Source organism: Anopheles nili, chromosome 3, assembly GCF_943737925.1.
Source record: "Anopheles nili chromosome 3, idAnoNiliSN_F5_01, whole genome shotgun sequence".
Taxonomy (NCBI): domain Eukaryota; kingdom Metazoa; phylum Arthropoda; class Insecta; order Diptera; family Culicidae; genus Anopheles; species Anopheles nili.
Window position 1 is genome coordinate 70,017,355 of NC_071292.1, and position 51,087 is coordinate 70,068,441.

Here is a 51,087-nt window from a genome sequence, read left to right on the forward strand (position 1 = left end):
TCAAAACCAATCGATCGCTCATAAAGATGCGAACCTAATCGTGTCAACATTTTCCCGTCGACAAACGATCACGACCCCGAAACACCTTCGGGAAGGCTTAACGCGACATGAGATCAAGCGAGTCCTCTGCATGCGCCCGTTTCCAATCGGTCACGGTCCGTCAGGTGTAAGGAAATACGCCAGGGAAATATGGAAACAATAAAGAACCACGGCTCACCCCGCGCGCCACGGCGACAGATTTAACGGAAGCACGGACGAGGCATTGGATTAGATCTTGAGCGATTTTCTACCGCGATTTATGGCGACCAAATCGGCGCCGGCTCAAGGCGCCCTTGAGGGCTGAGAATGGAGTGCGAAAATAAAATATGAATCTCGTGCTACGCGTCCGGTGGAGCTCGCGGTTGATTTAATCAAGCGTGTGGTTTATCGTTCACTTAGCGCCCCCGAAAGGTCTGCTCTTCTGGCAGCCCAAGACCGCCGGAAATGCGTGCCAGAACGAATCTGGTACGGGTGGGAAAAAGCCGTGAAAATCCATCGCTAATTCGGCCGGATGCTTTTGACAAACTTGGTGCAATTTCCGCCCGGTGGGCATTTGCGTTTTACAAATCCGACCCCGATTGGAACCGGTGATAGACCGTGGCCTTCCACGATGGAACAGGAGGGGTGTGCAGGGTGGCGAAAAATCCATCAAGAAATGGTCCAAAAACAACGGACTAATAGCCATGAAATAGCTGCAACTGCCTCGTAAACTATGGCAAATTAGCAGGCAGTTGAATGGATGTGAATTTTTCTTTCGACTATGACCACGTCATACCTAATTTGTTTTAGATTTCCATCACTGGACGATTCTTTTATACGAGTTTATTAATAGGAATAGAAAAGAATATTAAATTAGTATCGATTAGACTATGGGTCTTAATTCAATTAAAATGCAAAGAACTCAATTTGACCTTTAGTACATAAAACTTGCCATTGTATAAAATGCGCTGAAGAAACATACGTTGAAGAAAAATATCTTTCACTCCTTGGGTCGAAAGGATAGAGAAGATAGAAGGAGCAAAAGTCAAATTATCATACTAACTCCGCCAACTGAATCCCCCAATGCTCGCAGCACGCGAACGGATGACATAGTGACGAGCAATTTCATTACAAATCGCCCAAAGCTCTCGCACAAGATGCATGAAACTAGGTCAATAAAACATCGGTAATGGCTCTGGACTCAAGAAAAAATCACTCACAATCTCTTCAAGCTGCTTAAAACATCCCAACTGCACCGGAACGGGACGAGTTAAGACGGATTTACAGCGCAAGTACAATGATAAGCTGTGCTGCTGAAAAGCGAATGAAAAACAACTCACTTTGTAGCTCGAATTGATTGTCAGTTGTGAAAACGTAATCCTGGTTTGTCGCTTTGGTATGTCTTATAAAATAATGGAGTAATTGTCAGGAGCCAAACTGAACAAAAAGGCAAATGCCGAGTTCTCTGAACGAAATATTAAAACGTTTCTGAGCTTTTTGGAGCTCCAATAAACCAAAATTTAAATGTTACACACCACACTGCACGAAAGCAAGTACCAATTTAGCTAAAGTTGAACAGAGCTTTAAAGAGTCCGTTAGAATTATTTCAATCCCCCAAACCAACCCACTCAAGACGCCAACCGTCAACACCACGCCCTGGCGACTCACGAATTTTGAGAGCAAAATTTATGAACTTCCAAAATTGCCTCCTCCAGAAATGGAGCCCGCGATAAACAACCAGCTCCATAAATCACCCGTTCGCTGGTGCTCCGAAAAATACGGTCCAAATTTAATCATTAAGAATTAGTCGCCTTATCTCCAGGCCCATTTCCTCGCTCCCATTGGAGGCCCTTCGAAGACGGAACTGTAAATCTTTTCCGGTTTAAAAAGTTGATCATCTACTTCGCACCCGCACAACAGCCGGCATTTGGCGTATCGCTTATCATAAACATCCCGCACAATTAATAAGCTCTAATTGAGCCGCTTCAGAAGCCAAACGGCGGCATCTGGCGCAACGGCAAAGTCCGGGAAGTCGCCATTGCCCGAATCGGGCACACCTTCGCATCGGCCGTTTCTTTTCCACACCGTTGGAGTTCCATTTTCTTTTCACTCGTTCCAGTAGCAACTTCCTTTTGCTGCATTTTTCTCGCACCACTACGCTCGTGGTTCTGATATCGTGCTCTTCGTCGATTCTTTGCTTTCGATACGAACAACGATGGGGAGGGGGGGGGGGTGGATTTTTCCCATCTTCAATTTTCCCTGACCAACCCAACGGTCCATGAATGCGAGCCCCCACACGATCCAGATCGCAACGGAACGGAAAATCAACTCCCGCCCGGAGCCACCCCGTCTAAAACTAAAGCGGCACGGGGTTAATTTCACGCTGCACTCAATTTTCAGCCCCACGACGTGGGGGCGCCAGCCGCATTTCCGCTTCACACTACCGGTTACACTTTTCGGCGCAGATTTTTTGGGGAGGCTTGGCCGGCGCTTTGATTTAATGCGATTGACACGCTTTTCTTCGCCCGGGGTGTTCTTGTTTCCGAACCGATATCGTTTATCGATTTGTCTGCTCCAAACGATCTCAGGTGCTGTTTTTCTTTTTGCTTTCTTCAAATCGCACCGTTTTTCCGTTCAGCTTTGCTTTCCTTTCTTTCACCCGTCGAAATTGTGCTGTCTACGTTTATTTCTATTTACTTTACCACGCCACTGCACCGCACTTGCTAGGAGTCCATTTTTTTGTGTTTCTTCGTCTTCCAGCCGCGCGATAGTTTTTGTTTTTTTTTTCTCATTATTTGCTTTTCGCTTTCGCTCACCCACATATGCACGCACTCGAAACGACGCGCGCACACAAGCTGCACATTTTCGGGCGCATCGAAAGGCTTGCATTTCCTTCCATCCGGATACACGCCGATCACTCACTCACGCACGTGTGATTTCCTTTTTCCGCCAAACGCCCATTTCGCGCGAGCGTGCGAAAGAATGAAGAAAATGGCAACCGCAATAAGAGGGCCGAGGAAACGTAAACTGCATTAAAATCGATGGGATGTATCGGCAGGGCGAAAGTTCTGAGGCCATTTTCATAAAAAGTTCTCGAAAGCGCATGTGGAAGAAAAGATCAGTCAGCTGTTCCTGTTTTCCGCTTGAAGAGAGCACCGATTGATGGGCGATTTATTCACGGTGGACTTTTTAAGACACATGGTAGAATTCCACTCAATTATTTGCTCCTTTTTCATACAAAAAATCCATAAAATAATCAACGCCATGACGGCTTCCCAGCAATGGCGACAACCGCATGCAATAGAACACACAGAAATGCACCGTTCATTTTTTGTTTCGTGCTTCCACTTCGCTTTGTTTTTTTGTTTCTGCAATGGCGTCCGAAACCGGATCATACAGCGCGTACCAAACGTGGAGTGTGGTTCGGAAAATGGAGTATCCATCGCCGCGATGCGACCCCGATTTTAGGAAGCTACCCAGCACCCGTGCCCTAACCACGAGGGATAATGGGAACGAACCGGAATGCGGGTTCCGGCGCGTGCAGCAAAAGATGCACACAATACCTTCCTGGCGCGAGCTTTTTCTGCAGGCTTTTCGTCGTCGTCGTCGGCGTCGATCACAAAACTCGGCGTCACCGTGGTCGATTGGGCAGGGCACGTAACAGAAAGAGGCACACTTGGTCAAAGACACACAACAAAATGAAACACAACAGAGAAAAAACCAGCCCTTATCACTCACAAATGGTTCGAAAAAAACACGCGGGCACGCGATTCGCGCAACACGCTATTTGGCTCGAGCCGGTGCAAAAGCCCCCAAAAGACCGCGATGTAACCGTCCGGACGGGCGAAGCTTAAGCTACGACGGAAAATAAGCGACTGGCGAGAAACAATAGCACGATACAGTGCGCAGTCTGGTCGCAAGTTGGCCTGAGCTGATGGAGGTGGTTCGAGCCACGTGCGCAGACACTCTCGATTCTCTTTGAGGGCTCCTTGGCGAGGGCTTTTCAGCAGCCGGGACGAAAGCTCGCTCGCACTCTCTCGCGATCGTGAACGATCGCAACTTGATCTTCTCCGGAATGGTGGCCAACTTTGGGCCCTGCTTGCTGCATGATGAAGAAAAGTATCGTTTTTGTACATGATGGCGAATCGTTTGCATGAATAAAGAGTGGAATTTACAGCTTTGGTGCTATATTGTTCAATTGCTATATCAATTTCGATTGATTCATCTAAACAAGTCATCCTAACCAGAGTTTTAAAAGAGATTTTAATGTCAAAAAATTATTTCAAACAATAAAAACTATAATTTATTTTAAATCTTATTCATAGCACTACAAAAATACACAAAACAATAGTTGAAACAAGCATTAGAATGTGCAAATTTGAAAGAAACGATCGATCGAATCCCCTCATGGGGGGAAAATGTCTGCATGCATGAGTCGACTGCTGGCTTAAAATGAACGTCCTCTCCTAAGAAATCCGCTTGGCATCGTGAGAGATCGGTTTTGATCTTCAGAGCCGTGTTTAGACAGAGAGGAAAAGCGCAGACGAGATAAATCGGGATTTAAACGAAAGCAAAAGTGTTTTCTTATGCGTTCACGTTTATTTTTATTCTAGACTGGAGCCTTTAGTATTTTCGTCTTTACTTTCTCGCTTGCGTACGTTAAATTACCCATCTGGTTGACTGACACGGCACCTCGGTTATTGCTCCCAGATCCGTCCAGACGGGACAAACAAACAAATGGAGGACATTCCGGTTTTCGGTACCAACAAGCGTAGCATCTTCTAGGTCCTGCAAAATGCAAGCTCTCTTTAAACTTATAGGAGGATTTTTGCCAATTAACGTATTCCACAACAGGATAGGATATTACTTCTGTATGAAAGAATTTAATTAAATGTTTCCCTTGTTTCTCAACTCAACATACCATAAATAATCTCTGCTCATAACAAGCGAATTTATCGAACCGCTCAACCTCGATCGATCAATCAAACATCATTCGATTAGCATAGGCAATTTTCTATGCGTTTCCTCGGCAATTATATATTCATGAACCGTTCGCCAATTTTCGCTGCATGGACGTCGGCGTGGCCTATGTCGGTTAAAGCGCAACGAATCGTTTCTCTTGATTCTATACACAACACATGAAGGAAGTGAAATGAAAGCCCAGACACGTTTTAAAAGAGTATAACACACAAATGCACTTTTACTATTTCAAGATCCTTATTGCACTACAAAAAAAAGACGATTATCTTCACAATCTTTCCAGCTGGTCGTGTAGAAACATAGAAAAAAACAGACACGTTGTTTGAGGTACGTTTCATTGCTCCCCACCGGATCGCAGAGCAGCCAGTTAGACAGCCTCCAAAAGCACAGCAATTCCCTGGCCTCCTCCAATGCAAGCCGATCCGACGGCTCGCTTGAGGTTCTTTCGTCTGGAAGAGCAAAACAATTGATAATTAAACGGAAGGCCCATAAGTGTACATCCTTTTCCTCCTTCTCTGCCTACCTCAACTCGTGCACCAAGTGGCCAGTGATGCGTGATCCGGAAGCTCCAAGCGGATGGCCCAGCGCAATCGCACCGCCGTTCAGGTTGAACTTGTTCATGTCGATGCCAAGCTCCTGAACGCAAGACAGAGCCTGCACGCCGAACGCCTCGTTGATCTCGAACAGATCAATGTCGTCCATCTTCAGGCCGGCCACGTTTAGCACGCTACGAATCGCCGGCACTGGCCCAATGCCCATAATCTCCGGCGGGACACCCACCGTACTGTACGCCACCAGCCGAGCCAGGGGTGTAAGGTTGTGCTTCTTAACCGCATCCTCCGAGGCGACCACAACCGCGGCCGCACCATCACAGATACCCTGTCGGAAAGAACGCACGGGTTATTATGAGCCGATCGACACCGATGATGCTGCACCGATATCGTACTCACCGATGCCGTACCGGCGGTTACACATCCGTTCTTCTTGAACAGCGATGGCAGCTTCGTCAGGCCCTCCAAGGTGGTTTGTGGACGAGGATGTTCGTCGACGGCAAAGTCCACTTCCTTGCCCTTCACCTTTAGCTTGAAGGGCGTGATTTCCGTCTTGAACACACCCTCATCGTTCGCTTTCTTCCAGAGCTGCTGCGAGCGGTACGCGAACTCGTCCACCTTCTCACGCGGCACCTTGTGCTTTTCGGCCAGGTTTTCCGCCGTGAGTGCCATCGGCAGCTTGCAGTATGAATCGGTCAGACCGGTCTGCGGGAATAGAGAAGAACAAAATGGTAATCGTCAAAGCACAACGCATCGTTTGCTAGTTCATTTTAGGTACCAACCCACAGAGCATCCTCGAGTGCCGGGCTCGTTCCAAGCGGGATGCCAAAACGACTGTTTCGCAGCGTGTACGGCGTCTGAGACATGTTGTCGACACCACCGGTTAGCGAAATTTGCGCTGCACCAACCAAAATGTCCTGCGCGCCATTTACCACCGCCTGGAAGCCCGATCCGCACAACCGGTTCACGCCAAGGGCCGGCCGTTCGATGGGGATTCCGCAGCCGAGCGAAACGTGTCGAGGCAGAAAGGCTCCATCAACCGACGACAGCACCAGCACCTGGCCGATGTTGACAGAATCGACCTGTTCCGGCTTGACTCCGGCCGCATCGAGCGCCGCCTTGGCAGCCGCAGTTTGCAGCTGTGTCGCGTTGGTATTTTTGAACGCCCCACCGAAGGTGCCGAAAGCGGTACGCTTAGCCGCAACAATGAAGACTCCTGTGGAACGAGAGTGATAAGCATCATCAGTAAAGGGGAATACGGGAAGTAAATTCACTCTAAACTAGATGGTGCAACAATCAGGATTATCAGCATCGTTCAGGGGAGAAGCAAAAAGAACAAACACGAAAAAATACGAAGGACGGACCGTTTTCTTATCAACCTGTCTGCACCATAGGCGGACGTTTGATACTAGGTTTGATGGTGATAAATGAGCACTAGAAAAATGTTACAGCAAGTCATGTGTTTGCCGGGAAATATTAACTTTAAAAAACAACGACATCATCTCTTAAAATGTGAACACCAAATTTCTATTTTTTTTGAAACAGAGGACTTTCTTTTTTGTCGAAATGGCCGAGAAACGAAAAGATGTAGGTTTCTCTACGTCATCAAATCGGACTTTGACCCGATGCAGTTCAAGCTAGTTCGGTCCAAACCGGATGATACTCGTGATCAAAGTCCAAATTGCAAGCAAACATGTGGGCAGTATCGTACCATTCAAACTGCAATCATTCAAAACACATAGTGAATTCATTTGCATGGATCATGCACCGGTTTCGTGATGATCTTAATCAAAATTTTTCTCGTTGATATACGACTGCTGATCTTACCTTTCGTTAGAGCTGCCATTTTAGATGTATATAAGCAACTGTTAGCAAAATAAAAGACTAAACACTACACAAACGACACACAATACGGCACCTAATGGTATGATGCTCCCAACGGTCGAATTAATAAACTGTTGCGATTTATAATTATGCTAAAATGCAGAGGCCTGGAGGGGATTGTTATTTACGAAAAAAAAACCCTTCTTCTTAATATGTCGACTTTCGCACTATCTTCATATCATGTACCTTCTCGTTTACTCTCATACAGTAAATAAGGTGTTTACCACATGCTATCGCAGTCTCTCGATGGTCCATTAGACACGTGTTTATTAACTCCAGTTGAACTCTTTACTGCTCTCGAGGTCACATTTTAACTCAAAAAAATGATTTTTATTTTCAAAATGATATTAAATTATTCGCATTTTTATTGGAGATAATGATTATTATCATCATATCATTCGTCTTTTGTTCAGGTGTCTTGTGATTCTTTCCTCTATCTTCTTGTCTGGACAGCAAATCAGCGGATTAAAGTCCCCACGGCGCCGGCACCAACCGCTTAACGCGCTATTTCTTTCATAAACGGTATTTTTATTGACCGCAAGTTCGAAGCGCACTGCACTGCCATCAGCTATTGCACCAATTTTTTTTATATTTGTCTATTCGTTAAATATCGGGGCACCTATAATCGCCAGGGTGCTCACATCTATCGTTTTTAATGTTTCGTCTCCACCACCGAACTGACGATATTTTAGGTACGTTTACAACAAATTCCCTTCCCACGTTGCCGTATTTTATAGCATGCGAAACTTGCAGCACATACGATACGCGTAGTCATTAGATAAATGTTTGCATTTTTGCCTCGTTTTTCGATTTCCGTTTTGTTCGTTTTTTGCTAGACAAATAAATCCAACAAATATGCCCGCCTCCCCGGCAAACTAAAAAACCAAAAACAATAAACCCGCAATGAAATAGAATAAAACCTACAAACGCTATTTGCTTTAGACGCTTTCCCCGTTTCGTTGGCATTAATATCCTAAAACCCAAAACCCTCCACCCCGTCGAATGAAGGACAGTTGCAGAGTGCATCTCAATTTCAACGTGCCCGCGTCGTTGCGTCCTATATCCTGCCAATTTCGCCTACTCCAGCAGCTATCCTTGCGTTAATCATTGCTCATCGGGAACTCGCGATTGAGCACCTCTAGATCCCGGTTATCGATTGCGTCGTGCAGATCCTTCCGGTTCATGAGCGACAGAACCATACGCAGTAAATTCCAGATCGCGCTGGACATTTGCTGTGACATCGAGTTCACCTTCAGCCCGGAACGGGCGGCAGAGGTAGCTTGAAGGTTCAGAGCCGTCAGCAGATGCTCCGCCGCTTCCTTGTACGCCTTCAAGTTAACGCAAATGATACCCACGTTGAACCGCGCACGAATAAAGCCAGGTTGGATTGCGAGCGCCTGTTGGTAGGCGTTCACCGCCTCAAGCGAACGATTGCCATTGGCCAAGCTAGCCCCGAGCCGGTTCCAAGCCTTCGAGCTTTCTGGCCGAACCTGCAGCACCGCCTGGAAGCAATCGACCGCCTTGTCGTATTCCGAGGACAGATTGAACAGCACACCAAGGGCTTCCTGTATGTCCACATCGATAGACTCAGGTGACTGCTGAACCGCTTTGATGAACAGTTCCTGTACGTCCTGCAGCTTTGGTCCAGTCATGAAAGGTGACATGGGAGACTCCGGTGGTTGAAGCATTTCAGCCGGAACCAAATGTTCGTACTTCGGATTGCATTTCATCCATCGAATTAGCATCCGAAGCGCCTGGGTTTGCAGAACTTCATTCGTGTACGAGATGGCTAGTGCCATCAGAACCGGCATATTTTCGGCGTTGTACGACAGTGCCTTATTGAACGCGGCGATCGCATTCGGATCCTTTTCGTTTTCGGCCTGCGAGAACCCGAGTTGCTCCCATATTTCCGGGTTTTCAGGATCTTGTTTAACGGCCGCTTCGAAGCAGAGAACTGCACTTGGAATGTCACCCTGTGCCAGGAATGCTTTTCCTTTTTCGAACGCGTTTTCTACATTCATCATTGGATTTTCCTCATCAAATTTGTACTCCCTGAAGGGGTCGTAGAAATCGTTGAACTCCGACAACCACGGATGCTTTCCTTCACTGTCCGACAATGTACGCCACTCGTCCTGTAAACGTTCCCAGAATTGCTTATTGTAGTCATCCGACGCTTGGTCTTGCTCCTTGCTTTTTGTCTCGAACGCCTTCGCCCAATCCTCCTCCTGATCTCCGCCTCGCGCTTCGTCCTGCTCGTGCTGCTTTCCTTCAGCTTCCTCCGTACTCAAGGATTGGCTTTCCATCTTTCCCTTTGAGGAGCTTGCTTCCAATTCGTCGAATCGATTCGCCCACACCGTATTCGATACTTGCCCTCCGTGAATCCGAATATTTCCCGCACCGACATTGCTCATAAATCGTACAAACTGCATGAGAAAAAGGTAACAATAATAAGAATCTCCCGCAATCGTCCGGTCTCTTGTGACATCTTACCTCACTCTGTTGTATAGCAGGATTATGCATACGACCGGCGTACGCTTGATGCATCAATTCGCCAGCCGCTTGCTTGATCGTGGTCCCTCCTCCTTCCGACGCTTCGTGTGCGTCGAAAAAATCGTTTGCATAAAGTATATTACTAGGTCCCGCGTTTATTCCACCCTGAATAGGTTGCAGCTGTGATTGTGACCAAACCTGAGGATCATAAACAATGCAAATGGTCAAATTATAAATATCGAATACTCTATACCAGCGAAGTTCTTGCTTACACTCGAAAGTTTGCTCTCCTCTCGTGGATGTGCCGCTTCCGCACGATATTGTTCCGCCCAAGCACCACCTCCTGCGGCCACGTCGATCGATCGACCCGGTCCCACAATTTGCTGTTGCCGATGGTTGTGGGCGTCTATTTCCTGCATCTCCTTTAGCAATTCATTCATGCGAAAAGTTTGCGGCACCGGTGCTATCTGGCCCATAAACTCGTTAACAAGCTCTCGATCTCCACCGGCGAACGAGCTTCGACCTCCCGCCAAGCCTTCATCCTGCAGACCGACATCCCGACGTACTTGGCGCCCGATGCTCATCAACGGGTTCGCCCCGCCACATTCCGGCTCAACTAGATCCTTAAAAGACATTCTACACACGCACTGGAACCGGTTAACACAAATTGCTACTGGCAGTGGGATGCTGCACGACCCTGAGCTAGATGAGACTTTTATTGCTGTTACACCCGATTTTACGGGGCTTCCTAGTACCACCCTAACTAAACTTCGCCGGGTTCAAATCACGCCATTGACAGTGGCTCCGATAATACACACAAAAAGAACGGTCCAAACGTTCGCAAGCTAGCTACAGTACACCCAACAGGCTCAAAGATTTTTGTCTATCACTAACACTTTAAATTCGGCAGTATACGCGAAAATGAAACGAAATTACTGATAAACTGATAACAGGCACGATTGTTGCTTCTTGCTAATCTTCTTGTCGTGCAAGTTTGTCTAGCTATTGAGGCAACTAAGTCCAATATTTTGAGCCACTGAAAGCTAGTCCCGGGACACAGGCCTCATTAATGAGGGCCGGGAAACTAGCCATATGTCCCTATTTTCCCGTGAACTAGATAAACCGCTTATGACGTTGTGTTACTAGTTTTACTTTGTTTACCGATTCCAATCTATTTGTGTTTTTTACCTTGCTGCTGTCAAAATAGTTACCCTACGGTTGTGCTGTTTATACTGGCATGCTCTGGGCTCCCACGTGCTGAAATTTGAAACACTCGATGGAAGAGAAACATGTTGAAATTACCATAGTTTTAAAATTATGGAATTTCTTGGATATCAAAATCGATTCTTAGCATCATCGAACATTGGGAAACTGTTTAACATGGGTGTCATTTATAAATAATCTAAAATAAGCAAGTAATATATAAGCCATAAAAGCAGTACCATATTTTTATCGTAATTTTTATCTTTATTTCAATTGAAAACTTGCTCTCTGTTTTATTACAGTTTTCTCCCTTAGTTTCATTGTTAACGTTCGTTGTTTTGCAACAATCAAAATACAGTACAAGAGTTAAACTTTCAAACATTATCAAACTATCAGAACAAACAAATGCTCGCGCTTTTTCGCACGTGCACGCTTGTCGAACGGACGACGCTGTATCGTTAGGTTGGAAAACTAACATTACTGACGAGAAAAAAGCGCTCTTTATTTCTAACAAGTTGAACACGTTACTTGAAAATTACCCACTTCAGCTGCAATCCGTTTCATTCTAAAGCAAATAAAACAGAAATTTTGATTTTTGCCGCGATTTCCATCGATGCCTCAAAACGACCCTAGAAAACATGTCCGGTTGTTTAAGATTTAGTTGCATGCAAAGATATGTGAAACAAGTGTGATTTGGTAACGCTTTAGCAGTTTACTTTCTTACTTTGTTTTTACCTACTTGTATGATTTAATTTCTTGAATTCCCTTGCTTAGATCTAAGGTTTTAATATTATTACTGTCTAGCATATCATTTAATGGTCAAGCACTTTATTGCTTGTTTTATTAGTTGTGCGTTTGTGGTTAAAATGATTTCTTCAACCATGTATTACTTAGGCAAATTTACTTATTTTGATCAATTTAATTGTACAATTTCAACAACCATTCTAAGCGTAGAGAGTCTTTAAGCGTAGTTGTACTACTGCCGAGACAAACAATACTGCAGTTTTGCTTTCAAAATTGTCGATATTCGTCCTATATTTATACGCACCTAAATCGCCTAAAGTATTACATCTCACAGGCGAAACTTTATTTGATGTTCGTTACTCTCTATGAACAAAGTACTGTTTAATCATTCGCAAACGAAGCAGTTTAAACTATTCGAATCAAGTTTATTTAAATGAGCCCTTTGCGTTAGCCGCAATGAATAGAACGTTTCTAGGCCAATTGCAAGTACATAAGACACTACTCTCTTTATCTAAATTCGCCATCCTTCAAAGCGTTATCGGCAAGGAACCGTTTCGTTTTCACTTTATGCGACGTCTCAAGTCTTGATGTAAGCTGCCGTAAGTTGCTACCGAGCCTTGTTGATGCTCCTAGTCGGGTGTGATACTACAGTAAACCTCATCTGCCCTTCTTTCGCCAGCGGATTCAAAAATGGATACCATGCATCCTTGTGATCTATGGAATATTCGTTGTCGATAAAGCCAAACAACACCACCACCATTGGTCAACCAGATTGATGTGTTCGAGTGTTTGTAAGTGTGTGTGTCTGTATTAACCTGAGGAAAATTACGACTTTTCTTTGCTTTTCTAGCTATTCGTAACGATAAATCTATCAGACCCTGCAGGGTGAGCCTTTGTATTGTTCTAATAACTCTATTATTAGGTATGTTTTAGCAACGATTTTTGTTAAAGTGCCAGCGAGAGCAAACAACGTGTGGCTTCCTTCGTAGGGTAGCTTCTCCTCTCTATCACATGGATTTGGTTTGCTGCAAACGGTACCGTCTGCCAGGACGTCTCGCAGGCGCTACAGCCCGCTCAATGGTACTACTAGGTGTCTAGAAACGAAATGGATACCTCAAAGGACGCGCGCGATATGCACCTAGTAACGATTTTCGTAACTCTTTTTCTTTTTGTTGCTTTCCTTCGTCCAAACGATCACACTCGCTACGTGGGGGTGTAGCTTTTGTTTCGATTCAATCGCAAATATGCCTCCATGTTCATGCCGAAAGCAATTGAAACCCCATCAACCTGCACCGGTCCGGCAATCAAGCTTCCAGACCTACCCCACCGGGTATCCATTAGAAAGGGATGGACTTTTTCCGTATGGCACTCGCGGCACCGGCCGCTGGTTGGCCTTTCGGTGAACCTGGCACCGACGTGGACGTTGTGAGGTTATGTTCCATCATCAGCTGCGCGGTACGGTAGAACTCGTCGTTCGGATCAAACAGGGCAGCCGAGAAGTACTGACCAAACAAGCGGCCCATGTACTGATCCTTGTTTGCCGGCCACCAACCCTCCAGGAAGCCGATGTGACCTCCACGGGCCGTTATCAGGATGGCAACATGTGACGACTTGGCGGCCGCCTTCACCGGAATCGCATCGAGCGGCTGGAACGGATCATCGGCCGCACTCAGACACAGCAAAGGCACTTTGATGTGGTGAAGCTTGTTGTGGAGCGTTGCGTCCGAGTAGTAGCTCTCCACGTCCTTGTAGCCGAAGTGCTTCGACGTGAACGCCGAGTCGAACTGTTTGATGGTTTTGCTCTACAACAAAGGATCAGAAAGCAAACTCAAACCGAGTTGTTGAGGCCGGATGAGAGTGACGACACACATACCTGCAACACCTGGTTCATATCCCAATCGAACTCTTCGCCGCGCAGGATCTCGTACTTGCTAACCGTGCGACAAAGGCTCGAGGCAAGATGGCGCCCGAGCAGATTATTCAGGATGGGCTGTTCGATGCTTGCACTACCTATTTAGGTGAAGAAAAGGATAAAGAAAACTCGTTTGAGCTGTGGTCCTCTGGTAGATGTCATAATAGCGCATTATCAACGCCTACTATTAGGACCACCCCTTATAAGATGAATAAGTTATGTGACTCGATTTCCAAAGAACATCGCAAACGTTCGATACAGCGAATTCACGCTTCAGGCTAGCAACCGTGGGACAGCACGCACATGTCTGCCAGGATTATCGCTTCTCGCCAGTGTCTAATCTTGCAAACGGACGCGAATCCGTGTGACTGATAAGACGCGAGACTCCAGCCGGCCTTGAAGTTTGGTCCTTAGCTTGAAATTAATCTCTCCACCCCACCTGGATGTTCGGTTTTGCAAAACCACCACAGTTTAATGCATTTTCTTTTTCACCCACACCCATCAACTTCTAACACTCCGCACACGAGCCGTATCAGAGGGAAATCGATCGAAATTCAAACCGACCAGGGTTGCAACTGTCACTCGCGAGCGGTTGTTAGACGTGGAAATTATTCATTCGGGCCGCAACCCCACCGCACACACTCACCCTTGTGGACGTCCCAAGGCACGGAGATAATTTTGGCCGCGGTCAGGATCGATTTCGCCTCGTCACTGTGGCGCGCCAAATAGTTGCCCAGGATTAGCCCACCCATCGAGATGCCGGTCGCGCCAATGCGGACGTGCGGGTTCGACTGCTTCACGTGCTTCACCACCTCGGAGAGGTCCTCGCAGTTCGAAGCACAGTACAACCGGGGGGTCTTAAGCGCAACCCCACCCAATCCGCGGTTCGTGAACACCACCGTCCGGATGCCGATGCGATTGGCCGCCGTCACTAGGCACTTGATGTACTCGGCCTGCGATTCACCGGTCAACCCGGGCAGGATAATGATGACTGGTGACTCCGGGTCACATCCGGTTTCCAGCCAATCCAGCGCCACCTCACCACCATCCTTGAGCGTCAGCACTTCGCGCCGGTACTCCACCAAAGGCATGATGTTGGAACGCAGGATACTCGCGAACACGGTCTGAGCGCGGCTCTCCACGCACCAGAACGTAGGCCAGAATTTGTTCTCCAGCGTTGGGATGTGTTTGCGGAGGTACTTCTTGAAGGGACCGTTCGAAACGGCTAGAATGGGACGCTGTACGGGACGGGAGAATCTTCAATTAGTCGACACTTGAACGATCACCTTGGACATCCGGTGTACCTTGACCACCTCCATCAGGTAGTAGATGAGATAACCGACGAGCACTATCGCCACCAGGTGCCATCGCGGCAGGTTCGTCAGGTAGGTGTACAAGTAGGACAACATGGTTGGAACGGGTTGCTGCGACTCTGGAATGTTGTTGATCCCCGGTTCCTATGTTCTAGCTAGCGCGCAATCGGTTCTGAAAGAGCAATAGCACAATAGTAAATCCTTTTGTGGCATGTAATTGATTTACATCGTAGCATTTCCCCCTGTTCCAGTGGCTCTTTCCTAGCAATTCCCATAAAAGGTTCCAAAACCACGTGCACCGTAATGCAACAGCTAGTTTGCACGCTACTTTGCTTAGAAAAAGCACCACGTGCATTTTCACTAATCGAGGTCAAGAAAATCAACTCCACGAAACCGTGCCGCACTGGTTGGCCATCGGAACGAACGAAGGAGACCCCCTTTTCAGTCGTTGCATGCGGCACCCTGACGTAAAGGACACGAGTCGACATAGAAAAGTGGTTGAGTACAGCGTCCGGACACCTTGCGTGGCCCCAAAACGTCACTAACTTATTCATCGCTAACCCACTCATGTTTCGTACTGGAATTTGTTCTGGTCGCACCGAAATCTTTCGCTGTTTTCCCATTCAAACTCGTGCCCGTTTTATTGAAGCAACATGTCGAGGCCGGAATAATGATTTCCATAAACGCGCGCGTCCATTAGGATTCAGTTGTTGCTCACGTAAAACCACATGCGTGAGTGTCCGTAAAATTCGGCGTGGAAAACCAGCGATTCAAAAAAAAAGCGAATCATACCTCCCGGCGCGTTAAATGTCCTTCCGGGGAAGCCAAAGGAGGTCTCAGTGATGGCCTCGAGGCACGAAATGGTTCACCATTTCGTTTCGATACATCAATGTTCATTATTTTTTCTTTTAATTACCATTATATACCCCTCTCTCTACAAAATGCCTTCGCAGGAGGTCCGAGATAAAACCCATACCGGCATTAAAATGGACCCCCTCTATCCAATGGTCATTTGTCGGCTGTCTGATATTGACCGGAGCGATAAGGGCGATTTGAAAGCTGGTAATACCGACCCTTGCCTCACGGCGGAAATTCGAAAACAGGGAGGAAAACCATCGCTGTAGGACGTCACGGCACGGCAACGTTGGAAAATCGATACACAAAAGGTCAGTGCACGCCGTTCGGAGGGTCCTTCCGTGTACGCGTGCCGGAACGGTTCAGTGGATTTTCGATTCTCGCTGGCAACTAAGTGGCATCGCAAACTAGCATTCTTTTAGCGAGCAAATGCGGTTCAATTGTGTGCCTCTTCTAACGCCCCAATGGCTCGATTGATTAAGGCACTGTTTGAGTGACAATTGCTTTCCCAACAGACCGTTTATAAAATCAACGCTGATCTTTGCCCTCAGTACTCATCTTCGTGTACCTATATTTATATCCGACGGCGTATCAACGAGTCCGTGTTCTCTTCACAATGCACGCGACAGTCACGTTTTGGCCCTCCGTGCACTACAAGCAAAATTTGGGATGTATCGTTCGTCTCGACGTTTCATGAGCTTGTCACCTCTTCGATCCATACAAATTTCCAATCCGTAGCGTTGTGCATGGGTGTGTTTGCTATCGTCGTGAGCACCGCGCGTACCGCTCAACACCCCGCTCCACACAGCTCCCACAAACTAGCTCATTTTTCTTGTCACTCGTATCGGCCGGGGTCGTCACGAGTTTTTGTTCCGTTCTGTCTGTACCAAAACTATCTCCGCACTCGTCTTGAGCTTCAAACCCGTACTGAGCGGCCCTAACGTAGCTCAATCACTCAATGTTATTATCAGAACGGAATGTCCGTGGAACAACGGCTAGAAGTTTGTAGCGATCGCTTATATTTAGCGAATTTCAATTAGGGGTTTCCCATTCTTAATAAATTAATAATTTCAAAATAAGTTTAACCCTTTCCGATGCCTCAACAAAATGGTTCAACCATTTAAGCAAATCACACAGTAGAAAAAAATCGGAGGGAAAACCGTATGGGACAATTTATGTTATCAATTTTGTAATCGTCGCGAAATTGTCTAAATTACGTTTACGATAGCTTTTCCTATAGGAGAGATGCATTCATAAGATGCCATGCATGCGAAATTCTATTCATTGACTTCAATTTAAAGCATAGACCGGCAATTGTTTCTACGATTGGTTTGCAAAGCACATTTTCATAACGATTCAGGTGCTTGTTTATATTAACAAAATATGGTATTGAATTTACTCATAACCAAGGGTAGGCTTTCTGGTAAAAGATACAGCAATTCGTACAATTAGCCAATCGCTTCGATCAGAAAGCTATTGGATTGGTTTTACCCTTAGCGAAGGAATTCTGTTTATGATAAACACCGAAGAAGCAAATCCAGTACAATTGAAAGTATGCGGAATGATAAGGAATGAATGATTGGTTGACGATGGGAATCACGATATCGGGGGATCGATGGATATTACCAACGTATTTATTACCGATCGATATATTACCTACCGAGCTCCATCACCTAAACATGGGAAACGGAAGTCCTTCCCTGCAAACCAGCCAGATATGGATAACGCTTTTGTAAGGTTGAGTTAAAGTCCGTTATTATGTTCAATATTTTTTCTACTTTCATATAAATAATATCGACTGTTGAAAGATTAGTTTTTAATATTGTCAAAGACATATGATTTTGACTGAAATATTCACGCTCATATCTCTTGATGGTTCCTACTCATTTGCTCAAAAGAAATAATTTAGTCTGTAAGAAGTTTAATCCAAGCACACTTAGCGCCAAATACCCTAATCATTTTTTTAAATCCACTAAAAATATCTGTCTTTTTGATTGTGATGTGCCGACCATGAACGTGTAATAATGGTGCAGATCAGAAACAAACTTGCGAGACGGTATTTTGCTAGGCAAATTCAAGTCAGTTTCACGTTATGGGTAATATGGGGTTCTCAGCGATCTCAAAATATATTTTAATCGGCGTCATAATTTGGCCTTAAAAGAAAGAAAGTCAACCGTTAGCAACGGGGCACATAATATGAGACTCGACGGCTGAATCGGTAAATTTTCGACGCTCAATCATTTCAAGACAAAACTTCATCTCATCAGTTCCAACTTCTCCCCTCTCTAATTCGACCCGAAATAATTCAAATTTGCAAAGAAAAGGAAGAGAGGCAGAAAAAGCAAGGCAGCCAAGCACAACAAAGACCCGAAACAGAACGAATAAGAGCATAGGGGGGAGAATCGTTTCGACACTTAGAACACTCAGAGCTAATGTTCCACTCCAACATGCACTCGCGGCCACACGGTCAAGAAGAGCTTGAAGCGAAAATAACGAGAGCAGAGCGTACGGGCGGGGGCCTGAGCTTCCTTCCACATGGATTTTTTTTTATTTCATGATCACTCAATTTTACGCGAGCGCCATTGATTTGCAACACATGCTAGGCAACATCCTCATGAAACGTCGACTTTTTACTGCATCTCGACGTCGACGCGACGGTCGAGGCGACGATACGAAACGTCGGCTCGACGGTCGAGCCGACGATATTTAACGTCGCCACAGCCCTAAATGCTAGTCGTGTGGTGGCAACACGCACACAAACCCTTTTTCCCGGTTCGAAAGCTCTAGAGCGGCGCGGCCATACGATCGCGATCACGCACGGTGATGTTTTTCACGCAACTGAAAAACGAACGCAACAAATCGGTACATTTTACGCAAGGCGCTTAAAATGTGTTACACCGAAATAATGAAACCGCTCGTGATTAAGGGCGGTGATTTCGTTATCGGTGTTTACGTCACTGATAAAGGGCTTTTCAAGGGACTCGTGATGCAGGTGATCGTTTTGCGTGCGATTGTTCCCATTCGCGTTTATCACGATCTTATCTCACGTTGGGGTTGAGTCTTTCGCTCAAACGTCTTTGTCTTCCGGCATCGTGAACGCATGGTGTAAGGAAGGTAATGCCACTAAAAAAACGAGCCGGTAGATTTCGCACCAAACAGGCCGATGCGATCATTAAGCCATGAGATCACTCACCGAAACAAAATAAAATACAACACAAGGAAAAAAAAGCACAAACTAACGAGATTCGAGCGCTGCCGTTGGTTGTTCGCCGACGGAATCGCACACCGAAATGATGGTAAATTGGCGGTTCGCGTTGGGCTTAATACACCCCTAACGCATACATCCCAACCTTGGATGGGGTGGCAACGCGCTAGGGTTGTCCATTAGGGGTGGAAAAGCATCCCCACTAACAACCCTGTGCGCACAGAGGCAGTGACTCACGGACCGAGGGCATATGAACCGGTGTGCGTTTTGGGGGCCAATCGTAGACCGGTTTCACGACCACCGGCTCTACTTATCGGTTAGTGAATGGGCGAGATCGTTTACTTAGCGACCATGCCGTGCGCTATGCTGCGATGTTTCGCGGGAGCATATGATGAACGATAAGGTCAAGGGATTTTTGGTTTCGTGCGTTTGAAAGGCGGACCAGGATTTGAACGGATTAATAAACCGATTTTTCGTACCATCTATTTATCATTTACCAACCATTTGTGCCAACGTACCATTCCAACCATACCATTTGAAATTGATTAAAGTTATTGACGTAGAAAGGGATTTTAAACGTCTTTGCTTGCGTAAGTTATTACATTAGCTAAATGCAACTAAATTTTCATTCACAGTGTTATTGTAATCAAAGCCAAAATACAAAAGTAAATGAAAAAATAAAGAGTCCTGTTCCCATTCAATGGCTTATGTTTCGAACAAAGCAATACTGCATTGCACACATTTTCTGATAGATTCAATTTTTCTTACGATGAACCCTGATTTTTTAAAAGAAAGCATGTTACCTTGCTGGACGAAAGAATCACTTTCGACAGTGAAAAAACGCTTGCTTACCGATGTTGTTTCAAAGAACACTGTTTACTGTTCGTGCAAAACTGAATGGACACTTGTGCTGTTCTCATTAGCGCGAGACAGGATTGATTGAAAAGTTCTACTTTACAACGGTCGTGTTTATTTAAACCCCAAACATCCGCATTGGCGTTACGTGATAAGAACGACCATTCTTTTTGGAGATTGTTTCTAGTTCTTGCCATCACAGGGAATGGAGCGAGAAAAAACATGAATTTAAAGGAATAAAACACTAACGATTTACAATTACAAGACAAGCTTATTGTAACTGATTTTTTAACATTAAAAATAAGACTCAAATTTGTATAAAAAATATTGTTTTATTTTTTCCAAGCAGAACTCTGTTCTCTATTGTTAGAACAAAACAAAAGCGATACATGGACGATGGTTCTAAAACGTCCTTTCAAATGAAAGGACCATCTCGCTGAGAGGTAAACGGAGTTCTTTTTCTTCATCATCTTTACCAATGCTGGACGCAACATTAACCAACCACCCCAGCGCCAGAAAAGAGATAGAACCAGAAAAGGACCAACACAAAACAGCATCCTTCGTAGGCAGCGGAAGGCCATTTTTACCAGGTGTGATTTATGTCACCATGCCGCCTACATCTGGCACACCAAAGGATCCTGGCGTCTCACACAAAACAACTGCGACGGTTGCATTCGAAGGAAAGTTGGCTTTTTTTCTGCTCATCTTCAGAGTTCAGTCTTTTGCAGCACTGCTCCGCAGTCAATACATGGTGCATAACCGTTTACGGCAGCACATTGTGTATGCGCCAAAATCGATGGGCCGGTCGTCCTTTTTTTTGGTCTTCCCTACATACCCAAAACTCAATATTGCACACCACTTTCAGGAACCCGCTTGGTGTAGCTCATACCTCTGACGTCCTATCCACGTGTAATCGGTTTAATAGCATCCAAGGCGGCCATTCGCACAATTTCATACACTTTCTTTGCTCACCAGTCACGGACGATTGGAACAATCCGCTTTCCACGGCGGGTACGATAAAGGGCCAACCGAACCGGCAACAATAGAGCTACTACTTTTGGGTTTCGTTTGGTCCCGATGCGGATAAAAATGCGATAGAACAGCACGGAGCGCGAAAGAAACCGAAGAAAACGTTTCCTGCGTACCGGTCGTCAACCTATGACCACCACGGAACCGCGTGCGACCGGATGTGGACTTCGGGATACCATTCGCCCGGAACTATTGAGTGGGGTGTCCTGGCGGAAAAGCGTGTTCACTAACCGAAGGCGCTCTCCGGAGTCTCTTTCCGCTTGTCCACTTTTCCCAGGGCAACCGGGCAGACATCCGAGGCGGTCCGCTTGGAGGACGAAAAACCACTGCTTAATGGAACCGGCCGTGGCCGCCGGGTGGGTTTGCTCATCTGCTATTTCATCGAGGCCGTTTTTACTCATCGGTTCTCTCTCTCTCTCCCTCTCTCGTTCCGGTTACGGAAAGCAAGGCAAATTCCGCTGCCGCATTGCCGATCGAGCGCGCACGGTATGGCATCGGGAAAATCATGCGCCTAGCCGCTTCTCAGCACGGGAAACTCGTGGCCCGGCGAAAGGGAAGTGCGAGAGAACGAAAGGAAATTGCTTTTTCCCGCACGGTCGACACAAAACGCGTGTAGTTCGTTCGCTCGGGAGAGCGAAGTTTCTCCAAGAGAAAGAAGGGTGGGAAATCTTTCATGAATGGATCCAAAACACGTGGTATTTTAGCGAACAGTGCGTCCCCATGCGAAGATGCCAGCAAGATGCACGGTTACGTAGACGTTCCGACACAGGTAATAATAGTTCATGAGCCGATAGTTTCGGGGAAACGACTTCTTTCGCGTTTTCTTACGACATCTAGATGAGTACTAGTAGCACAGCACATACATCCATCTTTTACCTTTAGTATACAAACACGTTTATTCGCAGATTCATCAAAAGGATATCCATTCCCATCGCCGTGTATATATATATATAGTACAATTAACGTTACAATATAAGAAGATATCGAACTAACCAAAACTAATTGCGCATAGTGATACATTCCAGTATTCTAGCGTTAGGAGATGGTTTTATCATTTTAGTGTTCATATGTCATAATCCTATAGCCGCTCTCATGATGCGGGTCAACACACCCTGCGTCAGCCTAAATTAACTAACATTAAACGATACCTTATTAAAACTGACATGCTCCACTGGCAATGCGGAGAAATACGCCTTATTTCATGCTCAGGATAGCATCCTGAATTCGTGAACAATTCCAACGAATCATAGTTTAAGAATGTTGCTTGAAATCCGGAGTTTTTTTTATGATTTTACTGGGGATTTAATTTTGAGTTAAAAACAGTTGTTAAAATTAATACGATAAAATAGTTCCCCTTGCACGATGGCATAGAAGTAGAGGATAAGTAATCTAAAAACCATACAAATATGCCCTAAACATAGTCAAGAGGAGGTGGGGCAAAAATTGAAAGAATGAAAGACGCATTTTCCGACACCGAGCTCCTAATCCTCAACACTACTAAATCACACTATTGCCGCTGTATTCCTGTAAAGCCTGTGCTGCGCCTCTGGTTGTCTAACAGATCAGAAGTCAGCATCGAGGGTGAACACGTTGTCCAATCGATTGGCCATCACGCCCCACTTTTGATACTCGCCAACCTTCTTCTCGAAGAAGTTCGTTTTTCCTTCGAGCGAAATAAAGTCCATGAAGCTGAACGGATTTTTGGTATTGTAGATCTGCGAAGAAAACGAGAAATCGTATAAAAGAAACCATATTGATAGGATTTTGTTTTTCACACGGATCGGCGATCCTTTTCGCATACCTTTTCGCAGCCCAGCTCTACTAGTAAGCGATCTGCCACAAACTCGATGTATTGCGACATCAGCTCGCAGTTCATGCCAAGCATGTCGACGGGTAGCGCTTTAGTGAGAAATTCTTGCTCAATTACGACCGCATCACGGATGATGTCGGTCACGCGTTCCTTGGACGGCTTCTGCACCAGGTATTTGAACATGAGACAGGCAAAGTCGCAGTGCAGTCCTTCGTCGCGCGAGATCAGCTCGTTCGAGAACGTGAGTCCTGGCATCAAGCCGCGCTTCTTAAGCCAGAAAATGGCCGCAAAACTACCGCTGAAAAAGATACCCTCTACGGCAGCGAAGGCAACAACCCGTTCACCAAAGTTGGCCTTCTTGCTTGAGATCCAGTTCAGAGCCCAATCGGCCTTCTTTTTCACGCACGGTAGCGTCTCGATCGCGTTAAACAGGAACTCACTATAGGTAACCCCGCGAAAGGAATAACAATGTCATAAAAACAAATCACCCCATACATCAGCGCTATGCACGCTTACCGTTCCTTTGAATCGCGAATATACGTATCGATCAGCAGTGAGTACATTTCACTGTGGACGTTTTCCATCGCGACCTGGAAACCGTAGAAGCAGCGGGCTTCCGTAACCTGCACCTCTTGGCTGAACCGCTCCACCAGGTTCTCGTTTACGATGCCATCCGAAGCGGCAAAGAATGCGAGCACGTGCGAGATGAAGTGACGCTCGCTCGGCTTCAACGATTCCCAATCCTTCATGTCCTTCGAGAGATCCACCTCTTCCACGGTCCAGAAGGATGCTTCAGCCTGATAGGTGTGAGAGACAGAACCAATAAGAGCACGATCACGAACGACAGTGGTTGCGTAACAAACCAAGAAACGATTCGCTTACCTTCTTATACATCTGCCAAATGTCATGATACTGGATAGGGAAGATCACGAACCTCCGTGGATTTTCCTTCAACAGTGGTTCGATCGAAGGATCGAATGGAGCCGATTCGTACTTGTGCACCTCCGATACTTCGCTCGTGGCCAACTCCTTCGAGTCATTAGCGCTTCCAGCGTCACCGGACGTCTTGTCCTCTTCCATTTTGGTTGCGTTAGCTGGCGGTTTTGCTGCAGTTACGTTTGCACCACTTTCCGTCAGCACCTTGCCAGTCTTCTGTAGTGGGGAAAATGGGAAGAGAAAGCAAAGCGTATCAAAATATACTGCCGAATATTTTCAAGCATGAGTTTGAAGCATGAAGCACACGCTAGGGATATAACGAGGAATTGAACGAATGGGTATTAGAGCAAGCTTACTTAGATATCGAAAAACTTTCTTACTGCATTTTACTGCTCGAGCAGCAACATAAGTGCCGCTTTTTAGTTCATATTTGCCTTGCAATCGAAGCACGTGAACACATACGAGGACACTCTCAAAATTAGCTCGATCTTGCTTTGTTCGAGTACGTTTTCGACTACGACATTCCTTGGAAGCCCTTTCCCTACGCTGACGATCTTGTACCATTTTTTCAGTCCCTTTTGTTTACGTTTCTAATTTCACCACGAATGCAACTCGGCCGTACTGCGCATGTTTGACAGTTCGCGACTTCCCGCCGTTTCTCACGCAACGGCACCGTTCGAAATCAAGCGTAGATTTCCTGAAGGAGATTCCAGCTACGTCCGTTAGAAAATGATGATGCAGGGAACAGGTATACAAAATCAGCTGTTTTCAGGTAAACACCGCAAGATGCCCAATTTTTTCATTTGCTACTTTGAAACAAAGGTTAAGAAGGATCCAGCTGCATTTATGAATGGTTTCTTAAATTAATAAAAGGCATACAAAGTTCTAGAGAAATGCAGTTAAACAACAATAGAACAGGGATTATTTTTGCATCCACGCTAGATGCGTTCAAAAACGCATAAGAGAGAGAGAGAGAGAGAGAGAGAGTAGTTGTTTCTCTCTCGTGCAAATGGCTACGTATAGCACTTGTACAAGAAAAGGAACATGCGACGCCCATACAAGAATTTTCTTGTGTAAGCGTCGTGCTGCTCTACTGCTGACACCGCTTATCTATCTTCTTTCAAACGACATGTTTCAAAGAGAAAATTGAAGCGCATTTTGGAGGGAAATATAATTGGCAGCAGAAAAAACGCGCTCTACTCGTGCATGCTTCGTTGGCGAAATACATTAGCAATCACCCACGATGATGAAATTATAACTTAACGACACATGCCATTTCTTTTAGGTCTAAAACGTGTTCATAATGCGTTTCATATAATAAATGTGATAAAAAGGTCGTAAGTAAGATAAATAATTGAAAAGTAGTTCTTTGTATGCTTCACTCATGCGATGTTTCCAATGTTTCCTTGTTGTTTTCCAATAAGAATATGCTAGGTGAAGTATTGTTTCCTTATTTCGATAAGTATTTACGGGTTAATAAAGCACCGGAAATATGACTCACCTTGATGATAATTTCAATGTTTTCTGTGAGATTTTCCTTTTCCAGAACCATTTTGTCACTATATTGTTGCTTTAGCAAAGGTGAGAGAACAAGGAAAAATGTTCGCAACGTTACACAAAGCCAATGATGAGCTATACTTTTTCTGTTACACTTTTCAGTTTTTGCACACTGCTGAAAAACCACGTCCACTTCGCGGAAAATCCAATGGCGGAATAATAAAAGTAGCGCTAACACCAACGAAGACGACGTCAAATGCCGCCAAAAGTTTTCCCTCGGTTTTCTTTCCTTCATAGCGAATTCGCGTGAGTGCTGTTCCTGTTCTCAACGGAACGCGCACGTGTGCCTTCTCTCAGTTCAGTGTATTGATTCTTCCCGAATTTACGATATATGCACCGTAATAGCTTGTCTTTTTATTTCACAAAAATGATGCATAGACGATAAGTAAAATTAAAACATGCTGCAGGGTAAAGGAATGTTTCAGGAGTAGTTATTAATTTACCGGCGCAATTTGACAAACGAGAAATTGTGCTCGAATTGCTCGAATCTGCGCAGCAAACACTATGTAGTTAGCTTGGTTGTCTGGTCGCATACCTACGCTTTACTCACTGTGAATGTCAACAATTATTGACAGGTGCGCTGTTAAAAAAGAGCGGCTGTTTTCCTACTCGCCGGCGTGCTTGTAAACGCGCGTTCGGTCAAAAGCGGTAGAAAAGGAAGGAAGTTTCAGTTCGCGTCACGCTGGAAAGGTGCGGGAGCGACCGTGACAGTACAGTTGAGAGAGCGCGATAGATAGCCGGTCGCCATATTGTTATTTATTTGCAAGCCATGCAGCGCACTTCGCAATATCCGTGAGCACTTAGTCGCAAAAAGCATGCGAAAAGCAAAGATCCAGTGGCAAATTCGGTTGTGTCCTGTGTCCAGTGAAAGTTAACGTGTTTTGTGTATGGGACATTGGTGGGGGCTGCTCGTGTCAACGCTACCTACGATCGTATCATCTTGACAGCGGTCGGTTGGAGCGATTTGTGGAGCTTACCCGCACGCGTTGAGAACAGTAGCTGCTGAAATTACCGTAAAGTACGCTCTGATCTGGGGAAAGTTTAGTTACATTCTGTGCGCAGTGTGTTTCGTGAAATCGTTTAGCGGAAAATAATCGCACGAAAATGTCAAACATCGCGCTGGATAAAGACTGCTTCTTCCGGCGGATGAAGCGGCTCTATGCAAACTGGAAGGTAGGACTTCGCGTCGCCGGCGCGTCATTTGCGCGCCCATTCGGGACATGTTTCATTTAACGAGAATTGTTTCTTTCGATAGGATCCGGAATTCAGTCACGATGACTCACTGTCAAAGGTGGACTGCATCCTTACGGCGGTTGGTGTGGACGAGGAAACGTTCTACAGCAAATCAACATCTCTTCAAACCTGGCTGTTCGGGTACGAGCTGACCGACACGATCAGTTTGTTCTGCGACAACGCTATCCTTTTTCTTACGAGCAAGAAAAAAATCGAGTTTCTGAAGCAGATCGAAAAGGATTCAGACGATGGATTGCCACCAATTCGGCTGCTCATTCGCGACAAGGTGCATCTGTTGGCTGTTACCGTGATACTAGGCTCACCGATTCCTAATTCCATTTTCCGTTTCTTTTTTTTTCGCAGAATGACAAAGATAAAGCAAACTACGAGAAGCTACACGAAGCGATGAAGGCCTCGAAGGCTGGGAAGACGGTAGGCGTGTTCACGAAGGATAACTTTCCTGGTGAATTCTGCGAGAACTGGCGGGCGTTCCTGAAGGACAAGCATATGGCCAACGTTGACATCAGTGTGCCGCTAGGCTACATTATGTGCCCAAAGGAAGACCCGGAGCTAGTGACGATAAAAAAAGCTTGTCTCGTGACGATTGATGTTTTCAACAAGTATCTGAAGGATCACATCATGGAGATCATCGATGCGGATAAGGTAGAAACAGCGTAGTGTAGCAGCGTTAATGGGGACATAGCTTATTTAGTTTTTGCTATTCGTTTGTTGTTGCAGAAAGTAAAGCATGTTAAACTGGCGGAAGGCGTGGAATCGGCCCTTACGGATAAGAAGTACGTCACCGGCGTGGATACCAACCAACTCGACATGTGCTATCCGGCCATCATCCAATCCGGTGGAAACTACAGTCTAAAGTTTAGTGCGTTCAGTGACAAAAACTATTTGCACTTTGGCTCCATTATATGCGCTCTTGGCGCACGGTACAAATCCTACTGTTCGAATATCGTCCGCACGTTGCTGGTCAATCCGACGGCCACCATTCAGAAGCACTACAATTTTTTGCTCAACCTCGAGGAGGAATTGCTGAAAAATCTCGTCCCAGGCAAACGACTCTCAGACGTGTACGATGTAGGGCTTGAGTACGCCAAAAAGGAGGAACCGAAGCTGGTCGACAAGCTGACGAAAACGTTTGGCTTCGCGACGGGACTCGAGTTCCGCGAGAACTCCATGACGATCGGACCGAAGAGCGTTGCCGTGCTTAAGAAGGGCATGGTGTTCAGCTTGAACGTCGGTCTGGCGGGGCTGGAAAATTCTGAGGCGTCGGACAAAGAATCGAAGATGTACGCGCTGTTCGTCGGCGATACGGTGTTGGTTACGGAGGAGTCGCAGGCGACTGTACTGACCCAGTCGAAGAAAAAGATTAAAAATATCGGCATCTTCCTGAAGGACGACGACGAAGATGATGAAGAAGAGGAGGAAAAGGACACCGAGCAGGCGCCGGAAATTTTGGGTCGCAGTGGCAAGCGCACGACGGTGCTGGAGAGCAAACTGCGAAACGAACAGAGCTCAGAAGAAAAGCGAAAGCAGCACCAGAAGGAGCTAGCCGTGGCATTGAATGAGAAAGCAAAGGAGCGGTTAGCGAAACAGGCGGGTGGAAAAGAGGCGGAAAAAGTACGCAAATCGACAGTGTCGTACAAAAGCGTTAATCAGATGCCCCGCGAACCGGAAGTGAAAGAGCTGAAGCTGTATGTTGGTAAGTAACGATAAACCTTTTAAGGAAGGTGCTGAATTATATTACTTAACATTTCATTCATATCTAACGCTCATCTTTGTAATCTCTTTGCTAGATCGAAAATACGAAACGGTCATAATGCCCATCTTCGGTGTTCCGGTACCGTTCCACATCTCGACCATCAAGAACATTTCCCAGTCCGTAGAGGGTGATTACACGTACTTGCGAATCAATTTCTTCCATCCGGGTGCAACGATGGGTCGAAATGAGTCCGGCATGTATCCCAACCCGGATGCGACATTTGTAAAGGAGGTGTAAGTGTTATAATCCCACAGTCAAATTGTAGGAGAACGTTAATTTGAATTTTTACATTTTTTTAATTGGTTGGTTCTCGTAGTACCTATCGCTCAACAAACACGAAGGAACCGGGCGAGATTGCGGCCCCTTCGTCTAATCTCAACACGGCGTTCCGGCTAATTAAAGAGGTCCAGAAGCGATTCAAAACACGCGAGGCAGAAGAACGCGAAAAGGAAGATCTGGTCAAGCAGGATACGCTGGTAATGTCCCAGAACAAGGGCAACCCCAAGCTGAAGGATCTCTACATACGGCCCAACATCGTCAGCAAGCGCATGACTGGATCGCTCGAGGCGCACGTGAACGGCTTCCGTTACACGTCCGTTCGTGGCGACAAGGTGGACATTCTGTACAACAACATCAAGAGTGCGTTCTTTCAACCGTGCGACGGTGAAATGATCATTCTGCTGCACTTCCACCTGAAGCACGCCATCATGTTCGGCAAAAAGAAGCACCTGGACGTACAGTTCTACACCGAGGTGGGAGAAATTACAACCGATCTCGGTAAGCACCAGCACATGCACGACCGGGACGATCTGGCGGCCGAGCAAGCGGAGCGAGAGCTGCGACACAAATTAAAGACAGCCTTCAAGAGCTTCTGCGAGAAGGTGGAAATGATGACGAAACAACAGATCGAGTTCGATACGCCATTCCGGGAGCTGGGCTTCCCGGGGGCACCGTTCCGCAGCACAGTATTACTGCAACCGACGTCCGGTAGCTTGGTGAACCTCACCGAGTGGCCTCCGTTCGTCATCACGCTGGAGGACGTGGAGTTGGTGCACTTCGAGCGTGTCCAGTTTCATTTGCGAAATTTCGATATGATTTTTGTGTTTAAAAATTATCAGCAAAAGATCGCGATGGTTAACGCTATACCGATGAATTTGTTGGACCACGTCAAGGAATGGTTGAAGTAAGTTGAAGCGTTTGAAAAGAGAATAATATGAGCTATATTTCATTTCATTATACGAATCCTCTCTTACCACAACAGCTCGTGCGATATTCGTTACTCTGAAGGCATACAGTCGTTGAACTGGGCGAAGATCATGAAAACTATCACAGACGATCCGGAGGGATTCTTCGACAGTGGTGGCTGGACATTCCTGGATCCAGAATCGGAAGGCGAGGCCGAAGCAAACAGTGAAACGGAGGACGAGGAAGATGACGCGTATGAACCGACCGATGATGATGACGAGGAAGAATCGGATTCAGAGGATTACTCTGAGGCATCGGAAGACGATGATAGTGGAAGCGAAGAAGGTACGTATTAAAAGTGATTTTTAGCGACAAGTTGGCGGAACTACAGTGCCAGTTCTTCCATTTGTTCATCGATTGCAAAGCTGTATAGTTAGGGTAAAATGTTCTGTGACGATGTGCTCCTTTGTAACCTCGGTCAACTTTACCAGGCTTGTTTATCATGACCATGACTAATGTCATATGCCAGTACGTTAAACTCTCAAGACTTTTTGCTACAATCAAAAAAGGGTTTCAACCTTCACCTAACTGGTTAACCAGCAGCATTTTCAAAATTCCAATTCAATTACCAAACAAATCTTTGAAACTGATCTATTTAAAAAAAAATCAATCTAGATCTGTCAATCTACAAAATGCTCCATTCAACTGGGATCTCGGCCATGTTTATTAGGCATGTTAAAATATGATGTAATGAGCTTCTTTGAGATATATACTAAGCAAACTGGTGGCCAAAATCGTCATGTCATGTGATGGTCCGATCAACTAACCTCATGACACATTTTTTTTTTGTATTTTTAAAGAGACTTTGAGCCAGCTTGGCTACATTCTCATGCTTCCTCTAAAATCATGACACATTGCTACCATCAAAAGGCTTCAACCTGCTTTTATAGAGGATCCAAGATTCCAATGTGGAATCTTCGCGGACCATCCTCAACAAATTATTTCAAAATCATGTCATATTAGCAAAATCTCATTGATGGTTTTACGATCTACGACAATCCTCCATTCAATCAAGCAAACCTCTCTATTCAAAATAATCACATCGATCAAAGAATATTAAGTTGTACAATACATTTATAAGTCCAAAATTCCACAAAAATGTCTAAGATAATGTTCATATCAAGATGATGTTGAAAGATAACTGGCTCTTAGTCGCTGTCCCGTACTTGTGGAACGACTATGAGCTATACGATAGCCCATATGACTCAGCTCTATTACTCATTCTCTTCCATAGATCTCGGTTCGGATGAAGAATCAGGAAAGGATTGGTCAGATTTGGAGCGAGAAGCGGCGGAAGAGGATCGTAATCGAGAAAACAATGATTACGATGATCGCAACGCGTCCAAAAAACGATCCCATCACAGGTAAGTGGCGTCGTGTTTCGAAAATCTGTCTGCCAAGGCTTATGGTTTTGGCAGCACATATACATGTTCCGTATTAGCTCCAACTGCTGCGGCATAGTGCACTTTAAATACATACGCCTCACTTAATGCATTTTCTCACCGATAACAACTGCTTTCGCCTTCGCATGCTTTCCACCATTTGTTTCGGATCGTTCATTTTCCTTCATCATGGTGGTATGGTGGCGATGATTGCAGACGAGATCGAGGTGTAGCCTCGCCGAAGAAACGACACGAACATCATCGCAGGTCATTCGAGTAATATTATTAAAGATTGCTTACATGCTCCTCAAGTTCGAGAGAACACATTTTTCACGACGCTTGAATAGAACTTAAACGTTTGCTAGGCTGTTTAATGACATAACATTGCGCGTGTACATATATTGCAAAATTTACTAAATGTTTTCATTTCTATCGTTCACTTTTTATTTTTTCCCTTAGCTCCTCTAAACACGGCAGTAGTCGAGACAAAAATCACAAGGATAAACATAACGACAAACATCGCAGCGGGGGCAGCAGCGGCAAGCACGATCGGCACAGCAGCAACCACAAGCGCTCTCGAGATGATAGTCGGGAGAGCGGTCATCACCATAAGAGCAAGAAATCTAGAAAGTAAAGCGTATTCTACTTTCCAGCTCGAGAAAGTATACGATCGATTATGTACATCCTAAACTTTCCTACTTGTTGATAAAATATCCTGCGATAGGTTCAAGGTTTTTACTGATAACGATAATATTCCGTTAGTGCTGCTGTCTTCACTCTGAAAAAGGCGCTGTTGCGCATAGAGTATGGGAGAAGGATGCTACCGAACGAAACTCCATAAAATCCAATCGTTTTGCATGGTTTCACGATCGCGCAGTTTGCGTGGACCGTGCATCTCTAGTTTTGATTTAGTTTTCTTCTGTGCAGCTCTTAACCGAGCATTATTTTTGGGTACATATGCTGGCAAATCCTTGTGCTATCTGTTCCGCGCTGTGCCGTATCCTTGATTTGTTCGAACGGCCCCGGGAATTTGTTTCGGAGATTACACGCGTAATATTAAAAATTTAAAATTGCATTGGAAAGCAAATCAAACCCATCCTACCAATATGAAATCCATGAACGTAAAGTAGAATATATATATGATATAAATATACATCAATTCTTACAGATAGCGAGTAATTGTACATGGTTTAAATGTAGACACCGAAAACGTATCGAGTTTTTAGCTTGAATATCGCAACATCACATTCTGATCCCTTGTCAACCAGGAAGGTGTTGTATACCGGATTCGTTTATAACGTGGAAGAGTTGTAGAATACCTGTAGTTGTGATTTACGGGTTCGGTGAAGTTTGAAATCCAAGGTAGAGTATTTTAATATTTATTCACATCAGACTAGATTCAAGTATGTCTATAGACGTAGAGGAGATTTTAGGAACGTTCTCGATTGCTTACATGTTAATAAAGTATTCATTAAATTGGCATATTTTTAATTATATCGTGTATTGTTGGCTTTTCAATGGCTTCATAGCTCAAACAGCTGTAATGCACGATTTCACCTACGAACCAGCACGTTGCCATATGTGATACATGTAGATTTACTGTACATATTGCAGGTTTGACGCTTTTGGCATTTAAATAAAAGGCCCACTATGTAGCTTGGTGAAGGTTGTCAAAACACTTTGTTTTAAATATGAATGAATGAAATGTTTTCCCGCGTATTGCGATAAGGTTCAACATAACATGTTATTTTTAATGGAAGAGTGATTGTAGTGCACATAAAAAGAGATAAATTCGGGAAGATATAACGATTAAATGATATCAGGCCTGCATTTGTTGCTGGATTCTGATTCAGGCAACTCGGAAACCGAAGAATATTCAGTACCCGTCTCGATTCCACAGGATATTCCAAATGAACAGTATGTATTTGTTTCAAGCAAACTAACGCAAAAATTTTCTGATCACTTTGTTGAAATGGTATACATGCAGATTCCTTGAAAGTTATCACATCTCGCGTGAATTGTTCACATTTTTATATGAATCTACGGTGTCTCACATCACCTCGTCCATGGGTTTAACACTCGGACTACCAGTCGCAAATATAACGTAATTGGTGATCTCGCTCCCACGCATTTGCAAAACTATCTTTCTTCAGCGTTATCAATCCATATCGTCGCTCGTTTCGGCGCATGATTATCTGTCGCTTGTCTCCTATGGCATCGATCATCCCGTTATCCTGTTTACAAACAGAAGAACGCACGTGGTGATCAGCTTCTGGCTCCTGGTACCAGCTGAGCTTCTTGCTCCTGGTACCAGCTGAGCTTCTTGCTCCTGGTACCAGCTGAGCTTCTTGCTCCTGGTACCAGCTGGACTATCGAACAGGATCATGTTTAGGCAACACCCGAAATAAATATTAGCACTAGTGTGCTCAGTGCATCTGCACCGAGAATGGTCGACGCACGTGATCTCATCATATTGATTTTGCAAAATTCCTTCTGGAAAGCGGCCGAAAAAGGGGCAATTTTGCACCGCACAACAACGAGTTAGTGAGTGGAGATCATGCGAAAAAGAGGTTGCACGCACTCGGACTACACCAGTCGCAAATATTAGGTAATTAGTGATCTCGCTCCCACGCATTTGCAAAACTATCGATCTCTTTCTCCAGCAGTATCAATCCATATCGTCGCTCGTTTCGGCGCATGATTATCCGTCTCCTGTCTCCTATGGCATCGATCATCCCGTTATCCTGTTTACAAACACAGGAACGCACGTGGTGATCAGCCTCTGGCTCTTGGTACCAGCTGAGCTTCTTGCTCCTGGTACCAGCTGGGCTTCTTGCTCTTGGTACCAGCTGAGCTTCTTGCTCCTGGTACCAGCCGGGCTATCGAACAGGATCATGTTTAGGCAACACCCGAAATAAATATTAGGACTAGTGAGCTCAGTGCATCTGCACCGAGAATGGTCGGCGCACGTGATCTCATCATATTGATTTTGCAAAATTCCTTCTGGAAAGCGGCCGAAAAAGGGGCAATTTTGTACCGCACAACAACGAGTTAGTGAGTGGAGATCATGCGAAAAAGAGGTTGCACGCACTCGGACTACACCAGTCGCAAATATTAGGTAATTAGTGATCTCGCTCCCACGCATTTGCAAAACTATCGATCTCTTTCTCCAGCAGTATCAATCCATATCGTCGCTCGTTTCGGCGCATGATTATCCGTCTCCTGTCTCCTATGGCATCGATCATCCCGTTATCCTGTTTACAAACACAGGAACGCACGTGGTGATCAGCCTCTGGCTCTTGGTACCAGCTGAGGTTCTGGCTCCTGGTACCAACTGAGCTTCTTGCTCCTGGTACCAGCTGAGCTTCTTGCTCCTGGTACCAGCCGGACTATCGAACAGGATCATGTTCAGGCAACACCCGAAATAAATATTAGGACTAGTGAGCTCAGTGCATCTGCACCGAGAATGGTCGACGCACGTGATCTCATCATATTGATTTTGCAAAATTCCTTCTGGAAAGCGGCCGATAAAGGGGCAATTTTGTACCGCACCACAAAGAGTTAACGGCTTACGAGAAATTGACTGATACTTTGCGATATTTGGCTTTTGGTTGCTACGACGAAAACAGCAATCCGAGAGGCTATGCTACAAAAATACGTACTATATTTGTGGATATCTTTCTGTCAACGATTCGTACTATACAGGACACGTTTTGTGCTAAGTTCATTACATTGCTCATGGGAAATCAAGAACCAATCAAGGCGAGTAAATATTTTACCGATAACTTCGAGATGGATGGAGTGATATTGTGTGCAGCTGAAACGCACGTTAAAATTTCAGTTCCACAGCACGATAAGCACCTTTTCTTTTACAAGGATAACGCGTATACCCTCAACGTGTTAATGGTAAGCTTGCTGCAAGGCTTTTTTATAAAATTTGTGTATTTTGCTAAACAGCTATATTACTTATCTGTTTAAGATCAGTGACCATACGAAACGAATACGATACGTTATTGCAAGGTTTAGTGGAGCATTTCATGATGGCTATATATGGGATGCTTCTGATGTGGATCAATTCTTTCGAAAGTATCGAAACTACAAGATTTTAGGCAGGTGTATGCCGATACCTGTTTGTGTACCGTCGCATTGATTTGGTCTTTTTGTCTCAGCTGGTTCGTTTTACTCCCCCAAACCATGGCTAGTCAAGCCGATCAGTGATGCAGTACCGAATTCTTCTAACGCCAAATTTAATTTTAAACACGCGAAGGCACTGTACGGTGCCGAAGATTGTTTCAACCTTTTAAAGAATCGTTTTCGGTGCATACTGGGATCACGACCGTTACCATTTACACCTCAAGAATGCGCAACAATCATAAATGTGTGTTGTGCATTGCACAACATGTGCATCGAATACAATGTACCAGAAATTCTCTGAATACGTCTGCTTGTTAATTTACTTGCTTTTGAGCACAGCCACCAACTCTTGCAGGGTTGCGGTCATACTTTTTAAATTCGCATTGACTTCCGCACATGAAGCAATTATTTGTTCATTTGATTGTTTCATCCCGCGGAGCTCGGTGATCAATTCGTTTTGTAAATTTAATGACATATTTGTAGCGGCAACGAGCGATCGGTTGACATCTAGTACTTTTTCAAAATAATCTGCCTTGCTTCTTTTCCCATCTACGAAAGCCGCGGTGAATTCTGGTGTTTCCGGATCCGAGCATAATGGGTCGCTTTCTTTGCCTATTTCAGCTTGCGAAGAATCGTGCAATTGGTCTTGCACAGACTCATTGGCAAGCGAATCGGCACCGTATGATACGACATCTTTGCATATGCCTTGTTTAACTAAGCTTAAATGTGGCAAACGTGCCAATCTTTTCTGGCGCACTTCTGCAGCTTTAAGCAACCATGATTCATCGCCATGTGTATCAGAAGGGGTGTTTAAATTGTATTTATAGAACGAATCTTTTGATGCTGTGTAATAAGTATTGTCATGTTCTTTGATTTCAGTTACGCCGTTAACGTTTCTACTGGCCTTACTATCCACATAAGACTGATTTTCTTCTAGTGTGGTAATTTTCATGATATCTATATCTAATAGATGCGAAAGTTTCCTTTCTAAGGATGTGAGTGGCCTCGGTACTGCACCTGATGCAATTTGTTTTTCGCGCTGAGCCAGCCGTTTTCTCGCTCCAAATTTATAATCAATCCATGCCTTAAAATCAAATGCCATATACTATTAGATTCATCTCCTTCTAATAATCCCATCCGGGTTACATTACCTTTTTCCATGCCGTTGGATCTCTGGATGGTGGTCCAAGCGCATTCAGCTCTCTTGCTAATTTTCTCCAAAACGAGGATTGGTTGCCTTTGAACTTGGATCTGGTCTGGAAGTCTGGTTCGCTTTCGATAATGCTGATCATTTTTGCAAGTTGTTTTTGACTTGAACGATTTCTGAAAAATTCTTGTTTCAATAACGTTTCAATACTTATTGTGCTTACAAAAAGACAAACTACCGATGAATTCTATTTGTGGAATGTTCCATTTTTTAAAGTTGATCCGTGTACTTGGAGTAAGGAGTAGAATTCCATAAGTAACGATCAACAAATTTCCTTTACTAGTATCCGTCGAAATAAACAATCATTCTATGGCCTAGACATACGCTTGTTCGAGGAATTTGTTTTGACATTCACGGCAATATGGGCCGTCACGGCTGCTGTCAAAGCTTAAATGTGAAAAGCCGAATTTGTTGATAGGATGCTGTATTTATATTCAAATTCTTAGAATTTGTGTAGACCGAATACAGTAGGAAATCAAGTACGAAATACTTTTGTACTGATTCTGGATAGTGACTGTGAACAGTGTTAAATAATTCTACTGTACGTCTGTAGAGTGTATATTGAATGTTCTTATGCTTGATTCCGACTGGAAGCGTATCGGCTAAAAACTTTGGTTTGATAAAATTCCTAATTGCTGACGCATAGTTACGATGGAGTCCATTAGCGACGATCATTCCGGAACCCTGCAAAAGACTAATGACGATCTTCAAAGAAGCAGATCGCCGCTGGAAACTGTCGCCGAAGAAACTGAAGGTAAGCTTCTAGCATTTTTGGTGTCGGTTGTAATTAGAAGAAGAGACGCAATTCGTCTACGCTTTTTAAAACAAAAAAACTGCAACTTTCATTTCACTAACCATCGGTGCACGGGGCTCTTATCGAAATGGTAGCGTTTGTTCGTCCCACGGGTGTTGAGGTAATGTCTATGTCGCTTTCATTGTAGGATATCAGCCCATTCTGGTCACACCTAAAACGGAATGGAACTTGCGTCCGCTTGTCGTAGAGGACAGTAATAGGGTGTTGCTAGCACCATCGCTGGAGCTTACACTACGCTACTTTTTCACTCACTGCGGGAAGGACGTCACGGAGATAAGCCGTTCCGATCTGATGATAGTACTTATCTACGTGGTTGCCCTCGAAACGGGGTTTACTCCGAAGGGATCTCCAATGCCGGCAGTTTATCGGTCAGAGAAACACCACTGCTATCGATCATTCGATCAACGGCTTGTAAAACATTTCGCTACTCAGCTACCGATGGACTGGTTGCGGCGCCGGGCTGGCCCTTACCAGCTAGAGATGGAGCTAGTCCATGAAGCATCTACGCGCGAAAATCTCAGTTGCTCGCTTGTGGCCTTTTGCAGTGGGGACATGTTGATTGCCAATCTGTTGCCAAGTGTCGGCAAAGCGACTGGAGCTAGCTTTTCCACCGTTATACCCATCAGCTTTCACGTACCATCGGTGAATTCTACTCGATTACCAATCTCTTACCAATATCTTCAGGGTCTTTCGTTAAAGTTAAAAAATGAACTGTTTGTGCCATTTCGCAATTTGATATTTTTAAAATTTGTACCCATTGTAAATCCTTCTCTTCTGGGTTTGCCACAGGAGCTGGTAAACAAAATTAAATCCTACCTTGATCATCGCTCGAAGCAACACCTGCTAGAGGTATTCAAAATATTTGGTTCCGTGTATGAGAGTGAGCGTAGATAGTTTTATGTACATGTCAAGTTTTGTAAATATTCAAAAAGTAATAAATTAAACTTTATATTTTCTTTTGAAATCGTTCACAAGTAGTGTCCTTGCTTATTTTTATTTGTTTGTAATGTGGAACATGGGAAAGCTACTTCTATGCTGTCGCAGCAATATTTAATTTGTTCCGGTGCTTAATGCTACGTGGTTGCGGTAGGCTCGTTTTGCACTTCCTTATGATATTATATGGCGGGATTCGTTTGTAATATTTTGCAGATGATTGCGAAGAAGAAATGTTGCAATACAGAATGGAAAATATTTGTATGATGACCGTTGAGGCAGGTGGACCGTCGAGTTTGGCCAGCGAATCTCTGTCAATGAAAAGTTATCCATCAGAGTACGATTCTGGTAAGTAAAAGTTCATTTTGATTGGTATTGGAAAAGGAGAATATTCTCTCTGGTAATGTAAATAATTTAAAAATTCTTAAAATGTGTCTTTTCGAATGAGATGTTTTTTAACGGGTGTCAATAATTCATATACTAAAAATCGAAACATATATTCAAGTTCGTTTTGAGAAGATATATGCAATTTGTATTGAAAGCAAATTTGATGTAATTTTAAATGACTAAATATATAAATTTGAATATATAAATTTCGCAAAACCATTTGTACGTCGAACACGGGTCAAATAATCGGAGATTCGTTATTTATGATGGTTTGCCTTGAGCACAGAACTTTTTCCTATAAACCGCCTTCACTGACAGCTCTCAAAGTCTTTTGCTTTCCCAGCCCACTGGGCCAAAAAGATTCAAAAGTTACCTCGATCAGTGTTGGTGCTGCCGAACATTGCGCTCGGGTTTTTTTGTGACTCGCTTTATCCTGCTCTGTCGCTCGTGTCAGTACTGCTCGCACACGTACCGACCGAAGCGGATTTTTCACAACAAACGAACGAAACAAACATATTTCCGATTCGTGTGTTGAACGGTGCGGTCGTGCGTGCTAATGCATGCGCCGCGTTTCTCGGGCTCCGTGGCGGGTTTTGTGTGAAAATTCCAGCGAGTTGATTCAGATTGTGCTACAAGGATTGTATCCACACGAATCCTTAACCCGTTAGTGGGGTGTTTCCCGGCGGGTAGCGGGCAGTGGTAGGTAATTTGGTCGCTGGTAAATCCGTTCTCCAGGGCCTGGTGCTGTCAACAAAGCGGTCTTCTTTCGTTGCTGCTGCTGCTGCTGAGCATGCTGGCGTGCCTACATTTTTTTGTCTGCTCTCTCGATCGCGCTGTTGCGAGAATGTGTGTGTGCGAGATCTTGTACGATCGCCAAAGAAGAATCGACGTCGCGTCCAACGGCTGGCTCCCGACATCTCCAGCGGGATGTAGTTTTATCGAACGTTCAAAAATGACCTAGCGGCTGCCTGAAGTGTGCTCGCTGCCTACTACGTGTGAGTGAAATTGCGTTCAAAAAGCGTCCTTTCGGGGTGGCGACACACCGCCAGAATAAAAAGTGACCGTTTGGGTCTGCCTTTGAGCTTCTCAGCGTATAATATCGTGCTTGCGATAGGGCAGCAAATCGTATCGTTCGTGCGGTGTGTTCCTCGTTTTCCTCCGGGAAATTATTGCGAAAAAGGAAGCGAGAGCAGTAGTGCGCGGTGAAGTAGTGTAGTTGCAAGCGCGTTTTTTTTTCGATCCCAGCGGGGCAGGGTGACAAGTGTACCGAGGGCGCCACACAATGGCTGGCTGAGCTGGAGGCAGGAATACTCCGTTGCCGAAGAGTGAAAGAGAGGTTGCGTGTGTACGTGAGAGAAAAAGAGAGATGGGAAGCAGTAACCTCTCCCCCCTTCGTTAGCCGTCTTTTCCCCATCGTCGTTCATCTTGTCCATTTCTACCGCGGCGGTAGTGTATGCGCGTGTGTGTGTCCGCCAACTTCGTTGTTTCAGAAGTTTTTTTTTGGGAAATCGGTTCCCCATAGCAGGCGTCGTGAGTGAGCCAAAAGGGCTGCCCAAGCGAAAGGGGAGCGAATGAGCAAAAGTGTGCGGCGGGAGCAAAACAAGTTTCAGTGCGCGTCTCGGATGTACCGTTCTGTCGTTCGTTCGGCCGTCCCGCTCTGGTCGTGGTGTCTGCTCGCTGGCATATTTGCGTTCGGTGCGGTGAGTTGGTGCGCGCGCGGTATGAAAACGTTGGAAAAGCGAGGGAGCCAGGTCGCAGCATAAGCAATGCGAGATACAGGGAAAAGGGTCGCCGCCATCGCCCCAACACCGACGCCCTTCTTGCTGGCCATTCAAGATCACCTGCATCACCTGGCATGGTGCACGAGGACGTGCTAGCTCTGCTGATGATGATGCTGATGCTGCTGCGGGTGCAAGACGATAATATGTGAAGCATTGGAATAGATATATGTTTGTTAGTAAACTACTTGCAAACGTAGGACGATGACAAGCCATCACATAGTGAAAGCTACAAAAGGCGAATGAGGCTCGTGCTCAAAGCATGGGTTTCAATCAATCTCCTAGCATTATTGTGCACCAAAAAGCAAATGAGTTATACGCGAGAGATAAAACATCGCTAAGAAAATGCGTAACATAATGTCAATAGTATCGTTACACAATTCAGCGTAGCTTTCCATAAACCACCCATCCTCGTGGATTGACCCGACCGACGCAGAACTTGATCGGCTTGCGCGACCTCACCTGTCTGAATGTCTTTGAATGGGGTGCAGGAGCGCTGTATGTTGCTATCTTCAGGCTGCTTCAAAAAATCCCAAAAGCAAGACTGGCAAGAAAAGATATGCTCGTGTTTGCCTTGGCGGAGCAACGAAGAACCGGCAGCAATAAAAGATCAAAACGTCTGACAAGCAGATTAACATAGAAAAGCGGCGGCAACTGGGAGCCTGCTTTATCTTTCTCTCGCGTTTACTGCGCAGCATCGGTGGGTTTGGTTCTTCACGTTGAACAAGCCTCCACATCGACGAAGGAATCAAATACCAAAAGCCGAAAGGTGAGTGAAATTTAATTCATACAATACTTTCCTATTCTACTAGGTGTTATCTTTTAAAAGTAGAAAACGAGGTAGCATGGGAATTTAAATAATTGACACTTCTGTATCTTAAATCGTGGGTCTTCTTACAATGGGGGAAAAAGAACGCGTTTATTCCGTTGGAAAATGTACCACCTGCACGTCGTTTGGCAACCAGAACTTAGGGTCGATCCCGCTGACTGCACCTGTCCAGTCCAATGCCGTTCCCCGTAGAATCGGGCCGTTTCCATCCAATTCACCCCTCATCATGGTGTGCGTGCAGCGCACACGACATACACAGCATCACGACCTTGTGTCCTTACGCAGCAAGTCACATCCTTGTTCTCCCTTTTTTTACCAAATTTACCTTTTTTGGGTTTGTTTGTATGCGCCGGCGTCCGAAGAGGGAGCGCTTTGTGCATCCGTATTGGTGTGCTTCTGTTCCACTCGCACCGGCACCGGAATCGACCCTTCCACGCATTGCTTTTGGTCCCTTTTTCGCACACTGATACGCTACCATTTGGGGAGCGAAGGCGAGTAGGATCCTGTTGGAATGGGTGGCGGTGCGAGGAGCGGTGGTGCAGGAGCATGATTCCATTTCTCGTTTTTCCCTTGCACCGGTGTGTGTACGTGTACGAGAGGTCGTCCTTTGTCTTTCCGTCGTCTAAATTGTGCAAAATGGTGCAAAAAAGCTGGAATTAACTGATATGACTCGACTGACGCCCGTAAAATTGCTTCATTCGGGAGGGAAAACACATCCTCCACAGGACACGTTGCTGTGTCAGGCTTCGTTGCTTAGATTTTAGTTCGATTTCGCTCCATTGCGGCAGTACGGACGATCCTAAAAGGAAACCCGGAGCATCGCCGGAACGACTACACAGTCCTTCGTAATGGCTTGCAGGGTTGTGGTTGACCGTGCCCCCTCTATCCGCAATATCGGTTGGAAAAGGATGCATTTGTGCACTACTGCAGAGGTGGCTATCTTTTTTGTGTCTTCGTGGAAAAACTATAGACGAATTGCTAGCGCAACAGATGGAATCGATGGCCGTGACCACGTGCATAGTTCGACCACTTTATAGTGCAAATACATCATAAAAAAACAGGGAAATGTAACAGCATTTTTTCATGGGTTTGGCTGCAATTATAAATGATGGATAACCTAAGGGAACAAAGGAGTAGTCTTCAACGTGTTAAGGAAACAAGGAAGAATGTTTTAAAGTCATCATGTAAGGGAAAAGAGTAACTTAAGTATACATTAATATTTTTTGTGTATTATCGAGTTTTCAGTTGAATATTGTTTGGATGTACAAGTATATAAAGTACTAACATATCATACATTTTTTCGATTCACTAGCCGGCTTAGGATAATTTTGAAAACATAGTTCATAATTTTATGTGCTAACCGACAATATATTTTCTAAGAGTGTTGAAAAAATGCTTCGTTCTAGCTAGCTCTGTTAGAGATGATGCTGCAATTTTATCTCGTCGAATGTCGAACAAATTGACGCAAATGGTAGAAACGGGTATGAAAATTGTGAGTCATTAGATGGATAATAGCAGTGCATAATGCTCAGCAAGTGTAGCACATTAACCGCATTTGAGCATCCGTACAATCATTTTAAAGCACTTGGCTTCCCGGTAGCTGTTTGCTCGTTTCGATGTCATTTTGACACGGCCCGGTTAGGATCGCAACACGTTCACGCCTTCATGCTAGGACTGGGATGGTCTGTTTTATTTCTCGGATGGTCGGATTTGCTGTTGAACTGTTTTATTATCTCCATCTTAGACCGTGAATGGGGGTATGGCATTAGCTAATGGTAACCGGACGACAGACAGACCTGGCGCTCTAATTTTCATCCGAATGCACTGATGCAGGAACTGCATTAGACAGAGCATGCCTGAAAGTATATTTAAGACGTATAAGCATGTTTAACGTATCTCGTTTCGTAATAATCATCTATAGTGCAGTGGAGAATATGTTGGCGCTATTTATCTGTCATTAAATCTTAGCAAACGCTAAAATGCACATGTTTATATTAAGCAAGGGTAAATCATTCTGCTATTCTACTTCTCTCTTTTTGTTGAATTTGGAATTTGAACACAGCTTCGTTTTTCTCTCCGTTACTCTGCCATAGTTCACGTAAGAGCTAGAAGCACAGTCTGGCACCATATTGTAGTGATGATGGGCAGGTTCGTGCCAGTCTGATCAACTCACGACGTGCCTTTGGACGCAGATCGATTCAACCGGATCCCTCAGGGCTCGCCACATTGTCGGCCCCCACACGGGTCTTGGTGATTTTCCAGGCGCCACCCCACATAATATCGCTCAAATCTCAAACCTCGATCGAGCACGAAACATCCAAGCCCGGTCGGGACTAACGACAGACCGTACGTATGCAATTTGGATGAAATTGGATTTCATCGTCGCTTGTGCTGACGATGATACAATACACGATAAGTGCGTTTCTGGGCTCGATATGTGGTGCTGCTTTGCCGGGAGAAAAAGCACATCCTTCCGAGTGATAATCTAGTCGTAAGTGCTTTGTTCCTGCTTAACTCACTAACGTAAATCAAACACAAACACTGATTAACGAGCGTGGTTTGTTTTTCATTTTGATGGTCAGCAAATAATATCAAAAAGTTTGATAAAAATGGCAGCATATTAATTCTTCATTAATATATGTGTTTCACACCATTATGCTGTTAACTTTATCCATGACGCGTTTATTGGATTTATTTAAATTAGGTAAGCCTGCATCTCGTTCAAACGCATCTTCTTCCGTTTTAACCTCAGGTTAGCAACGCTCATCTAGGCCCGTTTCGTGGTCGGTCGACGACGATGTGATTAATTGTTATGAATATTGATGAGCTTCTGTGCTCAGGCTTGCTCTATCGTAGGGTCTATATCATGGCGAACAACTGCTGCTAATTCATCGCCAGAATAACGTCATCAAGTTGTTACCGTTGTTGGTCTATCGCAACATCGGAAGGCATCATTTTTAATGGAGTAGGAGTTTTGAAGGTTCTCAACAAGTGCCAGCCCTTGAATATCGACGTTCTTCGTTGGCAGCGATATTCCTGCGCAGAAACGTGTTGTTACTTTGTTCTCCTACCCCTAACGAAGATGTGATGAATTGTAAATCACAATTCAAACGTGGTACATCATCCCGTAACAGGAGGCTTGCTTTTTCCCCATTATACGTGTAAATATGTGTTCGAAGCTCTTTGAAGGGAAAATCTCTAAGGGTGCCGCGAAAAAACGACGCATCGTAGCGCCAATATCTCAGGGAATTGGCGCAGCAGTTCCTTCACATGCCTCATTTTTATTCGCGCTCGATTCATTCGGCTCTCGAATGGAATGTTGGACGGGCGACGAATCAACGTGTCATGTTTTCGCCGATATTGAGGAAAATCGAAGCAGCAAAGAGAGAGAAAGAATGAGAGAAAAAACACGAACAAAGAAATGCGAAACCTTCCAATAAGCGTCTCGATTCGATTCACTTCGATTTTTGTTTGCTCGTTGAAGCCAGAAGGGCCGCCGTTTACTTTTTTTTTGCCTGCCCAAGGGAGAAGTTGGGCTGGTTTGGTTGTGCACCGTCATCCTGTGTCTGGTTCCGCTTCCGGCGACCGGAGGTGTCTCCGGTGCCAACGTGGGTTCGAACTCACCGACTAGCCTTATCCATATCCCCTCGTGCTCTTCCGGTTTGATCGGACGAAACTCCAAGAGCCCGCCATAAAGCGGCACTGCCGGATGGCGACCGTCTGACATGGTAGAGACGGAGGGAAAATAAATATATACGCCCGGAACCGGATATGCCGAGGCTCTCACGTCGATATGCCTGCGATGACCTGCATTACATCATGTCTGTGCAGCAGTTCGGTAGATGTCGAGTCTCTCATGTTAAACATCATCGTTGGCTTTAATACCCGACTGCAAAGGGACAGGGTGAATGGAAAATTGCAACATTTTTGTTCGATACATGGTGGTAAACTTTTCATCAAAATTCCTTCTGTTTAAAGGAATTTAATTTTAGTTGTGTGTCCTTTTGTACATGGGGCTTTTTTACGTGTGTCTTTCACCCGCTAACGAAGGTCCTTTACGCAAGCGACTTTTAAGTGCAGTTTGTTTTATGAAGCGCCATACTAGCTGAAAGGGATTTCCCTACTTGCGGATCTGAAAAACAAAACGGTGAGCAAAAAATCGATAGCGCTTTTCTCCTCCCAACACCACCGGAAGGGCAAATGCACCCGGGTAGCGCATGTTGGCGAAAAGGAATTCGCTTTTAATGTGTTCGCGCTTCACTAAGGCTCGAGGGGGTGAGTGGACACATGGTGGATGGGCGACTGATAAAAAGGGCTCCGCGATAAAACATTTAGCAACGGTGGGGTTGCTCGGGGAGACCAAAATGGGCTATCGCCCTTTTTTTTTGTTTTTGTTTCAACACCACTATTTGCGCCATTCTATATTGCTCTCTTGATGAAGCATTCGCGGAGGCAGAAACTGAGTGTAGTGACGGGGACTTTTGACGAGGATTGGCAGACAATATCAGGATAGTTCTACTTCTCTACGTCACTCTCTCTATGTGTGGTATTTTTTATAGAGCTTGAACGAACCGATTCGTGTTAGAAATTTGTTTGTAGTCCAACGAACTTGCACGAATTTGCATCTACATTTGGTTTTCAATCGTCGGAAAAAAGTAAGAGAAATGCAATAAACGTGTCTAACGATTCTCGGTTCTTCGTCGAGAGTGCTCTTTGGCACATTTTGCACCACGAGCTGAGAAAAGAAGTTTCTACTCCTTGGTTATCGTTGTTATCAAAGTTTTTGGGGTGAAGGTGAAATTTTTTGTGCAATAATGACGGCCAAGGTCGCCTAACGGGGTCTGAAAGGCGTATGAATCCTTTTTGATCCTTTTAGAATGGCGTGAGAACAGTTTCTTTGGTCGTTTTATTTTATTTTTTGTGCAGCCAGTTTGAGTGACGTTTCGTGTGTGGAGTAAAATGTATGCAAGTTTAATGTGTTTATTTATGCATCTTTGTAGTGACATTGTTGAATCGTTATTGCCGCTATTATTTGTTAAACTAAATTTTATGTTAGCCGGTAATTCTGCTTGATCCTTTCAATCTTTAACTTGATAATTGCATGGCTCTGGTCCTCGACCGTCAAGAAACAAGAAAAGATATTGTTAAAGAAAATATTTATGATTTTTTTTTTGCGAAGCACGTCTTCAGGGAGGATCTAACGGGGCTACTAGCTGAAACCGCTTCTCGATCGATGGGTGCTGTTTCTACCCCCATAGCAACGATGCAGATCGCGAGCGATTTAGAGAGAGGAAAAATCGCGAAACGAAGGCGGTACACTTTCACTTGTCGACACTTGCGATCAATCGATGACCCCATCCCGTTCGCGTGATGCTGCCAACAGAGCAACCCTGCGGTTTGGTGCAATTACCTACCATCGCTAGGGCTGGGAGCGTTTGACTTGGGTGCGCATTTTCCCCAAACCCCATAATTTCCTGCCATTCCTAGGGTTTGGCCCTTGGCTGCCGTTAGCCACGTCTAAAGTTCCCATCATGCATGCAATTGATTTGCATCGAGGCGTGCGATGGTGTGAGTGCCGGAATTTCCCTGGTTGGGTGGAATTTGTGTAAGGAAAAAACCTGAGGATAGGTTTATTGTAAAAAAGTAAGGTTTTTTTTCTGCACTCGTGTAAAGGGAAGTTGTAAGACGAGCGGCCAAATGTACAGAGCAACGTGCCGCTTCATAGGTGCTTGTTTTATCGAGCGTCTATTTTTTTTTCTTAAAGCTTTAACTAAGTGTTTGTTTCTCTTTTAAATTCCATTAACCTCTCTTTCCCGTTGCGCTTGACATCGTTGGGTTTTCTCGTCTCGTGGTTGAGTTGGTTTGTTGTTTTGTTTTTATTTTTTTTCTCTTTCGTACACTCTTCAACCCCTTCAGAGACTTAATAATGCGCCCATTGCCATTGTTGCCTTTGGATGGGGCTATTGGGCGGTTCGGGGGCCCCCTACTCGCGAGGAGTTCAAATCGATTTACGGCAATGGCAAACGCTCGTTAATCGTCGATTTTAAACCGTTTTTTTTCGTTTCGTTCCATTTCGACCCGCGTCGTAATCGGTGGGCAGACTGGCGTCGTCGCCATCATCTCCCGAAGCCCAACATTTACGCTTGGTTGAGTGAAGTTGCAAACAGGGAGGGTTGCTAAAAAAAAAAGGCAACACACATAACTGTGGAAGCGTTCCGAAACGGTCGGTCAAAACAACATTTGCTCGAATGAGACGCACGGTTATGCGGCTTGTGCTATGTTGCATTTTCATTAGGCTCAGCAGGATAAAGGCTATAAATAAACGTCCGGAGCAATTGTAATTAATAAACCTTCTCCTTTCCGCCATTAAGCCGGAGTGACAAAATGGTGCGGAATTGAGAGCTCCATTTTACAAATAGATTGATTTTTTATGTATGCGTATAACTATAAAAATACCACTCGTATTTTTTGCTTGACGTTTTGGATAAAAGGATTGTTGCATTAATCTCTTTTCCGATTGGTAATTATTTTGTAGCACCTTTATATGGCTTCTTTCATGCTCAGTAATAATAAGTACTGTTTTTAACTTTAAAACTATTATATCTGTAGCCTATGAAGTATTTTAATTAAAAACGCAAATTGACACAAATCCCTCGATAGCGATATGCTCCCCAGAATTCTCGACCCAAGCTCGTCAAATTAGCTACCAGCATCGGACCAGCAATGCATGTGAATCCCCTTTTCGCGCCCCTATATGTTTCTCCAACAAGCAGAAGCACTGATTGTGCGCAAAGCTACGAGCGTGATAATTGTGGCGCTACGGCTCACAAAGCCCGTACAAACGAGAGATCCACGTCGGAACCGTATGTAACGGCAACCCCTAGCATTTCTCCTCCCAACTACCAGCCGAATGGTGGGGTGAGGATGCCTCGGGGTTGTACCGGCGACACGAATATTACTGGGAAGAAACCCCCTAAAAACCACCGCGATAGATAAGCAATGTTCGTGAGAGAAAACGGTGCACCCGCGGAATGCACGCCTAGTTTTGATTTGCTCTGGGGTTGTTCCAATGCTTGATCTCTGATCGTTGGACCGTTTGACCCATTTTGTTTCCGTTTTTCTGGCCTTCGGGCTGGCCTCCCGACCGGATGGTGGTATCGTTGACTCTCTCTCTCTCTCGGTCTCTCCAGTGCTGGCTCTTTTTCTCTCGCTTTCAACCAAGGTTTTATTGCACATTAATGACCTTCTCTTATGCTGGAGAAATGTCATGGGCAGGGTTTTTTGTGGTCATTCGAAAGCGACAAAACAACGTAATTCTGGTAAACATCAGTAGTTCCAAATAGTGTCCGTTTTCGTGTGCTGTAAACAAAGTCCGATAGCGACCCATTTCCCACCACCATTCCCCGAGAACGGATCACATTTCGATCGTGGCTAATTTTGGAAGGAGCTTTTCCGTGTTTCAGTGGAGAGTGGGTAGTGTTGTTTTTTGCGAGCATTATCAATCGTTGGAATTGATATCAAACTTGACAGGTGCTTGACAGCAAGAGCGCCCGCGGGAGACCTACCCGTTAAAGGTCGCGAATGTCAAATCGACCATTGTTTTTCGCAGTGATGGTAGTTTAATAGCTTGGTTAGGTTGCGATTTGTGTGATGCCAACATGCTTACTCAGCTCTCCTCGTGCTCGCAGGGATTTAGGGGGCTTTAATCTAGTACCACGATGACTGGTGCCATTCTATGGCTGAATCTCGCGCTTTCTCCCGTTCCTTTGGCATTGGAAACTGACGGACAGACAAGTGAGCATAGAAGTGTGCGCATTTCCGCTCGCTAAACCGCCGGCACAACGGGAATACATTAGTACGAATGGGGGCCCAAAATGGGCCCCGCTCGATGTGGCTGACTCAGCAGCAGTAGCGGATAATGTTGCCGTAGGCGACCGTGAGGCCTCCCAAAGCCGTCTCTCAGCATGATATGAGCGACCGCAAGCAGCATATATTACATAGCTCCGTTTTCTCACACTGTCTGTGACCCCCTTTGGCCTTCGGTTGGTGCGTAATTGTTATTTGTTTTTTGGCCGCGCAGCGCACGAGCGGATAAAAGGGAGAGGGATGGAATTTCGCCACAGGCCCGGGGTTTGGCGCCAGTGATTTTCGCTGCGAGGCCAATTTTCCCGCCCGATTTGGGAAGCTTACTAGCCCGTTGCCAGCGGTACGAACGCATAGTTTCCTTTTCGATCGATGTAGCTTGTCGGTTTTGCACTTTCCGGAACGACTTGCCTGTGCCTGGCGGTGGAGTAAGCAAATGTGAATACGTCCTTCAAATTTTGGTGCGAATTGTTTACCGAATCGCAAAATGGGGGAAACTAACCGATGCTTGTGTTGGTCGTTTCAGCTCACGATAGTGTGTGTAGTTTCCGGGTGGCGCTGGGAGAGATAAGAAGGACGTCCTTTCGTCGTGAAAGGCCCGATTTGCTTCACCGGATATTAACGGTGAGCAGTTATTTGACTTGTCTCTTATCAAGTGATAAATAAATAGCTTCACACTACACGTGCCATGAACTGAGGGCTCGTTTTTTGCGTTAGAGAGACAATATTTACCTCAGATAACATCAGGATGGCAGTTATGTCGCGATGATCGTTTGCAAATTTGATTATATAATGGTTGGAAAATAATTTTACTAATAGCAGTTTTAGTTACAATAAATCCGTTGCAGTTTGTCTTATATCATGCTATTAAATAGCAACACTCTATAAATCCATCTTCATGGTAAGATGCCAGAAATGTTAATGCACATTATCTAGGTTTTGCTTCATTTACCAACTGATGCTTTTCTATTTCTGTCCATTCGTTCATTGGCAAAAGCGAACGACACTGCATCCGGTGGGTTGCTTGCAGCTGTTCATTTTCTCACCACCCCATCCATTGCTCGACGATTGTCCCTTGTCGTCGATTGGCCAATTTGTAGCTCCAAGACGAATGCATCTCTTTTGAGGGTTGCTCGTTGGAGTCGAGCTGGTACTTGTGTCTTTAGTAGAGGGTTGTTTTTTCCTTCCTCTTCGCCGGCACCGGCAAGAGCAGCACCTTTTTTTTGTATTTCCTTCTGGCAATTTTGTCTCCACTGTCCCCGTTCTCGGTCACTAATTGCAACTGCAGAGGTGGATAAGGTAAGCAAAGTGTGAGGAATGGGAAATGAATGGCATTTTGTGCCGGGCGGAGTGATAAAGGCGCCCGCACGCGCACACACATACACGCCTGATTCCCGACATCTATTGTGACGATGATGGATGACCGGCCAGGCGATAATGCATCCGTTCCGTGAGGTTTGTGCAACAGTTTTCCTACCTAGGAAGATAGCTGTTCTTATATTTGAGTAAACGGAAAAACGTGTGTTGGGTTAGCAGCTTAGTTGATTGTATATGATGTTTGAAAAATTGTGCATATTTTTATAGGGAATTAGATATTATCATCATTTGAGATGAGCAAAACTAGAACGGGGCATCGTTTAATTAAAAATAACATTTCCCTTTTTTTTGCTCAAGCACTTGTCAGAACCCTGCTGCTGCTATTTTGTGCCATCGTAACGAAGGGGCTATAGCTGAGTGCTGGTGATTTATGAGCTTCCTAGGCGCAGCTCGCTCTTCAATCAGCCGCCTTGAAGGGGAAGAAAAACCGGAAGTAAAGCTAGGAGCAGCGTGTGGAATGGCCGGGTTTGATGAGCCGATTAACGTGGCAGACATATTACAGCAATTATCGGTTCTATTCTGTTCTTTCTTTGCTGGACGGATTAACAAGAAAGATGATTAACAAAGGGAGTGACAATGCGTTTGAAATTTAGCCGTGCGCTAAGGATCTTTTTTATCGTATCGTTTGCCTAGTTGGGGTATGGATCCCATGAAACTTGTTGCGTAGAGAATGTTTCGTTGGATTTTAGTGCAATAAATAAACCGTTAAACTAAGCAGCGCGTAAAAGAGTCTTGTGTAAGCCTTAAATTTCAAAGGCACCAGGCGGCTCCATGCGAGAAAGGCAACAT

The 51,087-nt window shown here is 45.0% G+C and overlaps 8 protein-coding genes across 9 annotated transcripts; 3 read left to right on the forward strand and 5 right to left on the reverse strand.

Moving 5' to 3' along the window:
• Positions 1-5,193: 5,193 nt before the first annotated feature.
• Positions 5,194-7,406, reverse strand: LOC128727005 (3-ketoacyl-CoA thiolase, mitochondrial). Its single transcript, XM_053820861.1, has 5 exons — positions 7,377-7,406; positions 6,332-6,765; positions 5,949-6,254; positions 5,522-5,877; positions 5,194-5,447 (listed from the first exon to the last, which is right to left on the reverse strand). Exons 1-5 carry the CDS (start codon positions 7,393-7,395, stop codon positions 5,366-5,368), a joined length of 1,197 nt encoding a protein of 398 aa, XP_053676836.1. The 5' UTR covers positions 7,396-7,406; the 3' UTR covers positions 5,194-5,365.
• Positions 7,407-7,997: 591 nt separating this feature from the next.
• Positions 7,998-10,558, reverse strand: LOC128725526 (peroxisomal targeting signal 1 receptor). The gene is made up of 4 exons (XM_053819278.1): positions 10,196-10,558; positions 10,088-10,121; positions 9,924-10,024; positions 7,998-9,856 (listed from the first exon to the last, which is right to left on the reverse strand). Exons 1-4 carry the CDS (start codon positions 10,556-10,558, stop codon positions 8,534-8,536), a joined length of 1,821 nt encoding a protein of 606 aa, XP_053675253.1. The 3' UTR covers positions 7,998-8,533.
• A 2,207-nt stretch (positions 10,559-12,765) lies between these two features.
• LOC128723069 (protein ABHD1) lies at positions 12,766-15,191 on the reverse strand. Its single transcript, XM_053816775.1, has 4 exons — positions 15,087-15,191; positions 14,429-15,020; positions 13,744-13,880; positions 12,766-13,672 (listed from the first exon to the last, which is right to left on the reverse strand). Exons 1-4 carry the CDS (start codon positions 15,189-15,191, stop codon positions 13,208-13,210), a joined length of 1,299 nt encoding a protein of 432 aa, XP_053672750.1. The 3' UTR covers positions 12,766-13,207.
• Positions 15,192-21,915: 6,724 nt separating this feature from the next.
• Positions 21,916-25,362, reverse strand: LOC128723312 (ribonucleoside-diphosphate reductase subunit M2). Its single transcript, XM_053817039.1, has 5 exons — positions 25,287-25,362; positions 23,732-24,001; positions 23,366-23,646; positions 22,841-23,288; positions 21,916-22,754 (listed from the first exon to the last, which is right to left on the reverse strand). The coding sequence occupies exons 1-5, from the start codon at positions 25,335-25,337 to the stop codon at positions 22,602-22,604; spliced, it is 1,203 nt and encodes a 400-aa protein (XP_053673014.1). The 5' UTR covers positions 25,338-25,362; the 3' UTR covers positions 21,916-22,601.
• A 1,084-nt stretch (positions 25,363-26,446) lies between these two features.
• Positions 26,447-32,595, forward strand: LOC128727307 (FACT complex subunit spt16). 2 transcript variants are annotated; one of them, XM_053821201.1, is made up of 10 exons: positions 26,447-26,515; positions 26,598-26,861; positions 26,939-27,238; positions 27,314-28,289; positions 28,384-28,582; positions 28,666-29,532; positions 29,611-29,879; positions 30,829-30,958; positions 31,193-31,243; positions 31,436-32,595. In XM_053821201.1, exons 1-10 carry the CDS (start codon positions 26,447-26,449, stop codon positions 31,608-31,610), a joined length of 3,300 nt encoding a protein of 1,099 aa, XP_053677176.1. In that variant the 3' UTR covers positions 31,611-32,595. The 2 variants fall into 2 exon arrangements, with proteins under 2 accessions (XP_053677176.1, XP_053677177.1); XM_053821202.1 differs by lacking the exon at positions 31,193-31,243.
• Positions 32,596-32,789: 194 nt separating this feature from the next.
• On the forward strand, positions 32,790-35,411 carry LOC128724965 (putative nuclease HARBI1). Its single transcript, XM_053818684.1, has 4 exons — positions 32,790-32,893; positions 34,606-34,882; positions 34,956-35,091; positions 35,146-35,411. The coding sequence occupies exons 1-4, from the start codon at positions 32,790-32,792 to the stop codon at positions 35,409-35,411; spliced, it is 783 nt and encodes a 260-aa protein (XP_053674659.1).
• Positions 35,412-35,429: 18 nt separating this feature from the next.
• LOC128724966 (uncharacterized) lies at positions 35,430-36,426 on the reverse strand. Its single transcript, XM_053818686.1, has 3 exons — positions 36,262-36,426; positions 36,020-36,194; positions 35,430-35,659 (listed from the first exon to the last, which is right to left on the reverse strand). The coding sequence occupies exons 1-3, from the start codon at positions 36,400-36,402 to the stop codon at positions 35,430-35,432; spliced, it is 546 nt and encodes a 181-aa protein (XP_053674661.1). The 5' UTR covers positions 36,403-36,426.
• Positions 36,427-36,890: 464 nt separating this feature from the next.
• Positions 36,891-38,060, forward strand: LOC128724967 (uncharacterized). The gene is made up of 3 exons (XM_053818687.1): positions 36,891-36,912; positions 36,964-37,071; positions 37,259-38,060. The coding sequence occupies exons 1-3, from the start codon at positions 36,891-36,893 to the stop codon at positions 38,023-38,025; spliced, it is 897 nt and encodes a 298-aa protein (XP_053674662.1). The 3' UTR covers positions 38,026-38,060.
• The last annotated feature ends 13,027 nt before the right edge of the window (positions 38,061-51,087 follow it).

Excerpts from the sequence above, each read along its gene's own strand:
- LOC128727005 (XM_053820861.1), bottom strand. Across the intron at positions 5,878-5,948 it reads TAACCGCCGGTACGGCATCG|GGTATCTGTGATGGTGCGGC; the intron begins GTGAGTACGATA and ends TCTTTCCGACAG. Across the intron at positions 5,448-5,521 it reads CACTTGGTGCACGAGTTGAG|ACGAAAGAACCTCAAGCGAG; the intron begins GTAGGCAGAGAA and ends TTGCTCTTCCAG.
- LOC128725526 (XM_053819278.1), bottom strand. The coding sequence starts at position 10,558 with ATGTCTTTTAAGGATCTAGTTGAGCCGGAATGTGGCGGGGCGAACCCG. Across the intron at positions 10,122-10,195 it reads AGGAGAGCAAACTTTCGAGT|GTTTGGTCACAATCACAGCT; the intron begins GTAAGCAAGAAC and ends TATGATCCTCAG. Across the intron at positions 9,857-9,923 it reads CTGCTATACAACAGAGTGAG|TTTGTACGATTTATGAGCAA; the intron begins GTAAGATGTCAC and ends TTTCTCATGCAG.
- LOC128723069 (XM_053816775.1), bottom strand. The coding sequence starts at position 15,191 with ATGTTGTCCTACTTGTACACCTACCTGACGAACCTGCCGCGATGGCAC. Across the intron at positions 15,021-15,086 it reads ACCTGATGGAGGTGGTCAAG|CGTCCCATTCTAGCCGTTTC; the intron begins GTACACCGGATG and ends CGTCCCGTACAG. Across the intron at positions 13,673-13,743 it reads ATATGAACCAGGTGTTGCAG|AGCAAAACCATCAAACAGTT; the intron begins GTATGTGTGTCG and ends CCTTTGTTGTAG.
- LOC128723312 (XM_053817039.1), bottom strand. The coding sequence starts at position 25,337 with ATGGTTCTGGAAAAGGAAAATCTCACAGAAAACATTGAAATTATCATC. Across the intron at positions 23,647-23,731 it reads TTTGGCAGATGTATAAGAAG|GCTGAAGCATCCTTCTGGAC; the intron begins GTAAGCGAATCG and ends CACACCTATCAG. Across the intron at positions 22,755-22,840 it reads TAGAGCTGGGCTGCGAAAAG|ATCTACAATACCAAAAATCC; the intron begins GTATGCGAAAAG and ends TTTTCTTCGCAG.
- LOC128727307 (XM_053821201.1), top strand. The coding sequence starts at position 26,447 with ATGTCAAACATCGCGCTGGATAAAGACTGCTTCTTCCGGCGGATGAAG. Across the intron at positions 29,880-30,828 it reads TGATAGTGGAAGCGAAGAAG|ATCTCGGTTCGGATGAAGAA; the intron begins GTACGTATTAAA and ends TCTCTTCCATAG. Across the intron at positions 30,959-31,192 it reads AAAAAACGATCCCATCACAG|ACGAGATCGAGGTGTAGCCT; the intron begins GTAAGTGGCGTC and ends CGATGATTGCAG.
- LOC128724965 (XM_053818684.1), top strand. The coding sequence starts at position 32,790 with ATGATATCAGGCCTGCATTTGTTGCTGGATTCTGATTCAGGCAACTCG. Across the intron at positions 32,894-34,605 it reads CAGGATATTCCAAATGAACA|CAATCCGAGAGGCTATGCTA; the intron begins GTATGTATTTGT and ends CGACGAAAACAG. Across the intron at positions 34,883-34,955 it reads ATACCCTCAACGTGTTAATG|ATCAGTGACCATACGAAACG; the intron begins GTAAGCTTGCTG and ends TATCTGTTTAAG.
- LOC128724966 (XM_053818686.1), bottom strand. The coding sequence starts at position 36,402 with ATGATCAGCATTATCGAAAGCGAACCAGACTTCCAGACCAGATCCAAG. Across the intron at positions 36,195-36,261 it reads ATCCAACGGCATGGAAAAAG|GCATGGATTGATTATAAATT; the intron begins GTAATGTAACCC and ends TTTGATTTTAAG. Across the intron at positions 35,660-36,019 it reads AAATCAGTCTTATGTGGATA|ATGGGAAAAGAAGCAAGGCA; the intron begins GTAAGGCCAGTA and ends CGGCTTTCGTAG.
- LOC128724967 (XM_053818687.1), top strand. The coding sequence starts at position 36,891 with ATGCTTGATTCCGACTGGAAGC. Across the intron at positions 36,913-36,963 it reads GCTTGATTCCGACTGGAAGC|TTACGATGGAGTCCATTAGC; the intron begins GTATCGGCTAAA and ends GCTGACGCATAG. Across the intron at positions 37,072-37,258 it reads TGTCGCCGAAGAAACTGAAG|GATATCAGCCCATTCTGGTC; the intron begins GTAAGCTTCTAG and ends CTTTCATTGTAG.